Below are 72,089 nucleotides of genomic sequence, written 5' to 3' on the forward strand. Positions count from 1 at the left end.
ACAAAAAGATGGTGTTCCACAGGCTCTGACCACCTTATCAGGAACTTCACTGTCATCTAGTAAGAGAAAGAAAAGTGCATGTTTAAAATTACAGGGGCATAATTCTCATCAATACTGCATTTCAGATCAGAGCTCCATGGGTTCTTTTACTCCTTTTAAAAGGCTAATGAAATCAGATTATTTTACTGCATTTCTCATACCTCCACCACCCTAGAAACAAATAAAGTCACAGAGTGATTTGAACACAGTTTTGTTTTCAGGAAAAAGAAAACTCCCCCTTCCCCCAATACACAGTCTATTTTCTGGCAGGAAGCCACAAAAAACCAAAAAACAAAAGAGCAACCCACCCACCCTGGCAAGCTGTGCCTCCCCCCCACTTACTAGTTGACAGTGCTACTTACTGTGAACAACAACAAAGTCCATGCACTGAGTCTCAGCATCGGAACATCTGATTGTCTTTGGGCCATCACAATCTTCTGAGCCAGGATTACAATAGATTGGACACTCCCGCCCATTAAATTTTCGATATGCTGCCAGAAGCAACCAATAAATTCAACAATGGATCTCTCTATAATGATTCCCAGTCATCAGCTCTCTAGTCCTGTGAGAAGGGTGCAGCTTCTCCACTGCATTCTGAATATTCTATTAAGTAGATTATGTTGTTTATTTTGTTACTATGTTGTATACTGTCCAGTGATAAAAGATAATATATGGATTTCTTAAACAACAAACAAACAAACACCTGTGTACCCCCAGAAAAAAGCACTGGTTGTTATTATCACAGACACACACACACACACACACACACACAAACACAACTAAAAAGAGTTCCCAAGGAACTGAGAAACCACAATAGCATAAAATGTAATATCAAATGTAACTACAATGCAGTGCAGTACAATACAATATCAAAAACAAATAACAAAAATCTAAGCACATCTTCAAGTATCTTTAAAGTCAAGAACCCCTTCTGTCTTCAGTGCTCCAAGGCATCTCCTGACTCACAAAATACTACATACCACACACAAATCTGTTTTCATCTCCACCATAAAGTATCTGCTTCTCATTCAGTGTCTCTCACCATTCTCCTCCACAGATACACAAAAAAACACATCACTCATCCAGTCACTCTGGTACAGTATCTCTAACTCAATCACCAGCCATGAGCACCAGTCACTCCTTCCACTCAACAAAAATGTACTGCAGAGACCAAGGAGCTGTTCGCTGACTGATCCCTATAAAGTACTGATGCCCACCCATCATGTTCCTGGCAGGAATCTGGCTCCCTCCCTGGTTGCTGTCTTCCACTCCAGATTCTCTTCTGAGAATGGAAGGAACAGCACACACAAACACTCCCCAGTACCCCCTCCTTCCACCAATGGGTGTCCTCAGACAATGCAACCCATGCAAAAGGCAATTACATAGCCTTGACCGAGGGCACCCTCATCACAATCCCACCCCTTTGGCCTCTGCAGTACTGCTGTTGTAGTTCTCTCACTAGATGGCATGCAGCAGCAACAGCTGGCTTCACAAACTACCTCTGCAGTTCTGCCCCAGCAGGATGACTCCCAAGGCTGGCAGGGTTTTCAGGGAGGAAGGAGGACATGCATTCTTATCTCTCTCTCCTACCCCTCAATATACCGGTATCTGGGTTGTTCTCTCCCCCCCCAGGGGTCACACGGTCACACACACACACACACACTTACTTTCAGTACTTTGCGTGTTGCACATGTAAAAATCACAGCACTTCTTGTAAGCCAGGAAGTATCCACCTCCTACTGTAGTAAAGCTGTAATATTCTTCAGTGCAATTTTCAGCACATCCCCGGTAGCGTTTAGAGAGCTGTCTGTGAGAGAAAATTGGAAGGAATAGGTAGATCTGTAAAAGTTCAAATCAGCCATCTCCTTATTGAAATTTATATGATTCTTCCTAAGATGCATACATTGGGCAAAAAAATTGCAAAGAACTGAATGTAACAACCGAAATTCTTAAAGCAATTTCTTCACGAATCCCCTAATAAATACAGAATAATTTCTTCTGCAAATCTGTCTTAATATTCTAGGACAGTGCCTTAACAATTAGAACAATATGGGATGAGATGGACTAAAAGGGATGAGTTGGCAAGTGCTTGGAATAGGCTGATCTCTACCTGGCATCCACTTTGCTGATCTAGTAATCTGACTCAAGAAGCAGCCTTATTTAATATACTTTATTTCTGAGAGACTGAAAATGGTTTTCCCCATTCTCTTTTCTCTTTCTCTCTCTATATATATTACAGGCCTACCTGTTTGACAGCAACTGGTTGCTGACAGGTTCTGAAAAAAGGGGAGTGGTTTTGAATGCAATATTTTTTAGATAAAGCCTGGATCAGTTAAATTCATTATGATTGGTCTGTGAATCTCCATTTCCCCACTCCTTTCCAGTAGTGTTGTTTGCAGCCCAGTGTGACAACGGATGGATTTGGCACCTGTTGGCTTCCAGCATCAGTTTCCCACCTCTTGCAGACATGCCAAGGCTAAGTGAAACTCAAAAGAACATGGCAGTCAATCAGCATCCACGCCAGGATATCAGGAGGGCAGGCTTCCAGGGTAGACAAAGGTAAAGACCGGAAGCGCCAGCTTGTGAGGGTGATTGGGGAGCCAACATCACACACAATGTCAGGATGTGTGGAGGAACCAGGGCTGGAGTCAGACATGACAGCTGAGTAGCTTTAATGGCTCTGGCTCCTCCTCCACCTCCTCTTGGTGGCACCACAAGCAGGTGGCTGCTTTGACCCTCCTTCCCATCCAAGGCAAGAAGGGGAGTGAAAAGGATCCCTGCACTTTGGGACATGTAGGACCCGACCCTGACTCCAAAAATGTCTCTACCCCTGGAGCTGGAGCCCACTCTGCCCATCCAGGTCCACCCTCGGAATGTAAAGTGAGGTGACCACTGCACCCAATCACAGCAATCTCATTTGCTCTCATTGGGAAGCATCATAGGACAATGAAAAGAAGGAGGAAAAAGAGGAGGAGGAGGAGCAAAATATCAGATTGGTGACTGCTGTGAAGTGGGCTTATGTGATAGTCTGTGTGGGCAGAAGACGATGGGAGGACCAGGAAGCGGCCTCATGGGTTGGTTAACCCTGTGAATGAAAGAGATTTATGGAAGGGAGCTGTAAATTCCACCTGATTTAACAGGGACCAAAGGATCAGGTAAATTCACTCTGATTGGTCTGAGGAAGAGAACAAAGTGATGCAGCAAAATGTGCAAGCCCAAGGGGGGCATGGCATTCAATGCCCTGAGACTATGCATAAAGAGGGGACCTTTTACTGGCCAGAGGAAGCACACTAGTCAGCAGCTGGTCACAACAGTTGGCTAATAGGTATCTGTAATGGCATATTGGACTAGTTCAAGGTTGTTGTAGGTTTTGCAGTGAGTTGGTGACCACCACTTTGTGTGGAGGAAGGGGCACTGGATGGGATCGTTCATGGGAATGGGAGGGGGAGCCTTGCTCCATGGTGTGGGATCCCCCTCAAAGATCTTGGAAGAGTGCACTCCTTCATACACACAGCTCAGGAGGTCAAAGAACAGAGCACCCCTTGCCAGTGACTACATGGGGTTCAATGGGTGCTCGTCATGCTATACGTAAACCCTCATATTGGTCATCCTCAACTGATGGACTGGTTGATCCTTGGTTCCATGCCCAGTGCCTGCACCAAAACTGGTTTCACCTATAATCAATAAAGTTATGTACTAAACTGAACCCACACATGTCTCATTGTATTCATTCAGTGGCTGTACACATGACCACTGCATCATTGTGCCTGGACCCACAAAGAATAGACTCTGGCTCTGTTTGGTTCTGATCAGTGGAGAGTGAACTGTCTGTGAGGAATTGCCAATTAGGAGTGGGCCATAGGGAAAGTCAGTTGGCGAGGGAGCTGTGATGCAAACGCCAGATGAAGCTGAGGCCTGAATTCATGCAGTCTGTTAACACTAATCAGCTGGTAAAGGTCAGAAGAAGGTTTCCAGTGGTTCTCTGAGTCTAAGTGTCTGCCCTGTGTAAAGGTGTGAGGGAAGTTGAACAGTTTTGGTTGTTGATCTGGAAAAGGGCCATCTTGGTGGCTGCTCCTGGACTCTGAAACCCCATCCCTCTTTTTTCTTACTGCCAGCAGGTGAAAACCTCGTTCTCCCAACAGGTTTCTGGGGAGTGACTGCTTTTAATGAAAGGGCTGGGACCATGCTGTTATTATTGCATTTTAAACAGAATATATGTAGTTTTTATTTTTCCAATATTTAATTGGATTTCATCCAATGTAGCTGCTCTACATTGGGTGAAATCTATATTCCATGGTCACCCCTAAATACCCCAGGACCAAATGATGGGCCCACATGCTCAAGTTAAATCTGACAGAAAGGCTTTCTACTCACTCAATGTGCTTTCAGTATATTGATCATAGCAATTGCCGCCTTTAGTAAAACAAGTAAAACCCCAATTAATCCTTTCTGAATAATCATTCCGCCCTTGGAAACACTGTACAGGAAACCCTGCAGAGAGAAGAGAAAAGGAGATGTTTAGTGCCACATACATGAGTTCTTCAGACTTTGATAAATGCACAATGGGATACCCTCCAGAACAGGGACGTGTGTCTTACCCCCGTGCTCCCATGCAAGTCATGTGATGCACACAAGATCATGGAACCCAAATTCCACACTTTTGTCAGAGCGAGGTTGTGTAGCCTAAAATGACCATTGTGCTCTCGTGTGAAACAATGATATGTCCTGGTTTTACCAGGACTCTTTCAGGGTATGCAATGGGATTGTAGAAGACCCATTACAAACTTTCACATGCAGCACAAATTATGGGTGCTGGTAATCAGGCCTAACAAACAGCTTTTGGGTGAATGAGGAAAGCATGAAAGAAATGGGGAAAGAGGTTCACCATGAGAGTCTTCCCAATCCACCCTCCTCCCCATGGAAAGCATGCCAACCATACCCTGCCAAACATCTTGGACAGCACAATTGTCACAACGGAGCACTGAGTGAACCAACAGATATGGTAGGTTGGCAACCTTTTGCAAGCTGCCTGAGGCTCACTGACCGCAGGTTGCTCTCCTATGCTGCAATCAATGGGTAGATGGCTGAGCCCTCATGAGAGGTGTATCAATCCCAAACAGGGTAGCCCCATCATCACAGAAAAGCACAACAGCTGACTCTAAAATCAGGCACTACCTGGGATCCCTTTGTGTTTTATTCTACCCTGTGGGGCAGCACAGATAATATCAACATATTCCCCTTTCCAATTCTTCTCACTGGTAGCTGGGAGAAGATGAAAACCCAGCAGAACTGATGGCTCTGAAAATGGGATGGCATCCCTCTTAATTGCACCCAAGGGATCAGTGTGGGGCAGCACTGATGATGTTGACCTGCCTGCTCCCCTTCTTGTCTCCCCTGAGCTTATGGATGGGACTTGTCTTTGTAGATGAGAGTGATCCACCCACCTTGAGTCCCATACCTAATTATAAGCAGCCCACCAAGGTGGCAAACAAGATGCCAGATTCCCCTGTGTAAGGGGGATCCAAAGGAAGCCTCAGCCCCCTCCATTGGGGAGAAAGGCCATTGGGCTGAACTCCAACCCTGACAAGCATATGACCACTGGGAATGCCACCCTGGCCAACTCCACTGCTGGGAAGAAAATGCCTCACCTGGTTCAGTATCATCCATGACCGACTCTGTGACTTTCATAGCTGGCATTTCTTTCGAAGCATAACCAGTACCTGCCTCCAAAGCTGCTGAAATTAAAGTAAATCAACACTACATTGGTTAGGATTTTTTTGTTTCTTGCTGCTGCCAGCTGTCAAGACTGCACACTGCTGCTACTGACTTGGAAGCTGCAGTAAGGGCTGATTTCTACCTTCCCAAGGCCTCAAGGTGCATCAATGTAGTCCCCCTCCACAGAGGAGGAGGGAGAGGGGGTTGACTATGTCCATTTCCTCTGGGGTGCAGATGTATTTCTTTTGCCCCCCACCATTAGCCTTGCCTTTACTTGGAGCCATGGTAGGAAATGCACCCCACTCCCAATAATAATTCTGAGGTTGGATTAAAATTTGCAAATATAAACATTTCCAAAATGGACCCTCGGGACCCAACCACTAAATAAGACTCAACATGAGCTTTGTGGTTGAATGGGGAATTTTAAATCTGATCTCTCTCAGGTCCTAGGCTTAGCACGCTAACCACTACCACACTACCTACCAAGAACATCAAAACTGATGCATAGCCACAGGGGGAATGGGTGCAGAGGTCCTGGAGAAATCCCCTTCACTTCTTCCTACACCACTCCTCAACCCCAGAACTCCCAACAGCAGGGACAATATTCCACCCCAAGCGACTGCTGACTGCCTCCATGACCCTAGGGGGGGGGATTTTCCCAAAAAGGGAAATGTCCCACCAGAGATGGCTCTTACTCCTGTTCCCTGCTCTGGATGCCTCACAGGGTCAACTTACAGACAGAGGTTTCCTAATACCTCAGAGAGCCATTGCTCTGCAACCAGCAGGCTCCTGGGAGCTCTAAGGAGGACCAACCCCATTGCCTTTTTAGGCAGCAGGCTCTGCTGCTTTTTTCCTGCTCCTGCCAGCCTCCCCACTCTGCTTGTCCAATGACCTCCTCCACTGCTGCAAACACCCAGGTAGGAAGAGGAAAATAATTTCTCTCTGTTTCTCCTCCCAAAGGTGACCAGTAAGAGATAGACTTAAGCACAGATGCTGCATCAAATGGAGATGCTGCAGGGAAAGCAAGTTATCCCTTAAATAGGGACCAAGCCCTGCTTCCCTCCTCAGACCATCTTAGGAATGTGCCAATTGGAGCTAAGGGTTTTCCTGCTGTGGCTTTCTTGCTGCTCCAAAGGTGCCCAGCCATATGGGCACCACTAGGCCGTTTGACGGAACATCCTTGAAGACAGAATTCCACATTGCAGCTTCCAACTCACCTGAAGAAAGAATAACCAAGAGGACAGAAGTACTCAGGAAGAGCTGCATAGTGCTGAAGAGATCAGAAGCTGAGGAGCACTCAGAACAAACAAGCAGGTAACCAATGGAGGAAGGACTGACTTGGAGGGATTTATAGGTCAAGGAAAGGAGCTGGAGGATTCAATGTAGGCGGAACTGGTCCAGTGAGGAGGTGGGAAATGATGAAAATAGAGATTGCATGCTTTCCCAGAAATCCTGTAATTTTATGTTGGAACACAAAGCACAGAGTAGAAATAGGATTGAGTCATTTTTGGAAAATTATTTTGGTGGTGCTGGAACACGTCTGTATTCCTGGACATGTTCAGTTTTGTACTATTACATCATTTTTCAAAATATCTTATTCATACTATTATATCCTTCAAAAGCCTTTGGAAGTATAGTCCATTTTCTGTCCATAGTCCTCACAAAAATACAGCTCCCAGAATCCCATAGGAATGAGGGTGAGGAATGCATATTATACTAAAATGAATTCCATTATATACCGGTAGTTGTCTGCACTAGCATTGTCATAGCAAACAGTGACTTACAAACAAAATGACAAAGCTTGTTTTAGCTAAAGCTGAGCTTGAAATTGGTTTTGATCAGGCACAGGCAATGTGGTGCCCTCCAGAGGTGGCTGGAGTACAACTCTCATTGCCTTGAAAACCAGCCATTCTAGCTAGGGTTGGTGGGAATTGTCTGGAGCAAACCACATTGTCTACCCCTAGTCTTCATTATCCATCTCATTCAAGAACCACCCTGTTCTGTGAACTGCCCTGATTGTTCTGTGAACTGCCCTAAAATCTCTGGGTATAGGGTGGCATATAAATTCAATTAATAATAGTAATAAAGCCTGAGACTGAACAAATCCATGGAAGATGAAGGGCTGCACAGCCATATTTTTCATAGCAGCTAGGACTGCTGCTTCCCTCCTTCAGTAAGACATCAAAAACATCCTGGACCGATGCATGCCTACCTATGGCTTGATGCAGGCAACGCTGATGCACAAAGGTCATGTACAGGCCACACTATAATCTGGAGTTTACCAGCTCCAGCTACAATTCATACAACTTTAATTTCTGAAAAGATTATATACATAATAATTTTTTAAATGCTTATACAATATGGGGTCCTATGAGTGACAAGGAAAGTCTCATTTTGTGTTGACTGATGACAGGAAATGCCCTCTTTTTTAAAGCAAAAATAACAAAAATTAAAGCAACAACAATCAACAAAAAACCTGTAAAAAAAACAGTATTAAATAAAATGCAGTTCTGTGAATCCCATTACTTCTATTCTCATCCTCCCCTGGTTCCTTAATTTTCTTTTTCAACTGGGTATCATTTCTACTCCAAATTATTCTCTACTTCAAATTTCTTACATTATGGGAATGCCCTCTCTTGGGCAGTGCATCAATCTTCCCCATTATTAGGTTTCCCAAGTTTTTAAAATTCCTATTCACCCAGGCATTTAAAGGCTGAAAGATACTGCTGCTATCAGCATTGAAATTATTAACTGGGAGGGTATGTTTGGCTCCCAGGCCAAGAGTTCTCAGGAAAAGGTTATAGAAAGGCTCCACATTGTCTCTTCTCTCTTTTGGCTTCCTTCACTTAGCCACATGAGCAGTTGGGTCAAATTAGATAAAAATATGAAACCACACTTCTTCAGCAGGTACATGACAAAACAACTCAGCAGGTACACTGAGTTTGCACTAATTGGGAGCAATTGGGAGTTTGGCTACTGTAAGAAGATTTCCTACATGCTGCAGCTGGTCGGAACTTACACCAGCCTGCTGAATCAGGCCAACCACTCACAGAAATTATTTTCAGAGTGGCCAACCAGATGTCTGTGCATAGCCTGAAAGCAGGACCTGGGGGCCACACCACTTTCTCCACTACTGGTTCCCAGTGACAGACGTTCAGAGCCATGCTGTCCCCAGCAGCAAAGTAGAACATAACCATAAGGCTTAGTAGCCTTCAATAGACAAATTTGTGGAGAATAAGGGTAATCCTCAATTAAACACATCCAGGTTGTTGCCCATCATTACTTCTTGTCGGATCAAATTCCAAAGACTGAGCAGGTGCTATGTGAAGAAATTATTGCTTTAATCTTTCCTCAATTTTCCATCCTTCCATTTCATTGCATGTCCACACATTCTAGTGGTACCTTGATTTACAACCTTAATCCGTTTTGATGGGGGGAATCAGATGAGAGGGGCAAGGGCAGAAGCGGGAGGGGAAAGGCTTAAATTATGATCAGGTGGACTCAGATGAACGGCAGGAGGAAAGAAGGCGGAGGCCCGATCTGGGCAGCGCTTGCGGCTCCTGCTGTCGGATCCCAGCAGTGGAGGCTGAAAACAGGCGGCCGGGGGGGGGGGGGGCTAGCAGAGGCCCGATCTGGGCAATGCCAGCAGCTGGGCCTAGCTCCGCAGCATGGCACTGCTTAAGGAGGCAGCCTCCTGCTCCCGGATCCTGGCAGTGGAGGCCTAATCCGGGTAGCGTCGACAGCGCATACGAAGGCCTCCTGCAGCCAGGGCCCATCGTATACAAAACAAAAACAAAAACGCAACACGGAGCACTCATTTCCAGGTTGTAATCCAAAATGGCCGTATACTAGGCTGTTTGTAAACCGAGGTACCACTGTACTATGAAAGAAAGAAGGACACTAGTTACTATGGCTGCATTTCCTCCCACATGAGAGCCAATTAGCCTCTAAGTAACATTTACTGAAGATCACGGGTGAGAGAGGCTACTCTGCTCATTCTTCTTCTTCTTCTTTTTAGGATTTCTCACATCAGAGGTCAATTCAATTCAAAGGTAAGAGGGAGATATACAAACACCAGATTTTCAACACCAGTGCAGTGAGGGAGAGTTGAGGGGAGAAAGAACTTCAGATAGAGCTGAGTGTCATCAGCATAATAATGGCACACCACTTCAAATCCCTTGCAGGTCACCAACTGGTCAATAACATTGTACAAGATGGTATTACTTGGGACTGGCGAGGAGTTCTTAATAATCTTCTTGATCAAGAAAGGGGTCCCTAATGGACCACCTTTTGGGGTCTACATACACAGGGTGGCATGGCCAAAAACAAAACTGGCCATTGTAATTGTAATGGATGTGACAGGAAACTGCCTTCCATCAGCCCAAAAATTGGAGGTGTCTATAGACAGAAACATACACACATACAAACTTCCATGCACTAAAGCAAGGGATATTTTCCTTTAAGTACGGTACTTGAGGAGGGATGGAATTGAAGTGATGAGGGGTTTAACTTTGGCCTAGTGGGACTCCAGATAGAGAGGCAGACAGGAGCCACATTTGGTACCCAGTCAGAGTTTACTGAAGCCTGGTACCAATTATTAAAGGGTTCCATAGTCTGTGAAACTTTTCTCTCTTTGGCTTCCCTCACTCAGTAGTTAGGTCATTTTACAAAAAAATAAAAAAAAGAAACCATGTTTCTTCAGCAGGAACATTAAGAAACCACTTTTCTTTAACAGGTGCACTGGGTGAGCACCACTTTGATGCAATTAGGATTTGGCTGCTCTCAGATTTTCTACCAGCTTCAAGTTGTCAGAACTTACATCAGCCTGCAGGATCGGGACATCTCAAGAAACTGCTCCAAACAAATGCCATCCCAAAATCCATGGCTTTCCCCCCCAGCCATAACTCACCTGAATTCTCAGGTGGGCACCATTGCCAATAAGAAAACAAGGGAGGAATTTTCTTATGTAAGTTCCAGCAACAATTTTTCTAGAAAAATAGTACTGCCAAAATCTATTCCAAATTGTTGAGATCCAATGAAGAATTATATGTTCAATTTAGGAGTTATCAAGTTTTTTTTTTTAAGCATGCTCCAAGAAATCCTTTGAAGTGTAATTCAGTGAAACCAAATCAAATTTCCTGTTAGAGGACATCACAGCACTGGCCAAAAAGTCAACCAGGAAGAACACGAGGTTGTGATAGCAAATGACAGTGTATCAGACTATCCACATCCAAATTGTATTCTTACAGGGGGCCAGTTCAGATTTCTATGGGAAACAGGGCCCAAATGCAACAGTACCGTCCCCACCCCTATGATTTCCAGAAACTGGCATTTCAAGAAATAATGAAAGTAGGGGGAGATGCCAGATTCCCCCACCATATTGATTTAACGCAGCTGGCCTTGATGCTAGACTGGATGGGGTGGGGTAGGGAGATAACAGAAAAAATCACTGGGCTGATATGTATTGTTTTGGGATTAGGGTATGGGATGTTGAGTTTCATTTTTACCTTCCAGCTATACATGTGCTGTCAATATTGTTTTTCACTGCTTTGTGTGGCTGGTGCAGAGGCTGGTTAAACCCAAGTGCTGGGGAAGTAGGCTGCTCAGTGCAGTCCTCACCTGTTGCACATGGCAGCATGCCATCGTTGAAGAACGAAGCGAGCATAAACGAGAACAGAGGAAGGCCTGTAAAAGCCCCTAGTTCACCAACCAAGAATTGGCACCACCCAACCTGACCCTTCTCAAGCTTCCCAAGGGCTCTCAATGCTGCTGAACTGTACACATTGGGGGGGGGGGCAAGGTGGGTGCTTCCACCAACAAACAGCACAGAAGGAACCAATAGAATTGGTGGCCCTGGAACCATAGGGGGAGATTTGACTTGTAGAATCCTTAAGGATACAACCTCCATAGTTAATTAATCAGAAAGCAATAAAGCAGTTAAACAAGGGACCAAAAATGATGTGATCCTGACATTCTTTATCCCAATCCAGTAATGCACAGCGAACCAATTAATTGGAAAACTAGTACCGGTAAGCCTAACATTATTTGTTGTGAGGGTGGGAGTGGAAGTAAATTTAACCTGGAGAAGAGGATACTGGGAGGAGATAAGACAGCCATCTTCAAATATCTCAAGGTGGAAGAGAGGCACTCCAGGCTACTGCCATGTGTACTGCCCCAACACCACTCAACAAGAGCCAGCTTGGGGGGAGGGACTGTTGTGTATTGATTCAAGGGTTATCAAATCTGTATGACTATTGTCTGTATTCATATTAGGGGAAAGTAACTGCCTTCCTGTTCCAGAAGGAACAGCCTATTGGTTCATTCAAGCTGCTGCATTTGGATCCTCAGTCTTATTGGTTTCCACCAAAAGGCAGCTTTGTGATTGCTTGAGATTGTTCCCTCCAAAATGTATCCTTTCTAGCCAGTCTTCTGTCCCTATAAATGTAGCTTCCCTCTGATCAGTTCCCCAGTCTTGTTTGCCTAAATAAAGAGTTGTTACATGAAGAAGCAGTCTCCTGTCTGCTATGTCAGAGAGCTGAAATCACTTGCTAAAATCACTCACCCCACGCTACAACAGGAACTACCCAGAGGACCCACCCAGATCAATATGTCTTGCAGGACCAAAACCTGGACCTTCACAGACAGTTGGAATATGAAAGTTTATGCTTGCAGAGAAAAAGCCAATATTGGGTTTTTGAGTTTATTGGGCTTCCAGCTGCAGCTTGTTAGGTGTAAGTCAAGGAACCCAGGAGACATGACTCAGCTCAAAATCTGAGTATAACTAGCTTTGTATTAGTAGCAAGCTACCATTTGCCTGGAACCCAACTGATCTGTGTTGGATCTCTGCTTGGAAAGTGCTTTGCTGAAAAGACCCTTTGTGATTCTGTACGCTGTCTGTCATGAGAGGTGGACATAGGTAGGGTCACTTTCTGCTGCAATACTGAAAGTGATTAATTGCATAAGCCGTTGACCTTCATTAGGCACTAGGAATTCTAAAGAACTGCACTCCCAGTAAAAAATACTGTTGCTGATCTTACTGAACTGTCTAGAATATTTCCTTCTGCAAAAAAGACATGTGTTCAATTTCACAATCTGCTGGTGCGTTGACTGTACTCGGCACATGTCCCAACAAACTTCTTCCCCTGAGCCTAAAGAACCAGATTATTTTTACCACACATCACCCATCTACCAGCACTGAGAGTGTACCAGAAGGGTGGTCATAGAATGAAATACAAGTGCCCATTGTCAACCAACCACCAGCCCTTTTCTTTTCCAGCACTGGACCAGACCACAACAGGGGCAATGTATGATTCTGATATAGTCTAAGGCTATCATATGGGACTCTTCTTGAACCAGTTGTGACTCATCCCTTATCTTCTATAGCTCCTGTTTTGGATAGGTCTCATAACCATAGATCAATTCTTCGCCTTTCTAGTCGGGCTGAGTGTCGGGCAGTTGAAAAAGTCACATGTTTGTTTTGTTCCTTAGGGACACGCTAAAGGGACCATTTCATTGTAGATATATTTTGAGTTGGTTTAGTGGTGCAAAGAATGGATCGGCCCAAGATAATAGACTGACAGAAATGGAAAAAAAAACAAAAGTCGTATGAGACAGGAAAGAGTGTGTTTCTTTGAGGTCTGGGGAAGCACTTTTTTGTTAATGATTGGACATTTTCAAGGGGAGGACTGTGCCCTTGGCCAGTTTTGCCTGCTATTTATAGTAGTTACTGGGGATCCCCGGTGAGAGAGGGCTATGGTGCTCATGCCTAGTTTTCGGGGCTTCTTGTAAAATCAATAGATTTCTGTGCTTAAAATACAGCAGTTTTGTTTGCTTTTTCTAATGACTTTTGTACTTGACCAGGAGAAAATGCTCAAGCAGTGGAAGAGCTATTGTGGGAGAGTGCTGTTTTACTCATGCCTTGCTTTCTGGGCTTCTCATGGGCAAATGGTTAGGTACTCTGGGGCCAGAATGCTGAAGTAGAGGGACCTTTGGTGTGATCCAAGAGGGGTCTTCTTATGTTCCTGACTCCCTCTCTCTCCTGAGGTCACCACTGAGAAGGCCCTCTCTCTGGTTCCCTGTAACCTCACTTCTCGTATGAGAGAACTGCCAGAAGTCCCTCGGCACTGGATCTCAGTGTCTGCGCTGAATGATGGGGGTGGAGATGATCCTTCAGATATACAGGACCGAGGCCATTTAGGGCTTTAAAGGTCAGCACCAACACTTTGAATTGTGCTCAGAAACATACTGGAAGCCAATGCAGACCTCCAGGACAAGTGTTATATGGTCTGGTTGGCCACTCCCAGTAACCAGTCTAGCTGCTGCATTCTGCATTAATTGCAGTTTCTGCGTCACCTTCAAAGGTAGTGCCACGTAGAGCGCATTGCAGTAGTCCAAGTGGGAGGTAACTAGAGCATGCATCACTCTGGTGAGACAGTCCATGGGCAGGTAGGGTCTCAGCCTGCGTACCAGATGGAGCTGGTAGACGACCGCCCTGGACACAGAATTAACCTGCGCCTCCATGGATAGCTGTGAGTCCAAATGACTCCCAGGCTGCACACCTGGTCCTTCAGGGGCACAGTTACTCCATTCGGGACCAGGGAGTTCCCCACACCCACCCACATCCTGTCCCCCCAAAACAGTACTTCTGTCTTGTCAGGTTTCAACCTCAATATGTCAGCCGCCATTCATTCTCCAACTGCCTCCAGACACTCACACAGGACATTCACCAGCTTCACTTGTTCTGAGAGGTAGAGCTGGGTTTCATCCGCATACTGATGAATACCTAGCCCAAACCCCTGATGATCTCTCCCAGCGGCTTCATATAGATATTAAAAAGCATGGGGGAGAGGACGGAACCCTGAGGCACCCCACAAGTGAGAGCGCAGGGGTCAGAACAATCATTCCCCCAACACCACTTTCTGGACATGGCTCAGGAGAAAGGAGCAGAACCACTGTATAACAGTGCCCCCAGCTCCTAGCCCTTCTAGATGGTCCAGAAAGATGTTATGGTATCAAAAGCTGCTGAGAGATCCAGCAGAACTAGGAAACTGTTCTCACCTTTGTCCCTAGCCCGCTGGAGATAATAGACCAGTGCGACCAAGGCAGTTTCAGTCCCATGGTGAGGCCTGAATCTCGATTGGAAGGGATCCAAATAGTCCGCATCCTCCAGGTGGGCTTGGAGTTGTTCAGCAACCACCTGCTCAATCACCTTGCCCAAGAATGGAAGATTTGAGACTGGGCGATAGTTGGCCATATTGGCCGGGTCTAAAGATGTTTTTTTAAGAAGCTGTTTAATGACCCCCTCTTTCAATGGGTCTGGGAAGGCTCCCTCACAGAGCGAAGCATTCACAACCCTGCAGAGCCCATCGCCCAGCCCTTCCTGCTCACTTTTATTAGCCAGGATGGGCAAGGATCAATGAGACAGGTGGTCAGTTTCACTTGTCCAAGCAGCCTGTCCACATCCTCGGAGGTAACAGATTGGAATTGATCCCATGTAACATAACTAGACAGGACTCTAGCACTCTCCGCCATGGCCCTGCTCCCATGTTGGAGTCTACCTCCTTCCAAATCTGAGCAACTTTATCTGCAAAAACTTTGCAAAAGCATTGGGGGGGGGATCTTGGGGTCCCTACCAGGCCCCGGTGACGAAGGGGGTTCCGAAAGATTGTGAACCACCTGAAAGAGTCTCCTGCTGCTGTTTTCTGCAGATGCAATAGAGGCAGTGAAGAAAGTCCTCTTTGCCATCGCCATTGCCACTTGGTAGGCTCGACGTTGAGCTCTATCCTGTGTCTGGTCTGATTCAGAAGGAGTTTTCCATCATTGGAGCTCTATCTGTTTCAATGATTGTTTCATCACCCGCAGCTCCGGGGATTCTCTGTCCATTTTCACTACGACATCATGACCTTATGCACCTCTATCACCTTTGTTTTATGCTTTTCCTCTAAACTAAAATGCCACAAATCTTGCAATTTTCCTCACAGGGGAGTTAATCCTTCCCCTTCAGCAACATGGCTCCCCATTTCTGAATCTTTTCCAACTCTACAATATTCTTCTTGAGTGACTGAAAACAGTATTGCAAGTATGGTCACAGCCAGGGCTTTATTTGAGGCGGTACCTCTTCCTTTGCCCCCGCTTTATTCTCCAAGAGAGCACACACAACACATATTACACATGCAAAGTGCATATCCCTCTACAGCCAGATCTGGGTGGCTAGAGCAGTTTTGTCACTTTGAACAAAATTATGAAACCATGCTTCTTCAGCAGGTACATTATGAAACCGCTTTTCTTATACAGGTGCACTGGGCAATCATTACTTGGATGCAATTAGGAATTTGGCTCTTCTCACATTCCCTACCAGCTTTAGGTGGCCAGAATACATCAGCCTGCAGGATCAGGCCATTTCAAAATCTGCTCTGAACACACGTCATCCTAAAATCTACTCTCGATTATCTGTTCAGTTTAGGAGGTATGCAGGTTTAGAAAGAAAGAAAAGTAGAAGCCTGCTAAAAAAAAAAAATCCTCTTAAGTGTAATTCAGTGAAACCAAACCAGATTTCCCTTAGAAGATGTCACAGCACCAGAGCAAACCACCACAAACTGGCTAATGAATATAAAAGGGCATTTACTAGAATCATAACTGAATAAAGATCTACTCATAACCATTCAAACAAGCAAAAACATATTACAAGGCTATGTGCAAAACATTGGTACTGTCAAGACCATGGAATAAATTATATGCACAGGGAATATTTCAATGTCTGAATAACTGAACCATTCAACACGTGGCTAGGTAAGGAACAATATTCTGGTGCCAACAAAAGGTTCAAAACAGTTTGTTAAAGATGAACCAAGCGGGGAGTTCTTCAGTAGGTCTGAGTAAACACCACCCCGATGAAATGAACGTGGGTGGAAGATGGACAAAATAAGATGGACTGCTTTCCAGTAGCTCCTTATATAGCCACCCTTATACACAGGTGGGCAAATAAATGAAGACCTGCCCTCCGGATTTGCAACAGGTTTCGCCACAAAGCTTCATCAGTTCAAGGCTGTATAATGCAAACAATACTCAAATTACAATATAGATTGGTAGAAAAGAATTGTAAACTACAAATAACATATTATATCTTACCTAATCAGATGAAACAGTTAACAATAAACTATTCACAGGTACAGCTTGGTAAACAAACTTGCTTCAAGCCTTAAATACAATAACAGGTGTATGGAATAAATCATTACATGGTTGCAAGGTTAAAGGTACAGTATCAATTCTTCGTTACCATAAAGCAATAAATAACATACATAACAAACCTATACAAAGCATCCCAAATCAAATTCTGTATTAAGGCCCTTAGGGTACAAGGTTCCAAGCTGAAATATTAATTTGTACTCCTTCATTTGTACAAGACTTTTCGTATGTCCACATTTCTAAAAGGTAGTTTTTAAAGGGTCCACACAATAAAGAAACTCAGATGGACCTGAGAGCTTCTGGGTGGGCAGCACGTTCCCACCCCACACAGCTACAAAAAGAAGCCCTGCTCCAGTCAGCAAATAAAATTAATACAATTGCTGTTGATCATTTCAATTGTGAACTTCAATGGCTGCTGTTGGTTTGTGACTAAGAGGACAGGCTGCAAATCACGATGGTGTCGTTTTCAGACTTGCTTTTGGCACAAACTCACCAGGTAGTCTTAAGAAGAATGACCCCTCTTTCTTCAGATCTAACTGCACTCTTCCACAATATGCGGATAAACAAGGTTAGGCACAGGTATGGAACATGCATGTGATGGACTTCCGGTTAGACGCCATAGCGATCGGTCACTGGGAACCTCGCTGCGAGGTTCCTGGTCGCGGTAGGGGAAAGGGAGACCCGCAACTGCGCTGCGGACTCCCAAAAAAATGCCAGGTAGAGCGTCCTGGGGGCATGGTGATCTGGCGGGGGCTCAAGACGTCTCCCCTGCTCCCCAGCAAGCTCTATTAAGAGCTACCAAGAGCGAGCGGTGCGGGAGACGGAGCCCTGTGGATCCAGTGTCTGCCCTTGCTGCAAGAAGCAGCGAATGGTTGTTGAGAGTGCCCAATTTCTCCACAAAAATTGGACCTAATTTGGACTGTGTTCAGTAAAATTGTGAGTACAATTGGATTTAATTAGAAGGAAAGATGAAGGGGCTTAAAATAACAGAGGTTGGTCCCTTGCCATTGAAACAGAAAGGAGCAGTGTAACACTGTATCCAAGGCAGCTGTCAAAGTAACAAGCAAAAAAAAGAAAAGAAAGAAAAGAAAAGAAAGAAAGCTTCTGTAACTGTTTTTGAAACTTTTGGATTAATCCAGAGCAAATGTTGAATTGGAAAATTTACTCTTCTTCCTGGTGGTCTTGAGAGGATTAGCAGGAACAAAGACAATGTGGCTGTGGGTGTCGCAGCATAACGGAGTTATTTTGACTTCAAAGTTGTTTTTTGACCTTGGAAATGAGGAAGAAAAAATGGTCTGCCAAGTTTCAGAGAAAAACCTTAGAACTTTTGCAAGAGATGGAACAGACCTTGGGAGATTTGAATGTGACTTTGCGGAACTTAGAAATGAAAGTAAATATAATGAGAATGGAAATAACAGTAACGGTGCCAGTAGAAATTCAACCCAAAACAATTCCAACCCAAAACTCTGTGTTAAGTGGAAAAGAAAGAAGCAGCGTAGAACTGTCTACAAAGGGACCCCCTTGCAGAGAAGGGAAAATGAGGATGAAAAAGAATTTAACAAAAATTCCACTCTGCAAAGGGACAAAAGAGGGATGCAACAAGCCTGGCCTGCATACAAATATGAGAAGGACTTATGGATCAGCACCCTGCAAAAGAAGAAAAGAGAACAGAAGATAGATTTGACTGAGTTGTGGGCTAAGGATTTTGTGAGGGTTGGAGTGGGATGAAAAGATAATATTATATCACTCTTTTTGTTATACTGGTTATGACTTATGGAGCTGGGACTGGGTTAAATGAGTAAATGTTAAGAGTTAATAGCTAAAAATTTCAAGACTGGGGGGAGGGAGGGGGTAGAAAGAAAGAAGAAAAATAGGTGTATGGTATCAGTTTAATAGAAAATATTGTTTAGGCTTAGAAAAGTGCAGAAGTACCTAGGAGCTGAGGGTTTGTAAAGAATATAAGTAGTTAAGATTATGGTGGATTAATTTTTATAAAGGTTGAAAAAAAGGATAGAAAGTAGGTAAAATAGATTCGACAAGTAATTTGGAAAGCTGTAAAGAGGATAGACAAAGAATTCAATAGGGGGGATTTGAGGAAGTCAATTAACAATGAAGCTAAGGGAAAGATGAAAGTTAAGCCTGGAAGGACAAGACACAAATAATGTGTATATGGAACATATTAAATTTAAAATGTTAAATGTTTTTCCCTGTGAGAGAGGGAGTGAAGTATGCTCCCCCTAGTGAGGAGGGGAAGGATGAAAAAAAATAACAATAATGTGATGTGTTTAAAATTGTTAAATTGCAAAAACCAATAAAAATTATTTTTTTAAAAAAGGAACATGTGTGTGATTCCAACTGCCATCAGCCACAGCCAACACGGCCAATGGCAAGGGATGAAGGGAGTTGTAGTCCAACAACATTGTTAACTGTGGATAGTGTCAAAGTAACTGGAAAGTGGCATGCAGAAATCGAGTGACACCTTGACCCTTTCCCCAGAATGTTTCTGGATCCTACATGCAGCACATAGGGAAGTAAGAGGGGGCAGAAAAGCTAGAGCTATAAGTTGCATGGGGAAGGGCTTACGTTTCTGTCCCCACAATATTTTATTCAAGTTGTCACCCCTGGTCACAGTAATTTGAAAACTATAAGGGATAGGAATTTTGTTATTCACATCAGTGACTTCGACATGTTAGATACTCCAGTACAGGAATTTTAATTAAAATCTGAGACGTGGTAGTTACATTTAAAAATAAATGTGGTGATCTGTCATAGAACAGCCCCATTGAGGAAAATAACAGTGGTTACCCAGATCTCATCTCTAGCAGGAAAGAGGCCCTCATAACAGTTCAAGCTTCAGAGGCCCCAAATTGTAGATTTGCAACAGGTCCATGCCTTGTTTTCTGGCCTTCTCATAGACCTATGGTTAGGCACCCTGGGACCAGAATGCTGAACTCGTGGACTTTGTTGTGATCCAGCAGGGATCCTCTTATGTTCCTGTCTCCTGAATCCAAGTTCTGCCAAACAGTAGTAATCTGCCCTGGTTGCCTAGCACTGTGTGGCAAATCTCCAGAAAATCTCCAGCTAAATAGACCACTGTCAGTTGCATTTTTGAGATTTCTTCAGTGTTCCCCTATTGATAAGTTGGTAGGAAGTATTTATTGCATTTGTTTGTCATGTCCTTATGAGATTTATTTGCTATTTGGATTGGTTTATACATTTCCTAAATCAGTAAAAGTACCAATTTGTTCCCTCTAAACATACTGTCCTTTGCTGCCGCCACCAAATATTCTTAATTTGATAATTACAGACACAGAACACAGTTTTTTTATTTGCAACACCAATTTATTTTAAAGAGAATTCAACCCCTATACCATATTATCATGATACAGAGCACCCAAGTCCCACATTTCTACTTTAGCTTCTCTATCAACTGCATCCCATTCACCCTTGACTAAATGTCAAAGAGAGGACTCCGGAGTCCTTTGAATCTCAGCCACTCTGTTGTCCCACCACTAGGCAAGCAACCTCCACCTCCACTGCTGCAACAAAGAGTGGGATCCAAAGGAAGACCATGTTCTCTCCTAGCTACCCTTCAAAGTTGGGCTTCTTTGGGGAAGGCAGAATATCACAGCATCGTACTTGGCTTATAGTGCCTGGAAAGCTGTGGATAGCCTCTGGTCTCTTGGCCATTGTACAAAAAGATGGGGTTCCACATCCTTTGATTACTTCATCAGGAGTTTTACTGTCATCTAGTAAAGAAAAAGAGACATGGTCTCATGAGCACCTGCTGGTAATAGGTGTGTTTGTGTGCAGAAGAGAGAGAACAGAAGTATTTTATTGCTTATTACCTGTATTGCACGAGTATACAAATCATATCAGAATCACATTTTGAGATGAATATGACACAGAAGTTTAAGATTAAGGGGGGGAGAGACCATTTTTAAAAAATATGGTACAAAGGCCCAATCCACATTGATATTGCTTTCCAGATCAGAGCTCCATGCCTGCTTTTATTACTTTTATAAAGCAAGTAAAATATTCTTTTATAAGACAGTTTTACACATAATTTAACAAACAAAATCTCTCACTCTTTCTCATATACCCACCCCAGAAATATACAGTCTCATCTATATACATGCAAAACAAAGAATATTTTAACACAGTTATATTTTTTAGGAAAAAGGAAACATGTCCCCCATCAATGCGCTCACAGTATATTTTCTGTCAGAATGCCACCAACAGAATGAAAGAGCAGCCCAGCCTCCCTGTTCCCCCTCTCCCACTTATTGGATGCCAGTGCTACTTACTGTGAGCGACAACAAAGTCCATGCACTGAGTCTCATCATCATAGCACTTGATGGGTTCTGAGCGCCCACCATCTTCTGCCAAGAGCAGAGCAGGTTGGACACTCCAGCCCATTTAAATCACTTTGCACTGCCGAAACAACCACGAATGTCAACACATGGTACCAGCCCATAAATCTCCATTATGATTCCTAGGCCTCGGTTTTCTAGTCCTTCCTGTCAGAGGGGTGAAGCATCTGCATGGCATTCTGCTTCAGGAATTAGTGGTGCAGTCAATGCAAATCTAGCTATCATTTCTAGTAATGAGATGGAGGTGCTGGCAGCAGGGTTATCAAAAGGGAGCAATTTTAGTTTCCACTGTGCAGAGCAGACCAAAGGGATTTCACCCACTCTGTTCTAAAATTTGTATTGTGTTTCATAGATGGACCTGAGATGAATAGACAAGTGGGAGTCTGTTTTAGGGGCTGAATTGGGGAGCTTATTCCTGGGTTGTCAATGTGACTAATTTCTCACTACTTTTTTTTTCATTGCTGATTATGTACTGTGTTCCTCAATGAATTATGTATTCTTACGTATTGCTTATTACTGTGAAATAATAATTTATGTATATAATATTGTTTAAGAATATTATGTTGTTTACTTTGTAATTATGTTGTATACTGTCCCTGGATTAAGGTCAATATAAAGTTCTTAAACAACAAATGAATGGATGAATGAAATGAATGAATGAACAAAGCCTTGGTGTTTATTTGTTCATTTATAATCATTACTAATATATACATGTGTGTGTGTGTTGTGTCTGTCTAAATCTATCTAAATACTAAAAACAATCCCAAAATGGTTTATATACATATATATATATGTTTCAAGCAGCACACCTGATTACTCCCTGATAAAAGATGATGATGCTGATTCTAGGCATCTCCCATACAAACTAGGAGGATGAATCTTGCCAAGAACAGTAACATTTATCTAAGGGCTACCAAGGAAGAAATCTGAAATATCAATGCTTAGTATCCTTGGGAATATATACAGATATAGAAACTTACGAGTAGGAATTTTCTTGTTGCACAAAGTGCTTGTACAGCACTTCATGAAACTACGATAGTATGGACCTCCAACTGTACTGAAGCTGGAATTCACTGAGAGGCAATTTTAATACATCCTAGTTCAGTTGCAGTCCTTAATCTGCCGTCTGTGTGAGAAAAAATGAAGGAATATCGAAATCAGCAAAAATTCAATTCATTCTTCTCATCATTGAAATTGATATGATGTTTAATAATAAACATACATTGGACAAATAGATGATTTAAGGGAGAAAGAATTCAGCAACCTAATCCTTAAAGTATAAGATACATAAAGTATTAGCTCTTCAAGAATCACCTTATAAGCACAGTATAATTTCTTCTGCAAGACCATGTGAATATTCTAGGATAGTTGCTTAAATGGGACAAGATGTGACAAGATGGACTTATTTTTCTGTCCACACCAAATGGAATAGGTTGATGCACCACCCATCTCTGCCTGATCTCTAGCTTGCTGATCCAGTGACCTGACTCAAGAAGCTGCCTTATACAACGTACAATGTTTTTGAGAGACAGAAGAAGGTGATTGCCATGTCTATTCATTTTAAGAGGGACAAGAAGGGATCTTACCAGGAATCTTATATAGAGAATCTCAGACGAGCCTGCAACAATCAAACTGCTGTGCGTTTAAAGGGGAATGTTTAAACTCTGCTAAGATATAGAACTTGCTAATGCAAGTTAGGAAAGATATCATCAAACAATATCCTCTCTTGCCTCCCTGAACATTCCCACAGTTCATACCACAGGTAGACCCTATCATTGATCATCCCCAACTGTCTTTCAACCAGCAGGTGGACTGGTTGATCATTGGGGATGTGTCCAATGCCTGCACCATAGAATCATAGAATCATAGAGTTGGAAGAGACCACAAGGGCCATCCAGTCCAACCCCCTGCCAAGGAGGAAACACCATCAAAGCATTCCTGACAGATGGCTGTCAAGCCTCCGCTTAAAGACCTCCAAAGAAGGAGACTCCACCACACTCCTTGGCAGCAAATTCCACTGTCCAACAGCTCTTACTGTCAGGAAGTTCTTCCTAATGTTTAGGTGGAATCTTCTTTCTTGTAGTTTGAATCCATTGCCCCGTGTCCGCTTCTCTGGAGCAGCAAAACAACCTTTCACCCTCCTCTATATGACATCCTTTGATATATTTGAACATGGCTATCATATCACCCCTTAACCTTCTCTTCTCCAGGCTAAACATACCCAGCTCCCTAAGCCGTTCCTCATAAGGCATCGTTTCCAGGCCTTTGACCATTTTGGTTGCCCTCCTCTGGACACGTTCCAGCTTGTCAGTATCCTTCTTGAACTGTGGTGCCCAGAACTGGACACATTATTCCAGGTGAGGTCTGACCAGAGCGGAATACGGTGGTACTATTACTTCCCTTGATCTAGATGCTATACTCCTATTGATGCAGCCCAGAATTGCATTGGCTTTTTTAGCTGCTGCATCACACTGTTGACTCATGTCAAGTTTATGGTCTACAAGACTCCTAGATCCTTTTCAATGTACTGCTCTCAAGCCAGGTGTCACCCATCCTGTATTTGTGCCTTTCATTTTTTTTTGCCCAAGTGTATGTACTTTACATTATCCCTGTTAAATTCATCTTGTTTGCTTTTGGCCCAGTTCTCTAATCTGTTAAGGTCATTTTGAATTGTGATCCTGTCCTCGGGGGTATTAGCCACCCTCCCCAATTTGGTGTCATCTGCAACTTGATCAGGATGCTCTCAAGCCCATCATCCAAGTCATTGATAAAGATGTTGAATAAGACTTGGGCCGCAAGAAGAACCCTGTGGCACCCCACTAGTCACTTCTCTGCAGGATGAAGAGGAGCCGTTACTGAGTACCCTTTTGGTATCGGTCAGTCAGCCCGTTACAAATCCACTGAATGGTAGCCTGTCCAGCCCACATTTTACCAGCTTCCTATACAAGAACATCATGGGGCACCTTGTCAAAGGCCCTTGCTGAAATCAAGATAGGCTACATCCACAGCGTTCCCTTCATCTACCAGGCTTGTAATTCTGTCAAAAATGAGATCAGATTGGTCTGACATGACTTATTTTTCAGAAACCCATGCTGACTTTTAGTGATCACAGGTTCCTTCTAGGTGCTCATCGGACCGTTTGCTTAATGATCTGCTCTAGAATCTTTCCTTTTTCCCACCTGTAATACCAAACCCTTTTTCCACCTGTAATAAATAAATTATTGGTTAATCTGGAATCCAAACCATCTTGTATTAATTTGGCAGCTGCACTATGCCTGGATGCACAAAGAGTAGATTCTGATTAGGTTGGGGTTCTAATCATTGGGGAGTAACTGTCAGTGAGGAATTGTCATTTAAAACATGGGAGCCAATCAGCATCCAAACTGGGCTCCCATGAGGACAGGGTTTCAGGGACAGACATGGTTGAAAAAAAATATCCTCATCCAGTGTCCACCCATCAGAGTGTAAAGTGAGTTGACTGGCACAATCAGTCTCATTTGGTAATTTGGGAGTGGGCTGCAGGGAAAGTCCAGTTGGCGAGGGAGCTGTGAGGCAAAGGCCAGAGAAAGCTAAGACCAGACTTCCGGTGTGAGCGCCATTCTGAGCAGTCGGGAGCTGTCTCAGCTCTGAGACAGCTCTGGTGTCTTTGGGGATTGGAGCTACCGCAACTGCGCTGCGGGCTCCGTTAAACTGCGGGAAGAGCGTCCCGCGGGCTTGGGTTTCTTAGCGGGCGCCAGAAGTCCCGTCCCCGCTCTCAGGCAACCCTTGTAAAAGGGAGGCTTGAGCGAGCGGGGCTCCGGGATGGCGCTGAAGAAGCCATCTCTAACCAAAGACACGAAGCAGCGGGTACTGCTGGATTTTGAGCGCTCACTTTTCCTCAGTTGGGATCCAAAACCAAGGACTCTGTAAGTACAGAACCTAATTTGAACCTAAAGTGTTAATTTGGGCTTACGGAGAGAGATTCAAAATGAGGAAGTCCATCTCTCTCTGACAGCAGCAAGATCAAAGTAACGTCATTGGAGCTGAAGCCGATTAAAACTTGCTTTATAGTTTAACGCTGATTCTGTATACTTTAGAAAACCCTGTTTGGGGGGAAGACTGAGAGCTTGATTTATTTCTCTTGTGGATTACAACTTAAAAAGAGAGGTTCCGTTAACCCTCTGGCCAAGGAATCTGGGTCAGGCAAGGAATGGTGGTCTGGGACCGGGTTGTGCAGCTGGAAAAATACTGAGACCCCATTACTTCCTGCCCACTCAAATCCCACGGTCTCCCTGAACTGCTAGACTCAACAATGTCACCATCCCAGGAAAGACTGCTGTTTGAATTGCAGCTACTTCAGCAGAGAGTTATAGATATGTTTACCCAGATTGGAACTACTTTGAAGAACTGTTTTAACTGTTATAAATACCCACTGATGGAAGGATGGAAATAATGTTGATCCAGATGAATTTTTTCGAACAGGAGAATACACAGTTGGCAAACAAGAAAGGCTTCCCTGGCATGAGAGGTGGGGAGCCCCATAGTAAGGACAGTACATTGAACCCCGGGGGTGGCAGCCCAGAGGTTCGAGAACAAAAACTTTGGAAAATGCAACACGGAGTTGAGAGTGGAGGAAAGATACTTTGCGATAAAGTTATTGCAACTATTTACCAAGAAGAATGTTACATTCTGGAGGAGCTACAACATGGAACATCAAGTTTAAATTGGAATTTGAAGGAAATAATAGAAGAAGAAACTGGATTGGGGAACTTTGGGGGGAAGACCTGTGGGGGATGGGAAAGGTAATGGGAAGGGTGATGATTGGACAGGAGGTGGGGGGTGGGGTAAAGTATGAATTAAAGGGGATATTATAAAGACTGACCATGGTATTCCGAAACCGGAGGGAAAATGGATAATGAGAATGGAAGGAAATATTTAGGTGTTGGTTAAGATGTGGTTTTTTTAATATATAATTGAAATTGGAGTCAGAAGAAATACAGGCCACAGCATAAACAAAGTTAAGTGAAGAGAGGATAAAGAAGTTGAGAGTGTGAAATTTTGATGTTTTATTTGATAAGAATAAGATTTAAGATTTAAGATATGTTGATTATAATTGTAAGATTAAGATTAGATGTAAGAAAGTAGATTTTACAACGTTACAAAGTTACTAAAGAAGATTAGAAATGAATGCAAAGAGAGGATTTGAGGAAGTCCCAAGTTTAGGATTATAAAGAAGATAAGGATGAGTAACAAATGTTTTGTTTGTGTGTATTTTGTGTAGTTTTGTAGTGTATGTATTTGTATTTGTGTTTTTGTTTTCTGTTGTTAAAACTCAACAAATTCTTATTAAAAAAATAGAAAGCTAAGGCCTGAATATTCACTCACAGTGTTACCAATGGCTCTATGAATGTAAGAGGCTTCCCTGTGTAAAGGTGTGAGGGAAGTGACACACTCTATTAGTGTTGACTTGGTGGCTGCTCCTGGATTCTGCAAGTCCCTCACTGAAGAAGTAGGATGTTCTCTCCTTGTTGTCCTTTCGCCAGAAGGTGAATACCCTCCTGTCCCCACAGGCTTTTTGGGAAGTGTCTGCATTAATGAGAGGCCTGAGGCTGTGCTGTTTTTACTGTGATTATTGGTACATTTTAAACATATTTTAATATCATTTTAATTTTACTAATATGTACTTGTTGAAAACATTAAGTTCCTCAACATTGGGTGAGACCCAGCTTCCGGCGCTGGCTGCCATGGCGAGCAGCGGGTCTCATGATATTGGATGCCGGCCATGCAGGTAATTAAGGATAACCTGAGAGTAATTATCCTTGAAAGCCCTCCCTCCCCCGGGTCAGGGGGAAGAGTTTTCACTTGCGAATCGTTCGATAAGTGCCTCCTGTTCCAATGGGATGCGGGGGGCAGGGACGCTGAGTGCATAGCACTGCACATATGGAAACTCTCCAATGCAGCCACCATGAGCACAGGTACTTCTGTTCCTTCAAGATAGAATTGAATTTGGACTTGGGAAGCAGGCATGTTCTGAACGAAGGAAACAAGATTACCTGCTAAATGAATCAACCACTGAGTGCCAAGGTTTTGATCTGGGGAGGACCTCGTCGTAAATTGGATTGCTATGTAAGTGAAGGGGAGCCTTTGTTCTCTTTTTACTTTATATTTGCTGCTTCGTGAAGAAGAATTAATTACTAATGGAATGCAATTATTAATGAATTACAATTATAAATGGAATGCAAGAGAGATTTAACAAGAATTTTGGGTTTTTTATGGAGTATCTGAATGAATGGACTGTTTTTGGTTTTGGCGAGACACCAGCTCATTAGAAGACTAGGAAGGATCATAGGAGAAAAAACTGGAAATCCGCCCAGACCAAACACTTTCAATTTCAAAAATAAGTTGGAGGTTGCGGTGTATTGAAAAATGAGTTCTTAGAAGGGAGGTAGTGCTCAAGACAACTAACTAATTACAACATGAAGAAAAAGACAAATATAATAATATTTTCCACAGAATTTAAATTCCCTTTGCAAACTAATGGATATGGATTTGTTAAATACAAATGAAAGTCAACATACCAGTGACTGCTAAAATATTGGATTAAGATCGGAACTGTTGTATTTGGTTTAACTAAGAGAACTGGAGCAGGACTAAGGAATAACATCATCTCCTAACAATCAGTAAATATTTTTTTATTAATTTTCCAATAAGGACATTCCAATTGATAATAGTAAATCAAATCAATTCTTGCCACATTAAAACACAAACAATAAAACCAATTATACAATCTGAATTATGTAATTTCAGGGGACTTCCCATGTCAGGAGAAAGTCTCTTTCCGTTGTCCCTGCATTCATCTCTTCTTGTGCTTCCCCCCGTTTCCTAAGTCTGATCTTAACCCATTGTTTTATGCAGTCCTGGCGTGTGAGTCTCTGTCATGTCCAACAAATCCATGTTTCTGTTCTCATTCAGAAGGCAATTTCTTCTTTGTTATTCTTCAATTATTATTATTATTTTGCATAGTCCCCCCTTCTTTCATTTTGCACTTTATCTTCCAGGCTCTGGGCTCTGTTCCAGCTTTTCTCAAACACACACCAACTCTCCTTCTTTTAATAAGATTTATGGTGCAGCAGTCTTCCAGTCTTTCAATGAATTAGTATTCGGGATGGCGGGGAGTCCATGCAAACAAGTGCAGGTTTTTTTTAAAAATGTGAAATATTCCCCAATTGTGTCGGGGGAGTGCATTTCTTTTTCTCCTAGGCCACCCCCCCCCATCCCGAGCCTTCTTCATATCTGATCTTATTTTGCCAGTTCTAATTGGGGCTCTCCGCCAAGGACTATGCAACCAGCAGCAAATTAGTTTTACAGTTCCTTCGGAATTCCACTTAGATATTGAATACTTTTGTTGTGAGGTTCAGAGAATCATAAATAGCAAATGTGAAAAAAGAGATAGCCGCTCACCTCACGATAAAACACCACAATGAAAGTCCTTTCATGTCAAAGCTCTGGCATCCAGTGACTGATTTAATTAGCAGATCTTTTTTATCTCCTTCTTTCCAAAACACGCCTGTTTCTTAGTCTGAATTTTAATGATCTTAGGAAACAGGAATCTCCCGCTCATGGCAATAACTCTGGAAAGTTGCCAATTTGTGCAGTGCTCACACCCAGCATCCCTGCCCTTGCATTCTGTAGTGAGCGACAATTTTTGGATGTACCACAGGTAATGGCCAGTCCCCCCTACCCTTCGGGGGTCGGCAGGGATAGTTACCCCCATATTATTCCTGAAAACGTGCATGATTGGGGTCCGGTTTTCTGGAAAAGCAGCCAACTGCCAAAGCAGGAAACTGGAAGATCTCCTGACAATCAGACCACGGGAAGCCATCCAAAATGGTTTGATTCAGAATTAAAAGATTGGCTTTTTAAAATTGTATTATGATTTGGCTTTATTAATGTGGCATGTAATCAATTAATATTAATGAAAAAATTAATAAAATATTTATTGAAAAAATTGGGTGAGACCCACAATTCATATTTAATATGACAAAAAGGATTTATACTTACTTAAAGTGTATTTAGTAATGCGAACAAAACAATTGCCTCTCCGGATAGCACACATACTACCTGAGAATGGATCCGTTATGTTCTTCTCCAAACACATAATAGCTTTCATTGCAGGGAGGAGATAAGAGAAAACATTCAGTGCCACATACATACATTCCTCGGTCTGTGAGAAATGGAATCTACATTCCCAGTTGGAAGCAAACATATTGGTCTCACAATGCACATGTAGTGGTGGGTTGGAGGCTGCATGCACACCAACAGACATCTTCACCCTATTTCACACACAGGAACATGGAGCTGGACAAACACAAAGCCTTCTTCCCATTTACTATTATCCATGCATACACTAAAGCAGAGGCATCTGCTCCTTCCCAAAAAATTATTGGGCAGTGAAGTGCACACTAGGATTTCAGAAGTCCCGTTATATACTTTCACATGCAGCACACATTTTTGGTGCTGATAATTGTGTTCTCCTCAGCCAAACAAACAGCTTTTGGGTAGATGAGGAGAGCATCAAGGCAATGGAGAGAATGGTACACCAAGAGTATTTCATTCAGCCTTTGGGCCCAGAGGACAAATTAAGGGAGCCATGGGCACTGAAATTGCATGCAAAAACAAAAAACCCTCTTCAGTATACAAAGCATCCTCCCTATAAAGATAACCCTGCAACAACTCCTTCAGGACTGGTATCCAAGGGGCCACTCCACAGACCTGGCTTTTCCCCTTGAGTCTCCCTAACTCCACCTCTGGCTGGTCTTACCCTGAGACAGGCTGTGAATAGATGAGCAACTCTGCAAAAGGAGCACTCGTGCCTGATTTAAACTTGCCTAAGCAGTAAGTGCCTGTTGTCAGTTCTATCCCCTAATATGGTAAGTGCATGAGACATAAAATGGAGCCATCAGTCAGAAACCTTTTTCTCCCATTGCAATGTAGGCTCAAAAGCCACCCACTTATGAAAAGCCTCATCATAGGCTTGCCATGTCCCCACCGCTGATAAACTCTATAAATCAAAACTAAATATTTGCAAAGAACAGGGGCTACTGGCTACTGGTGGGTGCTAATGGATGAAGACAGGGCATCCAAGTTATCTCTGCAGACCAGGTGAATGGTCACATTCACCCTCCAACCCCCGAGCTCCATAACTGATTACAGTCTGCCCACCAAGGCAACCAACAAGATGCCAGATCCCCCTGTATAAGGGGGGGGGGGTCCCTGAGGAAGCCTCAGCCACCACTGGAGGCCATTGGGCCAAACTCCAAGCCTATGGTGATATTGGATACCACCCTCACCAATTCCATTGTAGGGAAGAAAATGTCTCACCTGGTGCAGCATCAGCAGCCATGACCGACTCCTGTGTGACTCCCACAGCTGGCACTTCCTGTGAAGCAAAACCGGTACCTGCCTCCAAAGCATCCAGACATGCTAAGATTAAATAAACAGCATCAGGGTTAGGCTTTTTTGGGGGGGCTGCAGCTGTGGAAGAGGCTGATTTTTGCCTTTCCAATGCCTCAAAGTGTGTCCATATACCCTCCAGTCTGGCTCTTCCACCTCAGAGGAGGAGGGTGGTTTGGTTGGCTGTGCATTCTTCTTCTGGGGTGCAGGCGCTTTTGATTGGCTTCCTCTACCCTTGCCCTTACCTGGAGCCATGCTAAGAAGATTGAGGTTGAATCCTGACAAGACAGAAGTACTGTTTTTGGGGGACAGGAGGCGGGCGGGTGTGGGGGACTCCCTGGTCCTGAATGGGGTAACTGTGCCCCTGAAGGACCAGGTGCGCAGCCTGGGAGTCATTTTGGACTCACAGCTGTCCATGGAAGCGCAGGTTAATTCTGTGTCCAGGGCGGCTGTCTACCAGCTCCATCTGGTACGCAGGCTGAGACCCTACCTGCCCGCAGACTGTCTTGTCAGAGTGGTGCATGCTCTGGTTATCTCCCGCTTGGACTACTGCAATGCGCTCTACGTGGGGCTACCTTTGAAGGTGACCCGGAAACTGCAATTAATCCAGAATGCGGCAGCTAGACTGGTGACTGGGAGTGGCCGCCGGGACCACATAACACCGGTCCTGAGAGATCTGCATTGGCTCCCAGTACGTTTCCGAGCACAATTCAAAGTGTTGGTGTTGACCTTTAAAGCCCTAAACGGCCTCGGTCCTGTATACCTGAAGGAGCGTCTCCACCCCCATCATTCAGCCCGGACACTGAGATCCAGCGCCGAGGGCCTTCTGGCGGTTCCCTCACTGCGAGAAGCAAAACTACAGGGAACCAGGCAGAGGGCCTTCTCGGTAGTGGCGCCCGCCCTGTGGAACGCCCTCCCGTCAGAAGTCAAGGGAATAAACAACTACCTGACATTCAGAAAACACCTAAAGGCAGCCCTGTTTAGGGAAGTTTTAATTTGTGACTCTGTATTGTATTTTGATATTTGTTGGAGGCCGCCCAGAGTGGCTGGGGAGACCCGGCCAGATGGGCGGGGTATAAATAAATTATTATTATTATTATTATTATTATTATTATTATTATTATTATTATTATTATTATTATAAGAAAATGCACCCTTATCCCAATAAGAATCCTCAAGTTGGATAAGGATTTGCAAGTATAAAAGATTCCCCTCTGCCTCAGTCACTATGAAATAGAAGCACACTTGCAAAATGGCCCCTTAGGAATCAACCACTAAACAATACTCTCTCAGCTCCTGGGCTTAGCACACAAACCACTATATGACACTACCTACCAATAAATATCAAAACTGTTTCCTGAAGAAACCCCTTTCAACCATCCACTCCTCAAGCCCAGGCTTCAGAAGAATCAGAGGCAATATTCCAACCCCCAGCGCCTGCTAACTGCCTAAATCCCCCAGTCTGTACTAAAATGATTTTCTAGCCTTTATTTAAAAGTCATGACTCAGTCCCTAGAATCTAAAAGTTGCTGACCTAGCTTATCACATGTAGCCAGAAACTTTTGAACTCCTAAGATCTACCACCAAAAGATTCCTGGACACCCTTGATTTGGAGATGAAAATACGATATCCATAAAGGGATCCTTTAAAGGAGATGTGAAATTGTGTTCTCACTATAGGCCCTAACCGCTGCAGGCACATTCTGATCACCCTCAAAAATATAAAACCGTTTAATTTGTGCTAAAGCATGTTCTCCTTCATGGAGAGCACGTGTTGCGGTGGGGGCTAGCAAGTCACCCCTCTGCTGGGCGGGTTTGTATGGATGGCCACTACTGTGATTGGGCTCTGGCTGTTGTTGGGGAGATTCCTATGTTGCAACTTGTTGATGGACAGTCCAGAGCCTATAAATGACCCTGCACTCAGCGTCGGAGCCCTCCTGGCTTCGTGCATCGGATCGCCCGCCCTCCCACCCTGTTATTAGGCCTCTGCATTGACCTTGCTATGCCTGTCATGGGGTAGTCTGCATTGTAGCAGGGGCCTGGTAGGAATTTTTTCCACTTGGCTGATTGGCTGGTGCCATTTGGTTTTCGCCTACTGCATAGCAATTAGTCACAACTTGTAAGGTTGGCGGTTAGGCATTGGTTATAAATTGGTTTAGGAGGGGCAGAGTTGGCTGTGGTTGCCCCTCCTATGCTGCGAAGGGGCAGGTTGGCTGTGGTTGCCCCTTCAAGGCTGCTGCTGCAAGGGGAATTCCGTTAAAGGAATCCAGGGGCTCACCATGCTTGTCTGTTTCCCCCGGTTGGGGGACAGGGCCCACGCAAGAGCCCCTGGGAGCATTTGGGGAGAACGGGCGCACATTCTCTCCCCAAAGCGTTTTCCCCTATACTGACTCCACAGGCGGGTGAATGTCAGTTCCGTCCCCAGAGGGACAGATAGTCTTAACCAATGCCTAAGCAACCACTCACTTATTTTGTATTCCATAAAGTTGTGGCCAAATTAATGCCAAAAACCTTAAACTTATATATGGTGTGAAGTGTGTTTTACTTGAGAGCCAGTGTGGTGTAGTGGTTAAGAGCGGTAGACTCGTTATCTGGGGAACCGGGTTCGCGTCTCTGCTCCTCCACATGCAGCTGCTGGGTGACCTTGGGCTAGTCACACTTCTCTGAAGTCTCTCAGCCCCACTCACCTCAGAGTGTTTGTTGTGGGGGAGGAAGGGAAAGGAGAATGTTAGCCGCTTTGAGACTCCTTCGGGTAGTGAAAAGCGGGATATCAAATCCAAACTCTTCTTCTTGAGGGGTGTTTGGGGACCTCGACACGCAATGATAATTTGTGCTTAGCTAATTTAGCTAAGTTTGTTATAATGTTATGATGGGCCACTCATCTTAGATTACAATGGAAGGTGATTCCTGAGTACTTGAATCATTTTACTTTCTCGAACACCAATGCACCATTTAAATGAATGACGTCTGAATGAACCAGAGGAAGGGGGTGGGGTCTATATGTGAAAATATACCCAAAGGCAACCTACTGGAACAAAAGAACATTCTGCCAGATCCTCTCCCATGCTTTTCTGCTCTCTTCCCACCCTCCAAAATTTAGAGTCCTTTTCCCCAGTGTTCCAATATTTTGAGCTTCCTTTATCCTTCATAAAGCCAATATCAGTTTGTTTTGTCTATCCTACTGCATCTCCCCTCCCAGATTTGCCCCCCCCCAAGAGTTCAGCTTTCTACTCACCTGGAGAAAGGATGGCCAAGAGGAGACAACTACTCAGGAAAATCTTCATAGTGCTGGAGAGATCAAAAGCTGAGGAGCACTCAGAACAAACAAGCAGGTGAATGATGGAGGATGAGCCTAGTTTGGAGGGTTTTATAGGCCAAGAAGAAGATTTATGTGGAAGGAACTGGTCTAGTGAGGGGGCGGGAAATGATGAAAACAAAGATTGCATGCCTTCCCAGACAGCCTATAATTTTATCATGGAACAAAATGCAGTGTGAAAATTGAACTAAACATTTCTGGGAACCGAATGAATTTTGCTAGCTACCCTTTCTATTCCACCCCATTCTCGGTACTAAGAAACAGATATTTAAAGTTATTGAATCCCTTTTGGGAACTCCATGAAATTTAACCAAACAACTTTTTACATATTTGAGCAATTTTACGTGTTTGAGTCATTTGCCACTATTACTTCTCATTTGCACGCACGCACGCACGCACGCACACACACACAAACTATTGTCACCTTCACCTTCATTTTTTCTTAATAAAAAATGCCAGAACTCACCACCTTTGTCACCAACTCAGATGCCGTCACCATGCAATGGTGGAGGAAGGGGGTGTGGTGGGGGCGTTTTGGCCTGGGTGTGATCCTTGAGGGGGGTTGACACCGCCCTGCTGGGACACTCACCTTGGGCAGAGCCCCCCTGGGATACCCGCCTTGCTCCCACCTGGGTGCACAGCCTGTACACTGTTCTGGGTGCCGGAGCAGCTAGCTCCACCTCTGTCACCACCACCATGAAATCAAAATCAGGTGGCAAGATGCCTGGCTGCACCATCTTCTAGGGAGATTCAGATTCCCCACTCCACCCTTAGCACGTTCGTTCATTAAAGTGGGTTCTCCTTCATGGAGAGCCCATGTTGTGGTGGGGGCAACCAGGACATCTCCCTGTTGCTTGGTGGGTTTGAACATATGGCCACAAAGCTGATAGGACACCTTACATTGTTGCTGGGGAGAATTTGTTGTTGCAAGTTTGAATACAGTGGTGCCCCGCTAGACAAATGCCTCGCTAGACGAAAAACTCGCTAGATGAAGGCATTCGTCTAGCGGAAGGCTGCCCCGCTAGACGAAAAAGTCTACGGGGCTGCCTTGCAAGACGAAAAATTTTCGTCTTTTTTGTTTGTTTTGCAGAGCGTGGCTGTCATTGCCGCTCCGCAAGACGAAAAACCCGCTAGACGTAATGATTGATTGGGCAAAAGATGTGGGACATAACATCATGATGGAGGACTGGGAGAGGCTGTGGAAGGAAGGTGTTAAATTTACTGCTTGTAGTGTATTAAGAGAAAATATTATGAAAATGATATACAGGTGGTACCTGACACCAGTTAAGATAGCTAAGATATATCCTGCAGCAAGCAATGTGTGTTGGAAATGTAAATCCGTGGAAGGTACCTTCCACCACATGTGGTGGACATGTCCAAAGGTAAAGGCCTTCTGGGAGAAGATTTATAATGAACTCAAGAAGGTAATGAAAGTTACCTTTACTAAGAAACCAGAGGCTTTTCTTTTGAGCATGGTTAATGGTGAGATACCCAGTCAGGATAGAGTGTTTTTTATGTATGCCACAACAGCCGCTAGAATTCTACTTGCAAGAAACTGGAAAGGTGAAGAGATCCCAACAGTGGAAGAATGGCAGATGAAGCTGATGGACTTTATGGAACTCGCTGAACTGACCGCGAGAATCCGAGACCAGAGGGAGGAGAAGGTGTACCAGGAATGGAAGAATTTTAAAGACTATCTAAATAAGTGTGTAAAATTGAATATTTGAGCAGAATTAGCTAGATGAATTGGCTTTAGCTAGATAATGTTAGATAAAATTGTGTATAAGAAATATTGTTATGAATGATTTAATTGTTTAAGAATCTTAGGATGTGTAGTTTAAGAGAAGAATTATATGTGATTAATCATCCCAAAGATTTTAAGAAGTTTGGTTAATGTTTATGGAAAAAAGATACAAAGTTACCAAAGTATATTGATTTTGAATGCAGCCGAGTGTGCGGGGGAGGTCCCCGGTTAAAGAAGATCGAAACTAGAAGAGATAAGGATTAATGTATGTTTTTGTTATTTAGGTAGGTATAAGTTTATTTTTGTTTATTGTATTTTTCTGTTTAATGGCTTGTTATGTTTTCTTTTCATTGTGTATTTGTGTATGTGTATTGTTTTTCTTTCCTTATGCTAAAAAATAAAAAATCTTATAAAAAAAAGAAAAAAAGAAAAACCCGCTAGACGAAAATTTTCGCAGAACGAATTATTTTTGTCTAGCGGGGCACCACTGTAATTGTTGGGGTGCTATTTACACCCTGCGCGCAGCATTGAGTTTCTTCTTTTCACTGCATGTATTGGATCACCTGCCCACCGTCGCTATATTTAGGGTTATTGGTGTTGACCTTGCTATGCCTGCCATGGGGTTGTCTGCTTTAGGGCAGAGGCCTGGTAGGAATTTTTACCATTTGGCTGGTTGGTTGGTGTCATTTGGTTTTTGCCTACTGTGCAGCAAATCGCCACAACTTGTAAGGTTGTGGTTAGGCATTGGTAAATTTTTGATTGGTGGAGGGGTATGGTTGGCTGTGCTGGCCCCTTCAATGCTGCTGCTGCAAGGGTATTCCATTAAAGGAATCCAGGGGCTCGTTATGCTCTTGTCTGAACCGCTAACAAGGGGCTAGGGCCACGCATGAGCCCCTGGGAGCATTTGGGGAGAGGTGAGAGCCTGGCACTAGCTCTATTCTCTCCCCAAAATGTTTTCCCTTACTGACTTTCGCAGGCTTGCGGAGGTCAGTTCTGTTCCTACCTCTAAGTGGGAAAAGATAGTCACTAACCAATGCCTAAGAAACCACTCACAAACTGTAATTCAATAAAATTGTGACCAAAATTATGCCAAAAAAACCAAAAACAAATTCTGTGTGAACAAGATGAATTTTAACAGGGAGAAATGTAAAGTACTACACTTGGGCAAAATAAAAATGAAAATGAAAGGCACAAAGACAGGATGGGTGAGACCTGGCTTGAGAGCAGTACATGTGAAAAGGATCTAGGAGTCTTGGTAGACCATAAACTTGACATGAGTCAACAGTGTGATGCCGCAGCTAAAAAAGCCAATGCAATTCTGGGCTGCATCAATAGGAGTATAGCATCTAGATCTAGGGGTGATATGATAGCCATGTTCAAATATATAAAAGGATGTCATATGGAGGAGGGAGAAAGGTTGTTTTCTGCTGCTCCAGAGAAGTGGACACGGGGCAATGGATTCAAACTACAAGAACGAAGATTTCACCTAAACATTAGGAAAAACTTCCTGACAGTAAGAGCTGTTCGACAGTGGAATTTGCTGCCAAGGAGTGTGGTGGAGTCTCCTTCTTTGGAGGTCTTTAAGCGGAGGCTTGACTGCCATCTGTCAGGAATGCTTGGATGGTGTTTGCATGTCGATATCCCGACCCCTCCCGTGAATAAATAAGACACAAGACACTGTATATAAGATTAAATGGAGAATAAAAGGCCACAACTTTATTGGTTCTGGATGTTGAGCAGTATTGGCTTTAGGCATTGGATCTAACTAGATTATATCCGACTCCAGTACGACGTGCTGGCAGTCCAGGAAGGGATAACCACTGTTGGGTGAGCCCTTGCTGCTGCACATCAGCTAAGGACTCACCCTGTGATCACCGATCTGGGGCGTGCCTTAGGCCCTGACCACCCACGGCTCCGGACACGGACACGCCCCCCGGACTCCTTTACGAAGTACCCTTCAGCACTTGGGGGGAGGTGTTGGCCCGTCCTCCCCCCCACCTCCTAACCTTCCTGACCTTATCCAATGCCTAACCGCCAAACCAAAGTTGTGACGAGTTGCTACGAGGTAGGCGAAAAAACCACAAGGCGGAGCCAATTTGCCAGGTGGAAAAATTCCTACCAGGCCCCTCAACGGCGACCAACCGTGGTCCATAGCAAGGTCAAGGAAAACCTAACCTAAAGGGAGGGTGGGAAGGGAAAGCAGGAACGAACGGGAGCCCAGGAAAAGAGGGCGAGCTCTGGCTGCGAGCCCACTTAAGTGCAGTGTGCACACCCTAGCCGGCTGCACCGGTTGGTCAGCCAGCTGGGCACCGCACCCAGAGCACACCCAATAGCGCCAGGGGATTCAAGCATCCCCTGTGCACGTGGAGGGCTCGTGCTAACTGCAACCCCCCTCCTTTCTAAGGGCGGAAGGGGCTTTGCATGTCGATATCCCGACCCCTCCCGTGAATAAATAAGACACAAGACACTGTATATAAGATTAAATGGAGAATAAAAGGCCACAACTTTATTGGTTCCGGATGTTGAGCTGTATTGGCTTTAGGCATTGGATCTAACTAGATTATATCCGACTCCAGTACGACGTGCTGGCAGTCCAGGAAGGGATAACCACTGTTGGGTGAGCCCTTGCTGCTGCACATCAGCTAAGGACTCACCCTGTGATCACCGATCTGGGGCGTGCCTTAGGCCCTGACCACCCACGGCTCCGGACACGGACACGCCCCCCGGACTCCTTTACGAAGTACCCTTCAGCACTTGGGGGGAGGTGTTGGCCCGTCCTCCCCCCCACCTCCTAACCTTCCTGACCTTATCCAATGCCTAACCGCCAATCGAGCCAAAACATTTGGCTCGCCGCCAATACCCTCACACCCGTAACCAATCGAACGGGAGCCCAGGAAAAGAGGGCAAGCTCTGGCTGCGAGCCCACTTAAGTGCAGTGTGCACGCCCTAGCCGGCTGCACCGGTTGGTCAGCCAGCTGGGCACCGCACCCAGAGCACACCCAATAGCGCCAGGGGATGCAAGCATCCCCTGTGCACGTGGAGGGCTCGTGCTAACTGCAACCCCCCCTCCTTTCTAAGGGCGGAAGGGGCTTTCCTGCTTGGCATGGGGTTGGACTGGATGGCCCTTGTGGTCTCTTCCAACTCTATGATTCTATGATTCTATGTTTCTTTCTTTGGGGGTGTCCTGGGGGTCCTTGACACGCAGCGAGGTGCAAGGTGCACATGTACTCCCTTGGGCTGCCACTTAAATTCCTCCTGTTTTCTACCCTTGTTTCCTTGTGGACAACTCACTGTGTGAAGCTTACCAAGCATGGCAACACCATATTGGTGGGCAACACCATATTAAAGGTAATGGGACCCCTGACCTTCAGGTCCAGTTGTGTCCGACTCTGGGGTTGCGGCGCTCATCTCGCTCTATAGGCCGAGGGAGCTGGCGTTTGTCCACAGACAGCTTCCGGGTCATGTGGCCAGCATGACTAAACCGCTTCTGGTGAACCAGAGCAGCACACGGAAACTCCGTTTACCTTCCCACCGGAGCGGTCCCTATTTATCTACTTGCACTTTGACGTGCTTTCGAACTGCTAGGTTGGCAGGAGCTGGGACCGAGCAACAGGAGCTCAACCCATCGCAGGGATTCGAACCGCCGACCTTCTGATCAGCAAGCCCTAGACTCTGTGGTTTAACCCACAGTGCCACCTGGGTCCAACACCATATTACGCAATGTGATTACAGTAGCTGGCCACTGCATCTTCTACTTCCATTCATGCACCCTGGCCTCAGCATGGCCTGCACTGCACAAGCACCCTTAGAGTTTTAAGCCTTCACCACTGACTCTTTGCATCATGAGGCAACTTTTGGCCCCTCAGCTTCGCTGCTGCTCATGCCATCACTCCACTGTTCTCACCGACTCCTTGGAGGAAATTGTCCCACAGAATGATTTTGTAAACAAGCAACAATATCATCATCAGGAAGCTGGACTTCAATGGTGTCCACCCTAGAGATACCAGAAGTGTACTATGGCACGTTCCGATGGGGGGGGGGGACACCACCCTGCCGTCACCCCTTTTTTCCCTCCTTTCCCCACTTTAATACTCCCTTGCACACAGACAAGACCCATTTCCAGGTCTCCTTCTTTCAACTCTACTGCAGTCTGCTTTGCGCACATACCTTATGTTGATATGTTATTCTGTGTTTAAGTTTATTAGAATCGGAAGAGGAATCCTCTCAGCTGGTTCTTCAGTTAGAGAAGGCTACGTTCACTTTATTGAAATTGTCTGTGTATGGGTGTTCCCCATTTAATCAAATATTTGTTATAAATCACTATATTGAATCTGGAATTTCATGTAGAAGACAGCACACTGTTCCAGGAGGCAAATACATTACACAAAGGTCCTATAGAATATTTCAGGGTTCAATGTCATTTGTCCCTTTCACATGACGCAGCACAGGAATGGACGAAATACATTTGGGTACAGCAGAAAGAGTGGGGCAAATAAGGTGAAAGAAGGGCTGGTTTAAAACAACAGCAGAACTCCATGAAATTCACCAGTTGCCCTTCCAGTCTATCCCCACCTCAGTTTCACCACAATGCCCATGGGGCCAAGATGCTGTCAATCAGGTAAAAAGTTGGTACATCACATTCACATATATGTATCTTCTCAGTGATCTTGTGATGCTGGAACCGGTTTGCATTCTGGTATGTAGCCAATTCTACATTTAGTTTCCAGAGCTTAATTATGAAAAAGCACCTTGTTCTATCTATCCTGAATTTTCCAACATTCAATTAAGTTCCATTGTTATCAGAGAGGGAACAATAACTTTTCTTTGACACCAAACCCTATATATAGATATTAAGTTAAACAAAAACATTGCCATCCCACCCATCTCCCCATCCCACCCACCTCTTTCCCCCTTTTCTTCCCAATGTCTCAACAAATGATACTGATGCTTCAACCTGCTTACATTCCTGGATCCATCCAAATTTACCTGTTCAATTTAATAGTTGCCTGGATTAACTATGTGCGCTTTGTAAAACCACCTTCCTTTATTTGTCCTGAATCTTCCAACATTCAGTTTCCTTGTGTGGCTACCAGATCTAGCATTATCACAGAGTGAGAAAAACATATTCTCTGTCCATTTTCACTACGACATCATGACCTTATGCACCTCTATCATCTTTGTTTTTTCCTTCCCTCTAAACTAAAATGCCCCAAATCTTGTAATCTATCTTCACAGAGGAGTTAATCCTTCCTTTTAAGCAACATGGCTCCCCATTTCTGAATCTTTCCCAACTCTACAATATCCTTCTTGAGTGACTGAAAACATTATTGCAAGTACAGTCATAGCCAGGGCTTTATTTGAGGTGGTACCTCTTCCTTTGCCCCCCCCCCACCCCTGTTCCCTTCTCCAAGAGAGGAGACACAACACGTGTTACACATGCAAAGTGTATATCCCACTGCAGCCAAATTTGGATGGCATAAGTAGTTTCATCACTTTCGACAAAATTATGAAACCATGCTTCTTCAACAGGTACATTATGAAATTACTTTTCTTAAACAGGTGCACTGGGCAATCATCACTTAGATGCAATTAGGAATTTGGCTCTTCTCACATTCCCTACCAGCTTCTAGTGGCCAGAACATACACCAGCCTACAGGATCTTGCCATTTCAAAATCTGCTCTGAACACACGTCATCCTTAAAATCTGCTCTAGGTTATGTGTTCTGTTTAGGAGACACCCAGGTTCAGAAAGAAAGAAAAAGAAGTAGATGCATGCTCAAAAAAACCCATTTTAAGTATAATTCAGTGAAACCAAATCTGAGTTCGTCTTAGAAGATGTCACAGCACCAGAGCTGCCAAGGTGTCAGGGACTGGGCAGATGAAGAATGGTGGAAACTGCCTCCCCAGGCTCTGACTGCCTGTATCTATGAATATTCACCCCCTTTTTCCACAGATCAGTCTTGTCACCCATTGTGCCTGCACATCCTTACCAGGCACCTAGACAAGCACCTCTGCCTCCCTTCATGGTGGAAGGAGAGGAAGAGCACCAATCAGAACAAATTCTCATCGACTCCAGGATGCAAAGAAAGAAGTTGCAATACCTGATTGTGGGGATAGGGTATGGCCCAGAAGAAAGATCATGGGAGTAGGCAGAACATGTCCTTGTGCCAGGCTTGCAAAGGGCATTCAATACATGCCACCCCAACTGGGGAAAAAAACACCAAATGGGGAGGAGATGGAGGGTTCTAGAGAGGTGATGTCAGGGACTGAGCAGTGGAGATGATGCAGATCTTTAAAGTCAGGGACCCCTTCGGTCTTCAGTGCTCCTCTTGCCAAGGCTTCTCCTAACTCACAAAATACTACACACCACACACAAATTCTGCCTCTCACCTCCAGGCTTTGTGTTTCCATCTCAAGACCCATTGAAGAACATTTCATCTAGTTCGGCTTCAACAGCGGCTTTTGAACTTTTCTCCATTCTCCTATGTGCTACCCTCACCATTGTGGGGGCACAGGGTTATCATTCCGTGTTTGGACTCATGCTACTTGTTGAAAGATTCATTAATCCAATTTGTTTAGATATAGTTGTATTTTTATCCATTCCTTGTTTTAAATGTTTGTGATTTGAATGGTTACTAGCCCATTTCTATTCTATCTGTTATTCTAGTAGATTTGGTTTTATATTTTTAGCCAGTTTGTGGTGTTGCTGTTTTGTTTTGTTGTACTAGTATTTTCACCACATTTGATACTTGTGTATATTATTAATTATATATTAAATGCTCCTTCAGACAGCAAAGTTACAATCCAAGCAGGTAGCAAATTCTACAATGCATACACACTTTGATTAATTAACAAAAGATTCCCCAACAATTTTTAAACGCCTACAGAAATGTGGACATTACAATCTTGCATGAAACCCCACTATAAGTGAAAAGAGAAGGGTGGGAGTTAGATATACCTGGCCTTAATGTGAAGCAGAAGGTCTGGTAGCACTGGGTAAGTGCGGTCCTGCCTCCGATGAAGATTTCCACCTCAGCTGATGGCAGAAGCCGACTTCAAACAGTATCCCTGTGTTCACATTGTCCCCACAAAATTCCAGTTGGGGGGGAGCAGATAAGTCTCCTCTGGCCCACTCCCTCCACCCAGGGTTTTGCTCGGCTCCAGAGAGCCCTGCAACATTTCTCCAATGAAAATAGGGACATCCTAAGGAAAAGCAGATGGCACTGTGGGTTAAACCACAGAGCCTAGGGCTTGCTGATCAGAAGGTCGGCGGTTCAAATCCCTGCGACGGGGTGAGCTCCCGTTGCTCAGCCCCAGCTCCTGTCCACCTAGCAGTTCGAAAGCACAAAGTGCAAGTAGATAAATAGGTACCACTCCGGTAGGAAGGTAAACGGTGTTTCCGTGCGCTGCTCTGGTTTTCCAGAAGTGGCTTTATCATGCTGGCCACATGACCCGGAAGATGTATGCCTGCTCCCTCGGCCAGTAACGTGAGATGAGCACCTCAACTCCATACTCGGACACGACTGGTGCTAATGGTCAGGGGTCCCTTTACCTTTAAGGAAAAGCAGGACATTCCAGGATCAAATCAGAAACCAGTACAGCTTTTCTTAATCAGGGGTGTCCCTAGAAAATATGGACACTTGGAGGGTCTGAGAGCCTGGGGGGAGCAACTTCCATGTCTGTGGTTGGAAACGAAAGCCAAAAATGGAGGTTTAAAACAACAGCAGAGATAAAGGAGAGATGAAGAAACACTAAGGGTTTGAATAATAATGAAAGGTTTGTAGCAAGGGCAAAAACCACAAAAGCTAACATAACCAAACTAATGCAAAATAGCCTTTCTGAACTCCATTCCTGCTGAACTTGAATCTTCTGTTCAACTGTCATGTGTAGTCCCCCCACCCCATGTCAGCCCCCACCTGCTCTATTCAAAACTTTGCTATGGAGTTTTTATGCCACTCCATGAAAGTCTTCCAGATGCCCTTTCCAGTGCGTCCCACTCTCACTGTCAGAAAATATGAATTGTAAATAAATGAGTCTTTTTCAGGAAAACCTTGAAATTTCACTACATGCCTTTCTACTCTATCCCCACCTCTGTTTCACCACAATATCTGTGGAGTCAAGATGCTCTCAATTAGGCACAAAGCCATCAACAATTAGTGGATCACACGTACATGTATTTAACTTTCCAGCAATCTTGTATGCTGGAACCAGTTTGTATTTCTGCATCCAGCCAAGTTTATGTGTTCAATTTTTATAGTTTCCCTGGTTTAATTATGTATGGTTTGAAAAGGCACCTTCCTTCCTCTGTGCTGAATCTTCCAACATTTCATTTCCTTGTGTGTCTAGCATTCTCAGAGAAAGAGAAAAGGTTTTCTCTATCCATTTTGTCCACGGCGTGCATAATCTTATACACCTCCCTCATCTCTCATTTTTGTCTTTCCTCTAAACTAAAAAGGCCTTAATTTCCACATAGGGGATTTATTCCATACTCTTCAGTCTCATGGTCTGCCTTTCCTGGATCTTTTGCAACTCTACAATATCATACCCCCCAACATTTCAAGAGGGCAAATTAGGGCACCCCCTGCAGCATTCCACCAATTTTCATCCCTTCCTGCCACTGCCTCTCCCTCTTTCACTGCTATGTGGTGATGACACAGTTTCTTCATCAGAGACTGGTAAAAACCAACTGCTGGAATGACCTTGGGGAATAGGCTGCTCAGTACATCCAGTGTCTAAAGCTGCTATTGCCCTCTCCTGTTGCAAGCTAATGGCAGCATGTTGTTCAGGCATGAAGTGAGAACGCATGAGAACACAGGAAGGCTACTTATAATTGACACCAACCCAACCCAGCCAACCCCCATTCCTCCAAAGGGGCACTCAGTGCTGCTGAAACATACCCACAGATGACTCAAATGTGATTTTTGCATAGCCCCACCAGCACCAGCACACACATAGAATCATAGAGTTGGAAGAGACCACAAGGGCCATCCAGTCCAACCCCCTGACAAGCAGGAAACACCATCAAAGCATTCCTGACAGATGGCTGTCAAGCCTGTGCTTAAAGACCTCCAAAGAAGGAGACTCCACCACACTCCTTGGTAGCAAATTCCACTGCCGAACAGCTCTCACTGTCAGGAAGTTCCTCCTAATGTTTAGGTGGAATCTTCTTTCTTGTAGTTTGAATCCATTGTTCCGTGTCCGCTTCTCTGGAGCAGCAGAAAACAACCTTTCACCCTCCTCTATATGACATCCATTTATATATTTGAACATGGCTATCATATCACCCCTTAACCTTCTCTTCTCCAGGCTAAACATACCCAGCTCTCTAAGCCGTTCCTCATAAGGCATTGTTTCCAGGCCTTTAACCATTTTGGTTGCCCTCTTCTGGACACGTTCCAGCTTGTCAGTATCCTTCTTGAACTGTGGTGCCCAGAACTGGACACAGTATTCCAGGTGAGGTCTGGCCAGAGCAGAATATAGCGGTACTATTACTTCCCTTCATCTAGACGCTATACTCCTATTGATGCAGCCCAGAATTGCATTGGCTTTTTTAGCTGCTGCATCACACTGTTGACTCATGTCAAGTTTGTGGTCTACCAAGACTCCTAGATCCTTTTTACATGTACTGCTCTCAAGCCAGGTGTGATTTGCATGATTTGCTATATACTGGCAGTCAAAAATTATGAAACCAATATCACAATACAGACTTCAAACTCTTCTTGAAAGATATACTGATATATCTTCCCAGCTCTATCTGAAACTCAACAACCTGAACCAGAATACCCAGGGAAACTGTTGGAGTATGTAAATTTATGCCTGTGGGGAAAAGGCAAGACAGGGTTAGTTGGGTGTATTTAGTTGTCCCTGCAGCTTGTTAGGTGTGAGTCAAGAAACATGTGTGCCTCAGTAGAAAGGAGAGTATAACTAGCTTTGTGTTAGAAGCAAGTTAGACTTTGGTTGGAACCTAAGTGTGTTGGATCTATGCTATAAAAGTTCTTTCAGAAAAGTACATTTGTTGTTCCTTAAGCTGTATAGGTAGGATCACTTTCTGCTGCAATACACACAGAGATCTTTTTTTGTGATCCATAGACCCAAAATACTGCAATACTGAATGTGATTAATTGTACAAAAAAATGACCTTCCTAGGACTCTAGGAATGCTAAAGATCTGCACTGTGCTACTTCTCAGTAAAAAGAAACTAATCAGCTGCTGACCTCAACTGTTTCTCATAAGGCTTCATTTTCAGACTCTTTATCTCAGGGTTGTGGGTTCCAGACCCACATTGGGCAAAATATCTATGCATTGCAAGGAGTTGGACTAGATGACCCTTGGGCTCCTTTCCAGGTGTACAATTCTAAGATTATATGATACTTATTTAGAATAGAATGTGCCTACTTTCATCTGAGGAATGTTGGAGGGAGTTGTGACTGCTTTCATATCTGCTATAGTGTTTTGTTTTATTTTTATAGGCCTCATAACAATCAATGGAGCCGGGGCCAATCTAGTAGGGCTAAATATTAGGCATTGCAACCCGTCACATATTTCATTTCTTCCTCACAGACACACTAATTGAACCTATTCATTATAGTTTCATTTTGGACACGGATTCGGATAATGTTGCAAAGAACTAGTGGGCCAGCATCCTCTGTTCTTTATACAAGTTACTGGAGAACCCTGGTGAGAGAGGCTCTTGCGCTCATGTCTTGTTTTGTGGGCTTCTCATGAGAATATGTTTAGGGACTAAGGGAGCAGAATACTGAATCAGATGGGTATTTTCTGCGATCCACAGAAATACTCTTATGTTCCTGACTCCTGAATCCCTCAGTGCTTCTCCAGAGTTCTATCAAACAATAGGAATCTGTCCTTGCTCTGACTGCTGTGTGGTTAATCCCCAGAAAAGCAACTACAATAGCCCACAGTAAGCCACATTTTAGAGTTTTCTCCAATGTTCCCATCTTGATAAGTTGGTGTGAAGCTTTTATTGTATTTTCTGGGTTTTTTGTAAGTCACTCAAGAGATTTCTTTGAAATGTGAAGTGGCATATACAGGTACATTTCCTCAAGCAACTGCCCATTTGTTGCTTCTAAACCTATTGTCCTTTGCTGCCGCTGCCACCACCAAAATATTCTTAATTCGATAAAGACACAGAACATAGTTTTTATTTGCCACACCAATTTATTTTGATTATCACAAATGAAAATTTAACCATATATATACCATATTGTAATGAATCAGAGCCCCCAAGCCCCACATTTCTACTTTAGCTTCTCTATCCCCTGCATCCCATTCACCCTTCACTAAATGCCAAAGAGATTCCTGTGAATCCCTGTCACTCTGCACTCCCACCACCAGACAAGCAAACTCCACCTCCACTACTGCAGCAAATGGTGGACTCCAAAAGGAAGAATTATTCTCTCTTGGCTACCCTGCAAAGCTTTGCTGTTCTGAGGAAGGGAAGCTTTCATAGCATCGTGGTCGGGTTATGTTGCCTGAAAGGTACTTGTCAATCATTGATGCACTGGCTTGTTCACAAAAAGATGGTGTTGCACAGCCTTGGAAAACTTCAGGAACTTTAGCATCACCTAGTAAAGAAAAAGAGACAAGGTCACAAGAGCCCCTGGGTTGTATGGGATGTGCCTCTGTACGTGTGCAGAACAGAGAGAACAGGTGCATTTTAACTTTTATTAAGTTTATTTTGCAAGTATATATCACATCTGAGAATCACATCATGAAAGATTTAAAATTTAGAAAAAGTCCAATTTATAAATTATGGGACAGGAGCCCAATCCACATCCATATTGATTTCCAGATCAGGTCTCTCTTAAAAGACACTTTTACATGTAATTTGACTAACACATTATTTCTCTCTCTTGTCCATTCCTGCACCCCAGAAATATAGGGTCTCATATTTATACGCAGGAAGCAAAGATGATTTCAACTCCATTATATTTTCAGAAAAAAAGAAACTCCCTCCTCCCAATACACACAGAGTCTATTTTCAGCAGGAAACCCCAAACAGAATGGGAGAGCAACCCCCTACCCACCCTATTTCTCTTCTTCCACTCTTGGGCTGGCAGTTCTACTTACCACGAATAAGAATGAAGTCCATGCATCGAGTCTCATCATCAAAACACTTGACTGTCTTTGGGGCCTTACTATCTTGACAGTAGAATGGACACTCCAGCCCATTTAATTTTGGATCTCTCCCTGACAAATGCAACAACTAAAGTCAACACATGGCTCCAGCCCATATATCTCTATAATGATTCATGGACCTCAGTTCTCTTCCCTTTCAGAGGGTTGCAGCATCTCCACTGCATTCTGTTTCCACAATTAAATTTCCCCATAATGCACAAAGTTGGACCTGAGATGAGCAGACCAACAGTAGTATTTTTAAGGAGGTTATTGATGGGTTGGCAATGTGACTAATTTGCCACTCCTATTTGTTGTGCATTACTTACTTTGTATGATGTCCCATCACTCATTATGTTTTCTTCTGTATTGCTTTATAAAATAGATGTACGTATATAACATTGTTTAATCATATTATGTTGTTTACTTTGTTACTATATTGTAAACTGTCATTATGGGTTACATATAAAGTTCTTTATATGAATGAATGAATGAATGAATGAATGAATGAATGAATGAATGAATAAAGCAAGCCTTGGTGTATATTTGTTTAATTTTTATTTCTATTATATATCACTTATTATACATCCTCAATTGGTTTACAAAATTCAGAAATTATAATAATAAAATAAAATTTAATCTTATTCCTAAAAATCTTGCTATGTGTATCAGCACATCTTCAAATATTTTTAGAGTCAGGACCCCATCCATCTTTAGTGCTCTTCTTGCCAAGGCACTTCCTAACTCACAAAAATACTCTGCACCACACACAACACATACTTCTCATATCCACAAACCTTACAGTATCTGCTTCTCATTCATTATCACACATCCCATTGTACTCCACAAATTCACACAAACACATCATCCACCCAGTCACTCCAGTATCTCTCACTCAGTCACCACCAATATCACCAGTCACTCCTTCCACAAAAATGCACAGCAAAACAAAACAAACTTTTCATTGACTGAACTGTACAAAATAACCATGCAAATTTTTACCCATCAGCCACTCAAATGTTCCTGGCAGCAATCTGGCTCCATCCCACATTGTAGTTTCCCACTCCAGACGCTCATCTGAGGATGGTAGGAACTGCACACAAACACTCCATGGTACTCCTTCCTCTCACCAAGGAGAGACAATTCAAACCACAGATTAAGGAGCAATTTTTATTTTTTATTTTTTTAAATGTGGCTGAGGGCACCCTGATCACAATCCCAACACCCTTTGCTTCTGCATTGCTGCTTTTGCATTGCTGCTTTTGTTTTCTAGCTACAAGGCATTCAGCAGCAACAGCCAACAAGGTTGTCAGGGTACAAGAACGTGTTTTCTGATCTTCCTCTGCCATACCCCAATATATCTAGTGTGTTCTCTTCCACACTCTCTGGGGTCATCTGAATCTCTTGAGGAATAAATGTACATGGTCTATCCCTGAGACAGCTGATGATACAGATTCTGAGCATCTACCATAGAAACTAGGGGGATGAAGCATGGCAAGAAACAGTAAAACTTGCCTAAGCACTACCAAGGAAGAAATCTGAAACCTCAGTGCTATTTATCCTTATGATTATATTCAGATATATACACTTACGAGGAGGGGGCGTAGCATTGCAAAGCTGCTTTCCACAGCAGGTCTTGATGTTTCTGAAGTACTTATTTCCTACTGTAGTGAAGGTGGTTTTATCTGAGGTGCAATCTGTCATACATCCCCATTTTGTTCTTCTGTTTGGAGTGCTATCTGTGAGAGATAATTGGAAGGAATAGCTAGATCAGCAAAACTCCAAATCAATGCTCTCTAGGCAGTTTTTTAAAAAAGACAAGGCAAACACTGAATTCAACAATCTTTCAAGTTGTTTCTTCAAGAATCACCTTATACTTTGAATACTTTTTCTGCAAAACCATATGCATATACTAAAGAAGCTTGCACATAAATGAGATAAGATGGACTTGTTTTTCTGGTCATACAAAATGGCAAGAGCCTGGAATGTCATTCACATTAGGGCTGCCATATGTCCAGGTTTTACTGTCAGGGTCTGAGACTTTGTGCTGTTACCATATATCACAGGCCTATTTTGCAGCAGCTTGAAGGCAAGTTCTGAAAGGCGAGAGTGGAGAGATGGCTTTGAGTCCAATATTTATTAGATGGGGCTGGGATCAGGTATATTCATTCTGTTTGGTCTGAGAATCACCATTCCCCCCCCTCCTTTCCAGGAGTACCATTTGCAGCACAGTGTGACAGTGGATGGGTTGAGTACATTATGGTTTCCAGCATCTGAGCACTGGGCCGGGCCAGGCACACAACATTGGGCACAACACTGGAGGGGTTGTCATGGGTTCATGGCATCACACATGTGCGAAAACCACCCTCCAAGCCCCCCACCTGGCAAGGGCAGTTTAGGATGGTAGCACCTTCAACTTTGAATGGTCTCAAAATAATGAGGGAGCTGCAGCCCCTTGTGACCCAGATACCTGGCACCCCTGGGCCAGGCAGTTTCCCACCACTTGCAGACAAGGAAGAACTCACAAGAACATGGGAGTCAATTAGGATCCAAACCAGGCTCTGAGGGGACCTGTTCATCCAGGTCCACTCAGAGTGTAAAGTGAGATGACTGGTGCACCCAGTCACAACAGCCTTCTTTGCTTTCATTGGGTAAACAACAAGGGACTCAGGGCAGGAGGAGAGGAAGAGGAAGACAAAGATGAAGAGGAAGAGGAAAATATTGGGGAATGGCCTTGGAGTGGCTTATGTACTAGTCTGTGTGGGCAGAAGATGGTGAGAGGACAAGGAAGTGGCTCCTAAGTCTGCCAATGCTTGGCTACGCTGGAAAATTAGAGAGGGGAGGGGAGCTGACGACCCCACCTGAATTAACAGGGAGCAGATGAAGATGAACAAAGTGATGCAGCAAAATGTGGAAAGTGGTCAGAACATTCAACACTCTGAGGCCATGCACAGAGAAGGAACATTGTACTGGTCAGAGGAAGCACATTTTTAGCACATTTTTAGCAGCTGGCTGCAACAGGTGTCTAATGGACCTCACAAATGTGGGTTGGGTCCACATTTTGTAGGTTTACCAGTGGGTTAGCATTCACCACTTTGGGCAACGGAAGACGCATTGGACTGGATCCTTAGTGAGATGAAATGACTCAGGGGACAGAACACCCCTTGCCAGTGACTACTTGGGGTTCACTGGATGCTGTTCAAGGGGGACATTATTGCAATGTAACCAACAGTTCATGTTTTGCCTGATAGGCACATGAAGGGGCTGAGGTTCACAAAGCTTTCTTCTAAAATTTACTAAAGAGAACTCTGTGAGATCACTTCCCTTGTCTCCCTGGGCAGGAAGCTGTAACACTACATACTTCCTTCCTACCTCGGCAGCCCTTTTTAAAATCATCATTGATTCCAAGCTGATCAAATGTGCATGTCTGAGCTCGGCAGCTCAGATTCCATTTTTGAACTTACAATTTGTACTTTTGTAACTTAGATATTAGTTATAAACCTTCCTTCATTTTGCTACTGTAATTGTGCTTCAAGAGAGATTATGTAAGTAAATGCTACTTTTATTTCTTCACAAAACAATGTGTTGTTCTTAACAGGGAGTGAAGGTCCTCAGGAATTAGCTAATTGGGAAATACTGATCTAGAGGGTTAAATCAACTCTGTCTTATCTTTGAAGTTTAAAGCTGCAAATGATGTAACACTGTTGATGTCACTAACATGAGCAAGAGAGGATGATAATTAAACAATATAGTGTCTCCTAGTGTCTAGATCCATTCCTACAAAGGAATGTTAAGAGAGAGAAAATTCAATATTTTATTGGATGTCACCTATTCTCTTAAGAGAGATTCAAAGCAGACATTTTTAGTATTCCCTGGACAAGCACATTGTAAACAGGATTAGCACACACACACACATCCTTCCCTCACAGTGCAGTAGCTAGGTAAGTAAGATTTCAACTTTTCATTTAGATATTTAAGTTTAAATTTCTATTTTGTCATATTTTTCTCTATTTTGAATTTTGGACATTTTTCCAATTTTTAATATTTCAGATGGCCAGTCGGAATTACAATGATTAGAGTAGCCTTAATCTCTCCAGATTTACAGAGACCAATTTCACCCACTCCTGCAGTTCCTGCCATAAGTGGGCACTAATGTTAGTCACCCCCAGTTGTCTATTAACAGGAAGGTGGAATGGTTGACATTGGTTATTAATTTATATAATTAATTCATTAATTCATTAACCACCCTGCATCTGTAGATATGAGGGAGGTTCAAAACATAAAAATAAAACATAAAAATAGAAATAGAAATAGCATAAAAATATTACAAAACCAATAATCTCCCCTCCCACAACACATGTAAAATGGTACAATGTTTTGTCTTAGTTTTGTTTTTACTATGAGCTTAACGCTGAAATAAACTATTGTTGTTGGTACAATGTTAAAAGGCCTGGTTGAGGAGGCAAGTTTTCATTTGGTGCCTAAAAGAATATCGTAAAGGCACCCTGGAGAACGTATTCCACAAATGGGGAACCATTACAGAAAAGGTCCATTCTCATGTTGCCAACCTCCAGACCTACCACACAGGAGGCACACAAAAAAAACCCCTCATGATCTGGGTAGGTACATACAGAGCAAGGTATTGTTGTCCTGAGCCACTGAAGGCATTATAGCTCAAAACCACTACTTTCAATTTGGCCCAGAAACGAATTGGCAGTCAATGCAGTCAGGCCAGGATTGGTGAAATATACTCAAACCATCTCAGCCAAGTGAGCAACCAAACTCTACGCTAGCTTAAGTTTGCAAACCATCTTTAGAGGTAGATTTAAAAAATTTAAAACAACAAGCACAAAATACAACAAAACAATACATCACACTACAAAACTACAAAAAATACAAAAAATAACAAAATTAAACACAAAAATACAAAAACCTTAACAAACACTTACTAAACTTGTTGTTGTTCAGTCGTTCAGTCGTGTCCGACTCTTCGTGACCCCATGGACCAGAGCACGCCAGGCACGCCTATCCTTCACTGCCTCCCGCAGTTTGGCCAAACTCATGTTAGTAGCTTCGAGAATACTGTCCAACCATCTCATCCTCTGTCGTCCCCTTCTCCTTGTGCCCTCAATCTTTCCCAACATCAGGGTCTTTTCTAAGGAGTCTTCTCTTCTCATGAGGTGGCCAAAGTACTGGAGCCTCAACTTCAGGATCTGTCCTTCTAGTGAGCACTCAGGGCCGATTTCCTTGAGAATGGATAGGTTTGATCTTCTTGCAGTCCATGGGACTCTCAAGAGTCTCCTCCAGCACCATAATTCAAAAGCATCAATTCTTCGGCGATCAGCCTTCTTGATGGTCCAGCTCTCACTTCCGTACATTACTACTGGGAAAACCATAGCTTTAACTATACGGACCTTTGTCGGCAAGGTGATGTCTCTGCTTTTTAAGATGCTGTCTAGGTTTGTCATTGCTTTTCTCCCAAGAAGCAGGCGTCTTCTAATTTCGTGACTGCTGTCACCATCTGCAGTGATCATGGAACCCAAAAATGTGAAATCTCTCACTGCCTCCATTTCTTCCCCTTCTATTTGCCAGGAGGTGATGGGACCAGTGGCCATGATCTTAGTTTTTTTGATGTTGAGCTTCAGACCATATTTTGCGCTTTCCTCTTTCACCCTCATTAAAAGGTTCTTCAATTCCTCCTCACTTTCTGCCATCAAGGTTGTATCATCAGCATATCTGAGGTTGTTGATATTTTTTCCGGCAATCTTAATTCCGGTTTGGGATTCATCCAGCCCAGCCTTTCGCATGATGAATTCTGCATATAAGTTAAATAAGCAGGGGGACAATATACAGCCTTGTCGTACTCCTTTCCCAATTTTGAACCAATCAGTTATTCCACATCCAGTTCTAACTGTAGCTTCTTGTCCCACATACAGATTTCTCAGGAGATGGATGAGGTGATCAGGCACTCCCATTTCTTTAAGAACTTGCCATAGTTTGCTGTGGTCGACACAGTCAAATGCTTTTGCGTAGTCAATGAAGCAGAAGTAGATGTTTTTCTGGAACTCCTTACTAAACTTTCCTTATTTTATTCCTAACATTCTATTGGGACTTCCTCACATCATCTCTTCTGCGTTCATTTCTAATCTTCTTTAGTAACTTTATAACATTATAAAATCTTCTTTCTCATCTAATCTTAATCTTTATAAACATTATTCATCATTTACCTCTAATCTTAATCCTAATAGAAATAAGCTTAACATAATTCTAACTACTTCTTATCTTAACTTCTGGCACTACCGTAGCCTTATATATCCTCTGATTTTAATTTCAAATGTCTATCTTCTCACGTCATTTCAAATAGTCTTTGAATTTCTTCCAATCCTCCTTACATATAACACATTACAGTGACATGCCCAATACCTGACTAATCTGAACCAAACACATGCCTCCTTGTATTCATTCACTAGCTGTGCACATCTCCACTGCATCGCTGTGCCTGAACCCACAAAGAGTAATCTCCTTTTGGGTTAGGGTCTAGAAACTTTGTATGGCAAAACAGGCTTCCAGCAAGATTCTTAGTGGGAATTGTAGTGGGATGACAACTAATGACAGACCCACACAATCAGGTTTAATTTGACATAAAGACTTTGTACTCACTTAAATGGTTGTCTATTTGAATTGTAAAGCAAATGCCATGGCAATATTCATGTCTCGTATTTCCAACGCACAACAAAGCTGTCACTGCAGGAAGGAGAGAATAAAAACATTCAGTGCAACAAAAATGAGTTGTTTGTTTTTTGAGAAATGAAATCTACACTCCCAGTTGGATGAAATCTCATTGGTCTCAGGATCCACATATAATGGTGTGTTGGAGGCTGCATGCACACAGGCAGACATCTTCCTGCTATCTCTGATAGAGGAACATCTCCAAACAAAGAGATGAACAGGCATTTACTGTAGCCTTCATCCTATTTACTATGATTCATGCAGGCATTAAAGCAGGGGCATCACCTCCCCCCCCCCATCCCTGAGAAGTGAGGATTTCAGCTACATACTTTTAAATGCAATACAAAATATGGGTACTGGTAATGCCATTCCCCTCAGAATACAAATAGCTTTTGGGTGGATGAGGAGAGCATGAGGGCATTGAGGAGAATGGTACACTTTCCTCCTTGTGGAAATTATTCCCCATCAAACCCTGCCAAACACCTTAGCCAGCTGAGGGAAACACAATTGCTACAACTGTGAAAGAGTGGAATCAACAGATATAGAAAGTAGGAAAGCTGCTGCAGGCTTCAAAGGGTCCATAGACCACAGGTTGCTAAACTTTATGATACAAATGTACAGTCTATCAAGCCTTCTACCATGGTTTGCTGGCCTTTTCCCACTATCCAGATCCCCAGATACTTATCCAGCATTTTTAGCTTTTCTTTTCCATCAAAGGATTTTTAGCTTTTCTTTTCCTTCCCTTCTAGATTTGAAAGAAGGAATTAAAGATTGCAGCTTCCTACTCACCTGGAGAAAGGATGACCAAGAGAAGACAAGTAGTCAGGAAGATATTCATGGTGCTGGAGATATCAAAAGCTGATGAGTACTCTCAGAAAAGAGAAGCAGATGACAGGTGAAGGAAGGCGCTGATTTGGAGGGATTTATAGGCCAAGAAGAGGAGCCTGAGGGTTCCAGGTGGGAAGAACCAGTCCAGTGAGGGGTGGGACATGATGAAAAAAGGGATAGCAGGCTTTCCCAGACCTCCTGTAATTTTATATTGGAACATCAAGCAGAGTTTTGAAATTGGATTCAGTCTTTTTTATAAACTGTATGAAATTATGCCAGCTGTCTCTTTCATTCCCTCCCATTCTGAGAGTTAAGAAACAGATATTTTAAGTACCTGTGGGAACCCCATGAAACTCCACCAAATAACCCATCAATCCATTCCACCCCAGTTTCATCACAATGCCTCTGGGGAAAAGATGTTTGTTGTTTGCTGCCATACGTTCATTTGGAAGGGAATGTGGGACAGAAATAAATGTAAGTAAATATGCTTAAAATCCCCAAACCCAATATTGATCCTTCAATATTGACCACTCTCCACTGAGGGTACTGTCCACTTATCCTGCTTCCTAGTCTCTAACCAATCACTGATTTTTATATGAACTACTGTAGCTTCTTATCCAATAACTGCTAAGCTTCCTTAGGAGTTTTACATGATGAACACAATGAAAGACTATATGAAAATCCAGCCAGGCCTCCTTTTGCAGGAATGATGGGAAATAACATTAATAAACAAAATAGATGATGAATAAAATATGGACAGTCCTGGCCCATATAGATCATAAAGGGACTGCAAAGTCTTCTAAAGTTACCCTTTTTTCTGCATAGTTAGACTCCAGAGTTTTGCAGGGCTCATGTTTAGCTCCCAGGCCAGTGGTTCCTGACCCCAGGTATAGATTGCAAAAAGGTTCCATACTCCCTCAACCTGTTCTCTCCTTTGGCTTCCCTCACTCAGCCACATGAGTTGTTGGCTCGAATGAGATTAAAATTATGAAAGCATACTTATTCAGCAGGGACATTATGGAATGACTCTTCTTCAACTGGTACACTGGGTGGCACCACGTGGGGGCAATTAGGAGTTTGGCTGCTGTAAGGAGATTTCCTGTAAATTTCAGCCGGCCAGAACTTGCATCGGCTCAAGAAAACTATTTCCACATTGGCCAACCAGATGCCTGTGCATAGTCAGCAAGCAGGACCTGATAAAAATATCATTCTTTGCACTACTGGGTCCCAGCAACAGACATTCAGAGCCATACTGCCCCAACAGCAGAGGTAGAACATAACCATCAGGTTTAGTTGCCACCTATATACATATTCATGGAGGAAAAGGGTAATCCACAATTTATTTATTTATTATTTTTTTATAAGAATTTATTAAATTTTGATACTACAACAAAAACAAAACACTACAAAAAACAAAAATAAAATACAATTCATACAAATAGAAAAATACAAAAACAAAAATCACAACAAAAGCAAAAACACTTATTTAATTATACTCATACTATTTCTTAACATTATTAGGGGACCTCCTCACATCCTCTCTTTCTGCGTTCATTGTATATCCTCTTTAGTAATTTCAAAACATTATATAATCATCGTTCTCTTCTAATCTTATTTCACATTAAAAAGAAATTCTATTACCTAATTCTTATCTCCTATCTTAAACTAACTAATTTCATAACTGTAACCTTATAAGTCCTCTGATTCCATTCTCAGATAGCCAGGGGTGTTCCTAGCCCCTGAGATTCCATTCTCAGATAGCCAGGGGCATTCCTAGCCCCATTCTCAGATAGCCAGGGGCGTTCCTAGCCCCTAGTCATGACGCACGCACACGCAGCAATGCCCCGCCCCCAGGGGATGCCAGGCGGGGGCTTTTGGAGCCTCTACGGGCTGCAGAGAGCCCCAAAGCCGCAGCCTGGCACCCCTTTGTGCTACAGCAGCGGCTTTGGGACTCTTTGCAGCCCGTAGAGGCTCCCAAAGCCCCCACTCGGCACCCCCGCGGGAGCGCAAGTGGGGCAGGGAGAGGGGCAGGTCAGTCGCTGGCCCGCCCCTCTCCTTGCCCCGGCTCCGCAAGCCAGCCAGCGGCTTGAAAAGCCGCTGGAGGGCGGGGGCTATTTTCGGCGCTGCCAGGGCAGAGCTGCAGGTGCGGCCAGCGAGGGGGGTGACACCCCGACTCGCTGGTGGCCCCTGCGGCTCCACCCCGGCAGTGCTGAAAATAGTCTAAAAAGAATTTTAAAAAAAAGTTTTAAAAAAGTTTTTTAAAAAGCCCAGTGGGCGGGGCTGCCCCCCGGTGTGTCACCCCCAGCAGGGGTGCTGCCCAGCGCCCCCCGCCCCCTCCGCCCCCCCTGTGACGCCCCTGCAGATAGCAATCTTTACATGCTGTTTCAAATAGTCTTTAAATTTCTTCCAATCCTCCTGCACCGCTTCCTCCCTCTGGTCTCAGAGCTTCCCGATCAGTTCTGCAAGTTCCATGTATTTCATCATCTTCATCTGCCAATCTTCCACTGTTGGTAATTCTTCAGTTTTCCAGTTTTTAGCTAATAGAATCCTAGCAGCTGTTGTGGCATACATAAAAAATGTTCTGTCCTTGTTGGGGATTTCATAGTTGTTCAAGCCCAGCAGAAAGGCCTCTGGTTTTTTACTAAATGTGTTTTTCAACACCTTTTTAAGTTCATTATATATTTTCTCCCAGAAGTCCTTTACCTTTGGGCATGTCCGCCACATATGAAAAAGGTACCTTCTACTTGCTTGCATTTCAAACATTTATTACATAAACCATGGTACATTTTAGCTAGCTTAACTGGCGTTAAATACCATCTATAAATCATTTTCATAATATTTTCCCTTAACATATTGCATGCTGTAAACTTATTACCTTCTTTCCACAATTTCTCCCAATCTTCCAACATTATGTTATGTCCAACATCTTTTGCCCAATCAATCATTACCGATTTAACCATTTCATCTTTCGTATGCCACTCTAGCAACAAATTGTACATTCTGGAAAGATTTTTAGTATTTGGTTCTATCAATTCCGTTTCCAACTTGGATTTCTCGGACTGAAAGCTGTGTTTCTTATCCAACTTATAAACTTCATTTATCTGATAATACTGCAACCAGTCAGATACTTTCCCTTTTAATTGCTCATAACTCTTCAATTTATAATTCTGACCTTCTTGTTCTAATATATCAGCATATTTCGGCCAATTAGCAGGCATATTAGGTCTTTTATAGGCCTTCGCCTCTAATGGTGATAACCATCTGGGAGTCTTTCTTTCTAACAAATCTTTGTTCCGGATCCAAACCTGATACAATGCATTCCTAATAATGTGAGATTTAAAGGCTTTGTGGGCCTTAACCTTATCATACCAAAGATATGCATGCCAGCCGAATACATTGTCATGTCCTTCCAAATCTAACATATCAGCATCTTCTAGCTTAAACCAATCCTTTAACCAGCAAAAGGCTGCTTCTTCAAAATAAATCCTAAAATCTGGCAGTGAGAATCCACCTCTTTCCTTAGAGTCTGCCAATATCTTATACTTTATCCTTGGTTTCTTCCCCTGCCAGATAAATGTTGACAAATCCTTTTGCCACCTTTTAAAACAATCTAACTTATCAATGATCAGAAGAACTTGAAATAAAAACAACCTTTTTGGCAATACATTCATCTTAATAACAGCAATTCTGCCCATCAAAGACCGTTTCAATCTAGTTCACATCTCCAAGTCTCTTTTAATCTCACTCCACAGTTTCTCATAATTGTCTTTGAACAGGTTTAGCTTCTTAGGAGTCAAGGACTTCCTGTGAAGTGCCATTCCGTTCAGTCGGGAGCTCTCTCAGCTCTGAGGGGGCTCCAGTGTTTTCTGGCTAGGAGTCACCGCAGCTGTGCTGCGGGCTCCGTAAAAACTTCAGGAGGAGCGTCCTGAGGCCTTGGGATCCAGCTGGTACAAAAAAGCGATGTCCTTGCTCTTGAGTAGATCTAGTAAGGTCTGTTCAAGCGAGCAGGGCTCCGGAGCAGTACTGAGGATTCACCACTTTCCCAACTACACAAAGCAGCAGCTGCTGGTGGTTTATGAGTGTTTTGCAATTTCCTCAATTTGAATTAAAAAGAAGGACTCTGTAAGTACTGAGTGTAATTCGTTTTAAAATCTATTGAAATTCGGCTTACGGGAGAGATCAAAAGAGGAAGTCTGTCTCTCTCTGACAGCGGCAAGATTAAAGTAACAATTAAAAGCTGCAGCTGCGAAAGACTTGCTTTTAAGTGGATCGCTGATTTTGCAAACCATAGAAAACCCCGTTTGAGGGTAAGACTGAGTATTTGATCTATTTTTCTTGTGGATTACAATTTGAAAGGAGAAATACCGCTAACCCTCTGTGTTAAGGAGTCTGGGTCAGGCGATAAATGGCGGCCATTAGGATGGATTGTAATGCGTATGAGGAAAGTTACTGAGACTCCATTTCCTGTTTCTCAAACCTCACGGTGTCCTTGAAGCTGAGAATGGAAGACAAAACACTGAGAGTTTTTCAGCAGAGGTTCCTAACACAGTGTGAATTGCTTCAACAGAGGGTTAATGATACGTTTGCCCGGATTGGAACTGTTTTTGCTAATTGTTTTATGAATTTATTGGATGGAAAGGATGTAGAGCTGGTGGAAAGTGTTGAAGAAGAGGTGGTGTACAAGGATTCGCAATCAGGAAAACAAGAAGGACTCTTTAAGGGTGAGAGGCTTGGAGCCCAAGGACTGGACAGAATGGACAGCTCTTGGAGTGAGAGACCAAGAGCTCAAGAGCAACAGAAGAAAATGCAACATATAACAGACAATGAAGAGATACTTTATGGTTATGTTAGAGCAGATACCCATCAAGAAGAAGGATACAACCTAGAGAAGAAGAAGAGGTTAAGCTTAAAATCGGGCATCATGGAAACAACAGAAGAAGAAAAAGGAGCTGGAAAGAGTGGACTTTGGGGGGGAGACCGGCGGGGGATGGGAAGGGAAAGGGGAAGGGCTAAGATGGTTAGGAAGGGTATGGGGTAAAGGAAGATTTTTAAAGGGTATACAAAAAAGGCTGACCATGGAATTCCGAAACCAGAGGGCGAAAACGGTGTATGAGAACTGGAAGAAACATTTAATTATTTGATAGGATGTGATTAATTAATATTGGAAATTGGAATCAGAAGAGATTTAGGCTACAGTAATTAGAAGTTAAGTTAAGAAAGGATATAAGAAATTGAAGTTGTGTAGTGTTGAAGTCCTGTTAGAGTTTGTAGCTTCCGTACCTGCATAATTGGTAAGTTCTTGGTTAAAACTTTAGTTTTTGCTTTATTCAACATAAATCCTGCGACCTGTCCAAATGATTCAATTATCTCCAATGCTTTAACCACACTGGACTCTGGATCTTGTAAATCATCTTTAAACAATTGTCTTGGATTGTATTTCTCCTTTGCATAAATCACAACTCCTCTTTTCTTGACTCTGTCCGATGTAATGAATTCTTGTCCTAGTTTTTTTATTTTGTAATATCCTTCTGTGTTGTCAAATTACATGGGTCTCTTGTAAACAAATTATGTCCAAATTCTTCTTTTCCAGTGCATGGTTGACTCTATGTCTTTTGGGTCTCTGGTTCAAACCGTGGACATTCCACATTAACAGCTTCAAAAGTCATTTTTTATCCAACCCGGGGTCTACTCCTCCCACAGCTCCTTCTCCTTCTTCTTCTTCCCCTGGCGCCGGTCTTCCTGGTGGTGGTGGGTAAAGGTTTTTCCAATTCAATGATGATCCTTCAAAATCTTTTGCGTGTTTATCCAGGAATTTAATTTTGTCCTCAATTGATCTTATTCTCACTCTTCTTTCCTTGTACTTAAACGTAAGGCCTTGTGGAAATTCCCAACTGAAGAAAATTTTCCTTCTCCTTAATTTGGCTGCCAGGTCTGCAAATCCAGACCTCAAGTTCAAGAAGTACCTGGGAATGTCTTTATAGATGATTACCGGTTGTTGTTGGACCACTAGATTGTTTTTGTAGTGAAGGCCTAATATCTGGTCTCTCTGCTCTCTGTTCTGGAACACTACCATAAGTCATTGACTATTTTTGTATTCCTTTTGCCTTTGGCTCCAAATCTGTAGGCCTTCACTATTGATGTTGCCAAATCGTCTTCTTCAAGTTCCCAAAAAGCAGACAGTTCTTTAACTAAAAAATCCTTAAGACTCTCTTGTTCCAACTCTGGAAGGTGTCTCAGTCTCAGATTCTGTTCCCTCTCTTTCAATTGAAGCAAAGCGAGCACCTCCTGTACTTCCTTTTGCTGATGTTCAAGCCTTTGTATTTTTTCTGTGTCCAAATCTTCAACTTTTTGCTCCACAGCCGCAATTTTAACTTTAGTTTCTTCAAATTCTTTCTTCAAAGCGCCAATTTCTTTCCCAATTTGTTTGATAGTCACAGTATTCTCCTGCACCGTCTTCTCCACGGCTTTAATACTTTGTTCCAATCTATCTGAAGTTGATTGAATATTGGCATTCACATTATCAAAGGCCGCAAGCACCTGCTCTTCAAATGTTTTGAAAATTTTCCTTAGTTTCTCTTCCTTTTCTTGCTTTGTTTTCAGCCTTGTAGATGCAACTGTTGAGGTGCCAGTGTCTCTATCCATTTCAATACAGTCTGCAGCTGGGAACTCAAGGTCACTCTAACTTGTTCTAAAGCTGAAACCCAAATAACTCTCCAAATAACTCTCAAGGTTGAACCAGAGAATAACAAAGTCTTAAGCACTGTCCTTTTGCAAGCAAGAGTCCACCAAAGGCAATAGCTCTGTTTCTTTACCAAAGCATAGAATTCAATTCTTTTAAGTTTTTTAACCTCCCAAATGTGTCAAGAAAAAGATAGAGTCCACAAAGTAAACTTGCAACCAAGACAAATTGTTACTTGTAATCCAATCTCCAGTGAAAACATCTTTAAAAAGTTCAATTGAACAGTAGCAGACTTCAAAGTAACAAGTCAGAAACAAAAGTAGCAAAGAGTCTGTTACAATGTAACAATCGCTGCCCGCTAACTGACCCGGTCTCCTTAATCCGGAGGGTGAGCAGTATCTTCTTAGTTTAATTTGTAATCCACAGGAAGAAATCGATAAAATCAGTAAAATTCTAGCCCCCTATGGGGTTTTTTACAGTCTGCTAAATCAGAGCAATACTTAAAAGCAAGTCTTTCGCGGCTTCAGTTCCATTGTATTACTTTGATCCTGCCTCAGTCAGAGAGAGACGGACTTCCTCTTTTGTTCTCTCTCCGTTAGCCAAATAGTTTAAAACTTTAGAATAGAATTAAGTTCCGGTACTTACGGAGTCCTTTCTTTCAAGCCGAATTAGAGGAAAAGCAAAGCGCTCAAAAATCCGTCAACAGCCACTGCTTCGTGTCTCCAGGAAAGTGGTCGATCCTCAGTACCGCACCTTCAACTCTGCTCGCTTGAGCAGCCCTTACTAGGGCTTACTCGAGAGTAGAGATGGCGCGTCTTGGTACCCACTGGATCCCAGGTCTTCAGGACGCTCCTCCTGAAGTTTTTACGGAGGTCCGCAGTGCGGTTGCAGTTCCTCCAAGCCCGAAAACACCGGAGCCTCTCGGAGCCCAGAGAGCTACCAACGGACAGGAATGGTGCTTCACTGGAAGTCCCAGGGTAATCCACAATTTAACATATCCTACTTGTTCGCCACCATTATTTCTTGTGTTACCAGAGTCACAAGATTAATTCAATGAGTGTCAGAGACCAGGCTGAGGAGTACTACTCTGAGGAGGAGTGGTGGGAGCCTATCCCCCCCCCCCCGCACAGGGCCAGGGTCCTGAATCTCCACAGGAACAGGAAAGTAGTGCTTCCTTGGATTGATGGTTTTCGGGGGGGGGCACAATTCAGAGGATAATAGTTGGGCAGAGCTGGAAGGTGAACAGCAAAAAGCAGAACCGGAAGAGGTGGAATGACACAACCCTCTCTCACTTGAAGACGTGCAGCCTCTCAGTCCCTAGGCTAGGAGATAGGAGATTAGGCCGGGCCTACACTCACTGCCACAGCTTAAGCAGCCCCAGGAGGCTTCCGGGACACTGCTGCTGCTGCTGCTCCTATGAGTGTTTGGGAAGACCACTCCCTCCTGAAAGCCAATTCCATCAGGCCCAAGGAGCGGAGCCTACACTCACACATACTCTAAGCAGCTCTCTGGAGCAAATGGCTAAAATGTTTTTTAATGTTTTCAAAGTGTTCTTAATCTGATGAAACTTGAATGGTGGTTATATATATATATATATATATATATATATATATATATATATATATATATAATTTATTTCTGTTTGGGGTGGGAAAAATGTTTAGTCGGGACGGGGAATAGCTTAATTGTAACATAATTGTTCCTTGTTTTGTTTTTACTTACATTATTGTGTTAAGTTATTGTATAGTTTGTATTTTGCTTTTTAAGGGGAAAGGGTCAGGGCTACCGGGGAGTGGGCCTCAGCCAACAAAATGGCTGAGGTGGGTTCCACGGGAGGGGGATGTGTAGGACACCTATTGGGACACCCGATCTCAGTGATCATGTGCAGGAGGAGGAGTTACACTAAAACGAGACCATGTCATTACCGAGGAGGCAGGTTTAGTCGTTGTTTGAGAAATATCCCTTCGTCCAGGTCTGGTCCTGACTGGAAGGATATTGGAATCAGCAAGGGAAACACAAATGACCTGAAAGTGTTGCTGTGCAATGCCAGGTCAATGATGAATAAAACCACTGCCACCCATGACCTGATTGTTGCACTCGTGTATGTTCATATACACACTTCTGAGATGTTGAGGATCTTTTGCTGTAGTTACACCTGCTCTTGTTATGTATGTGTGTTAACTCATTGACCTTTACGCCTACAATAAATTCTCAATGATATTAAATAAAAACTTGGTATATTATATGAAAGAAGAGGAACGGAGTATGTATAAATGCTCCTTCAGACAGCAAAGTTACAATCTAAGCAGGTAGCAAATTCTACAATACAAACACACTTTGATTAAATAAGAAAAGATTCCCCAACAATTTTTAAATGCCTACAGAAATGTGGACATTACAATTTTGCCATGAAACCCTAATATAAGTGAAAAGAGAAGGGTGGGGGTTAGGTATACCTGGCCGTAATGTGAAGCAGAAGGTCTGGTAGCACTGGGTAAGTGCGGTCCTGCCTCCAATGAAGATTTCCACCTCAGCAGATGGCACTGTGCCGACTTCAAACGGCAGCCCCGTGTTCACATAGTCCCCACAAAATTCTGGGGGGGGGGGAGTGAGCAGATAAGCCTTCTCTGGCCCACTCCCTCCTCCCAGGCCTTCCCTGGGCTCCAGAAAGCCCTGCAACATTTCTCCAATGAAAATAGGGACATCCTAAGGAAAAGCAGATGGCACTGTGGGTTAAACCACAGAGCCTAGGGCTTGCTGATCAGAAGGTCAACGGTTCAAATCCCCCGCGACGGGGTGAGCTCCCGTTGCTCAGTCCCAGCTCCTGTCCACCTAGCAGTTCGAAAGCACAAAGTGCAAGTAGATAAATAGGTACCACTCTGGCAGGAAGGTAAACGGCGTTTCCGTGCGCTGCTCTGGTTTGCCAGAAGTGGCTTTATCATGCTGGCCACATGACCTGGAAGATGTATGCCAGCTCCCTCGGCCAGTAACGTGAGATGAGCGCCGCAACCCCAGAGTCGGACACGACTGGACCTAATGGTCAAGGATCCCTTTACCTTTAAGGAAAAGCATGACATTCCAGGATCAAATCAGAAAGCAGTACAGCTTTTTTAAATCAGGGGTGTCCCTGGAAAATATGGACACTTGGAGGGTCTGAGAGCCTGGGCGGAGCTACTTCCATGTCTGTGGTTGGAAACGAAAGCCAAAAATGGAGGTTTAAAACAACAGCAGAGGTAAAGGAGAGATGAAGACACACTAAGGGGTTGAATAATAATGAAAATTTGTAGCAAGGGCAAAAACCACAAAAGCTAACATAACCAAACTAACATAAAACAGCCTTTCCGAACTCCCTTCTTGCTGAACTTGAATCTTCTGTTCAACTGCCATGTGTCGTCGTCCTCCCCACCCCCCATGTCAGCCCCTACTTGCTCTGTTCAAAACTCTGCCATGGATTTTTTACGCCACTCCATGAAAGTCTTCCAGATGCCCTTTCCAGTGCATCCCACACTCACTGTCCGAAAATAAGAACTGTAAATAGATGTGTCTTTTTCTGTAAGACCATGAAATTTCACTACATGCCTTTCTAGCCTATCCCTACCTCTGTTTCGCCACAATGTCTGTGGGGCCAAGATGCTCTCAATTAGGCACAAATTCATCAACAATTAGTGTATCACATGGACATGTATTTAACTTTCAGTGATCTTGTGATGCTGGAACCTGTTTGTACTTCTGCATCCAGCCAAGTTTACGTGTTCAATTTTTATTGTTTCCAAAAGGCAGCTTCCATTGTCTGTGCTGAATCTTCCAACATTTCATTTCCTTGTGTGTCTAGCATTCTCAGAAAAAGAGAAAAGGTTTTGTCTATCCATTTTGTCCATGGCATGCATAATCTTATACACCTCTCTCATCTCTCTTTTCTGCCTTTCCTCTAAACCAGTCATGGCCAACAGGTAGATCGTGATTTACCGGTAGATCACTGGTCGTCTGTGGTAGATCAGTGGCTCCCCCCAAAGAAACTAAAAAACTCTGGCTCCCCTAAAAAAAAGCTCAACATCTTTGCCCTAAAATTACCTGAACAACAAAAAATAGAGCTTTCCTTCCTAAAAATAAAAAAACTCAGTGTCGTTTTCCTCTTCCCTAATGAAGCTCAACAACTTTTACATGAACCCCCCAAAACAGGGCTTTCCTTCCTAACAAAAAAGCTCACCAAAAAGGGGGTAGATCGCTGCCAGTTTTTAACTCTGAGTAGATCACAGTCTCATGGAAGTTGGCCACCCCTGCTCTAAACTAAAATGGTCTATATTTCCACATGGGGGATTTATTCCATCATATTCAGCCTCATGCTCCGCCTTTTCTGAATCTTTCGCAACTCTACAATATCATACCCCCCAACATTTCAAGAGGGCAAATTAGGGCACCCCCTGCAGCATTCCACCAATTTTCATCCCTTCCTGCCACTGCCTCTCCCTCTTTCACTGCTATATGGTGATGACACAGTTTCTTCATCAGAGACTGGTAAAAACCAACTGCTGGAATGACCTTGGGGAATAGGCTGCTCAGTACATCCAGTGTCTAAAGCTGCTATTGCCCTCTCCTGTTGCAAGCTAATGGCAGCATGTTGTTCAGGCATGAAGTGAGAATGCATGAGAACACAGGAAGGCTACTTATAATTGACACCAACCCAACCCAGCCAACCCCCAATCTTCCAAAGGGGCACTCAGTGCTGCTGAAACATACCCACAGATGACTCAAATGTGATTTTTGCATAGCACCACCACACACACATCATGATTTGCAATATACTGGCAGGCCAAAAATTATGAAACCAATATCACAATACAGACTTCAAACTGTTCTTGAAAGATATACTGATATATCGCCCGGCCCTATCTAAAACTCATCAACCTGAACCAGAATACCAAGGGAAACTGTTGGAGTATGTAAATTTATGCCTGTGGAGAAAAGAGAGGACAGGGTTAGTTGGGTGTATTTATTTGTACCTGCAGGTTTTTAGGTGTGAGTCAAGAAACATGTGTGCCTCAGTAGAAAGGAGAGTATAACTAGCTTTGTGTTAGAAGCAAGTTAGACTTTGGTTGGAACCTAAGTGTGTTGGATCTATGCTAGGAAAGTGCTTTGCAGAAAAGAACTTTTGTTGTTCCTAAATCTGTATAGGTAGGATAGCTTTCTGCTGCAATACACACACAGAGCTTTATTGTGGTCCATAGACCCGAAATACTGAATGTGATTAATTGTACAAAAAAGGCCTTCCTAGGACTCTAGGAATGCTAAAGAACAGCTCTGTGCTATCTCTCAGTAAAAAGAACCCAAACAGCCAAGGAGGGCAGGGCACGAAGGGCGCCCTCCCACGCACCACAGTTCAGAGTAGGAGAGTGGCGGGGAAGCTCCTGTTCACTCTCCCCCTGCTGTCAGACATGACCTGGTAATGGAGCTGCTGCGGCTAGGTGCACCTTGCCATGGCTGAGGAGGGCTGCTCTCTACCACTGGGTCAGAAGAGCTGCTGCTGCTGCCGGGCATGAGGTGTGCCGTTGCCGAGGAAGGTGGGCAGCAGTGTGGAGGCAGGCTCCGATGAAAGAGTCTGCTGTGGGGGTGCCTATTTTCGCCCAGGCACATTTTTAAAACACGTATTTTTGCCATTTTGAAACCCCCCCTCGGTGTCCAGGGTTCAATTGCACAATCTGCTGGTGTGTTGAGTACACTCTGCACATGCCCCAGTGGACATTTTCCCCTGATCCTAAAGAGCCAGATGCTTCCCATTGCACAGGACCAGTCTGCCAACACTGAGTGTATACCAGAAGGGAGGGTATAGTACAAAGGACAAATACCTTTATTTTGCATTCCAACATGGGATCATACAACAACAGGCTCCATGTATGATTCTGATATAGTCAGAGCCATTGTGACTCCTCCTGTATCTGCTATAGTGCCTGTTTTGAATAGCCCTCATAACACATATGGAATCAGAATCAGGGTCATCCTAGTAGGGAAGAATATCAGGCAGTCCCGGCAGTCCCAGGGTGTTGCTTATCCTTATATGAGAGGGATTTATTTGCCATATTTATTGTTGCTGCTTTGTCATTTAGTCGTGTCTGACTTTTCGTGACCCCATGGACCAGAGCACGCCAGGCACTCCTGTCTTCCACTGCCTCCTGCAGTTTGGTCAGACTCATGTTGCTGGCTTCAAGAACACGGTCCAAACATCTTGTCCTCTGTTGTTCCCTTCTCCTTGTGCCCTCCATCTTTCCCAACATCATGGGCTTTTCCAGGGAGTCTTTTCTTCTCATGTGGGCGAAGTACTGGAGCCTCAGCTTCAGGATCTGTCCTTCCAGTGAGCATTCAGGGCTGATTTCCTTCAGAATGGATAGGTTTGATCTTCTTGCAGTTCATGGGGCTCTCAGGAGTCTCCTCCAGCACCATAATTCAAAAGCATCAATTCTTCAGCGATTAGCCTTCTTTATGGTCCAGCTCTCAATTCCAGGGAAAACCATAGCTTTAACTATGCGGACCTTTGTCGGCAAGATGATGTCTCTGCTTTTTAAGATGCTGTCTAGGTTTGTCATTGCTTTCCCCCCAAGAAGCAGGCATCTTCTAATTTCGTGACTGCTGTCACCATCTGCAGTGATCCAGGAACCCAAGAAAGTAAAATCTCTCAATGCCTCCATTTCTTCCCATTCTATTTGCCAGGAGGTGATGGGACCAGTGGCCATGATCTTAGTTTTTTTTTATGTTGAGCTTCAGACCATATTTTGCGCTCTCCTTTTTCACCCTCATTAAAAGGTTCTTTAATTCCTCCTCACTTTCTGCCATCAAGGTTGTGTCATCAGCGTATCTGAGGTTGTTGATATTTCTTCGGGCAATCTTAATTGTAGAATTTTAAGCATAACCTTGCTAGCGTGTGAAATGAGCGCAATTGTGTGGTAGTTGGAGCATTCTTTGGGACTGCCCTTCTTTGGGATTGGGATGTAGACTGATCTTCTCCAAACTTCTGGCCACTGCTGAGTTTTCCAAACTTGCTGGCATATTGCATGTAGCACCTTAACAGCATCATCGTTTAAAATTTTAAATAGTTCAGCTGGAATATCATCACTTCCACTGGCCTTGTTGTTAGCAGTGCTTTCTAAGGCCCATTTGACTTCACTCTCCAGGATGTCTTGCTCAAGGTCAGCAACCACACTACATGGGGTGTATGAGACCTCCATATCTTTCTGGTATAATTCCTCTGTGTGTTCTTGCCCCCTCTTCTTGATGTTTTCTGCTTCTGTAAGGCCTTTCCACTTTTGTCCTTAATTATGGTAATCTTTGTATGAAATGTTCCTTTCATATCTCCAATTTTCTTGAGCAGATCTCTGGTTTTCCCCATTCTGTTGTTTCCCTCTATTTCTTTGCATTGCTCATTTAAGAAGGCCCTCTTGTCTCTCCTTGCTATTTTTTTTTAAAAAATCTGCATTCAGTTTCCTGTATCTTTCACTATCTCCCTCACATTTTGCTTGCCTTCTCTCCCCCGCTATTTGTAAGGCCTCATTGGACAGCCACTTTGCTTTCTTGCATTTCCTTTTCATTGGGATGGTTTTTGTTGCTGCCTCCTGTATAATGTTACGAGACTCCATTCATAGTTCTTCAGGCACTCTATCCACCAAATCTAAATCCTTAAACCTGTTCCTCACTTCCACTTGTATTCATAAGGAATTTTATTTAGATTGTATCTTACTGGCCCAGTGGTTTTTCCTACTTTCTTCAGTTTAACCTGGAATTTTGCTATAAATAGTTGATGATCTGAGCCACAGTCAGCTCCAGGTCTTGTTTTTGCTGACTGTATAGTGCTTCTCCATCTTTGGCTGCAGAGAATATAATCAATCCGATTTCGATGCTGCCCACCTGGTGATGTCCATGTGTAGAGTCATCTCATGTGTTGTTGGAAAAGAGTGTTTGTGATGACCAGCTTGTTCTCTTGACAGAACTCTATTAGCCTTCGATTTGAACTCCAAGGCCAAACTTGCCGGTTGTTCCTTGCTGGGGTTCGGTCCTGGAGCTCCCCGTGCGTGAGCCTAAGCTGCCCACGCACGAGGTACCAGTTGGTGGGGAAAAGCGGCCAGCGTTCCGCGTGCTTATGAGCACGGGCGCCGGCCAAGTCTCACAATCTGAAGGAAGCTGAGTAAGACGGAAAATGACTCCGAAGGTGCGTGAGTGGAAGAATGCCTCGAAACTAAAAGGATGCCTCGAAAACTAATGGATGCCTCGAAAACTAGTGGATACCCTGAATCTGAACTGGAAAACCAAACCAAGGACGTTAGGTTAAAATCAAAAAAATCTTTTAAACCTTTTACCCTTTTCCCCAAAGGACGACAGACACCGAAGATATCTTTAGTGGCTTTGGCAAAACCCGCGTAGGCTCGTCTTCTGGCCCTAAGCTAAGTTTCCCTAAGCTCTCAGTCCCTGCGCGCCAAATCTTCCGCAAGGCTAACTAAATAAAGCTAAACCGAATAATCTTCCGCAAAGCTAGCCCTAGGCCAGTGGTGGCGAACCTATGGCACGCGTGCCAGACTTGGCACGCAGAGCCCTCACTGCTGGCACGCGCACCATCGGCCCATCCGTGCTGCTGTTGTTGTTTTTTCCCCAGGCTTGCGTCCGCTGTTGAAACCTTGAATTTTTTTTAAAAAAATTGCTAGTCGCTGGAGATTGTGTTCGGTGATTGATCTGTTTTTCAAACAGAACCTCTAAAAGGTTTGCCAACATCGGAAGTCCCGCTCCCCCTCCCGGCTCGCCTACGCAACTGCAAGCGGCGGCGCTTCCCTCTATCTCTCTCTCGCGCGCGCCCGCCTCCGTAAGATTCAGTTCCGACCAAGAGGAGAGAGGGGGGCGGGGCACCCCAGGGGGCGTGGCCCGAGCGCCGCACGATGGGCAAGAACGGCCGGCTGGGCGCGAGGAGGCAGGGGCTGCTTAGGGAGCGAGTGAGCGAGCGAACGTCCGTCCTTTCCTCGCTCTCCCGTTGAGGAATCGCTCTCCCGCGCGCGGCTGGTGTGTGTGTGTGGCGGGGGCAGCTCGCGTGGCAGTAGCAACGCTGCGGCGGCGCCTATCGCAGGTGGCGCTGTGGGTCGGAGGGAGGCGCTGAAAGGGTCTCGTAGGGGCTCCGCTGTGGTCCCCCTCACCCTCACCGATGGAGATTGTGTTCGGCGATTGATCTGTTTTTCAATTTGCTGCGCCAGTAGTTGTTTCTGATTGGGCATAACAGCGTCTGTTTTTTTAACCCTTATTGTGATGTGTGTGTGTGTGTTTTTGGCGCTTTGACAGACGATGATGCATGTTAGTTCCAGCAAAGGTATTATTTGTCATTTATTTCTATTCACTCCACCCCCAAAAAAGCTCAGCAGCTTTGGGGCGCCCCCCCCAAAAGCAAAGCAACTTTTGTGCAACCCCCCCAAAAAAAGCTCCAAAACTTTGGTCGGCAGCTCCCCAAAAAAGCTCAACAAGTTTGGGCACTTTGTGATAAATAAGTGGTTTTTGGTTTACAGTTTGGGCACTTGGTCTCTAAAAGATTTGCCACCACTGCCCTAGGCTAAACCTAAAATCTTAACTAAAACTAAAACCGATAGATCTTCCGCGAGCTATACTTAACTAAAGAAAACCCATCCAACCCGTCCAGCCCGCTCCCAAGAATCCCTTAAACTAAAACTGACCTAACTGAAAGAACTAAGGAAAAACGCAAAAGAACGTGCCTAAGCGGGGAGCCTCAGCCTTTTATTTGGGAACAGACATGACATCACGATCAATATATCAACCAATAAAACCACTGTTGCTGCCCTCCAAAAAGGCGGGAAGCAGGATAAACGTTCATTGATAACTTTGAAACATTGCCGGGACTACAAATAGGGGGCGGATTAATCCTATAGGCAAAGTGCCTTTT

The 72,089-nt window shown here is 43.7% G+C and overlaps 1 protein-coding gene and 1 long non-coding RNA gene across 2 annotated transcripts; both read right to left on the reverse strand.

Annotated features, from left to right (window-relative positions):
* Positions 1-20,281: 20,281 nt before the first annotated feature.
* Positions 20,282-34,058, reverse strand: LOC117052506. Its single transcript, XR_004427262.1, has 6 exons — positions 33,978-34,058; positions 30,672-30,773; positions 29,352-29,453; positions 22,292-22,437; positions 21,246-21,372; positions 20,282-20,687 (listed from the first exon to the last, which is right to left on the reverse strand). It is a non-coding gene; the product is annotated as an uncharacterized LOC117052506 (long non-coding RNA).
* A 12,914-nt stretch (positions 34,059-46,972) lies between these two features.
* On the reverse strand, positions 46,973-55,544 carry LOC117052406 (phospholipase A2 inhibitor and Ly6/PLAUR domain-containing protein-like). Its single transcript, XM_033159303.1, has 5 exons — positions 55,453-55,544; positions 54,595-54,678; positions 49,527-49,673; positions 47,890-48,009; positions 46,973-47,384 (listed from the first exon to the last, which is right to left on the reverse strand). The coding sequence occupies exons 1-5, from the start codon at positions 55,499-55,501 to the stop codon at positions 47,224-47,226; spliced, it is 561 nt and encodes a 186-aa protein (XP_033015194.1). The 5' UTR covers positions 55,502-55,544; the 3' UTR covers positions 46,973-47,223.
* Positions 55,545-72,089: the final 16,545 nt, after the last annotated feature.

The sequence above is a fragment of the Lacerta agilis genome, chromosome 8 (assembly GCF_009819535.1).
Source record: "Lacerta agilis isolate rLacAgi1 chromosome 8, rLacAgi1.pri, whole genome shotgun sequence".
NCBI lineage: Eukaryota > Metazoa > Chordata > Lepidosauria > Squamata > Lacertidae > Lacerta > Lacerta agilis.

Excerpts from the sequence above, each read along its gene's own strand:
- LOC117052406 (XM_033159303.1), bottom strand. The coding sequence starts at position 55,501 with ATGAATATCTTCCTGACTACTTGTCTTCTCTTGGTCATCCTTTCTCCA. Across the intron at positions 54,679-55,452 it reads CTTGGTCATCCTTTCTCCAG|TGACAGCTTTGTTGTGCGTT; the intron begins GTGAGTAGGAAG and ends TCCTTCCTGCAG. Across the intron at positions 47,385-47,889 it reads GGACTTCATTCTTATTCGTG|GTGATGCTAAAGTTCCTGAA; the intron begins GTAAGTAGAACT and ends TTTCTTTACTAG.